Source organism: Myotis daubentonii, chromosome 12 (assembly GCF_963259705.1).
Source record: "Myotis daubentonii chromosome 12, mMyoDau2.1, whole genome shotgun sequence".
Lineage (NCBI taxonomy): Eukaryota > Metazoa > Chordata > Mammalia > Chiroptera > Vespertilionidae > Myotis > Myotis daubentonii.
Window position 1 is genome coordinate 7,707,169 of NC_081851.1, and position 71,712 is coordinate 7,778,880.

A 71,712-nucleotide genomic window follows, 5' to 3' on the forward strand; every position below is an offset into this window, starting at 1 on the left:
TGCTTCTCCCTCCAAAAACACCAGATTACTTCCCAGGGCCTTGACTCTAAGCCTGCTGCGTACTTTATAATGATTCCATTAGATACCTACTATTTTAAACCTAGGAATATAGGGAAGGTTTTAAGTGATTTTCTTAAGAGGAGATGAAATTTTCAGAATCTGTTGTTGAAAGGAAGAATTTCTGGCTTTTAATTCTGCATTTAGGCTTCACTGACTTTTTCTTTTCTCCCTTATCATTTATTTTTCTTCTGTACATTTTGGTTCTCCTTCCCTGAAGGAACTGTCAATTTGGCTCATGACCTTGATGTTTAATTGTGCGAGACTTGCCTTCGCTGTTCCTGCATTTGCCGCCCCACATCAGGTGTGGCTGGCTCCCTGTGGGAGCCGTGGGGCCTGGAGCAGGCAGGAGGGGTGTTTCATGGCACTGTCAAATCCTGCTGCTCAGAAGCTAAGAAAAACAGAAAGAGGGATGCAGCAGAAACCAAGCGGAAGTGGAGGCTGAGTGATTATGGAGGGAACTGTGGGAAAATAGCAGGAATCATTACTTGACTGTTGGGACACTGTGCCTCCAAGCTCTATGTGTGCAGCGTCACACGCGCCAGGGTTTTCCCTTTCAACTGACATGCACTTGGACAGCATGCGTGCTGTGGCCTCTCATCAGTAGGAAAATGGAACAGGCTTCTATTTTTTTTAATGTTTATTGACCCTGAACATAATATCAGCACTATTTAACAATGTGCATTAAAATGATAACAGGGGATGAGAAGTTGAGTCAGAAGCAGCTGTGCTTTTCAGCATTATAATAGCTTTTGCTAACAAAACCTGTGCAAGGAGCAAACTAGAGAAACAAATGAATAATAAAATGTGAAAATGACGATCACATTGGAAAAAGAGGAAAACAGTAAAATGAGGGACACTCACATGATGGACTAGAATGCAGCTGTCAAAATTCCTGGCTTCAGAGAAATCGTAATGATGAAGGGAAGTGTTTATGGTTCAACGTGCAGGGAAGACAGTGGAAAGCAAGCCCGCAGACATGCTATTGTGCGATGTCAGTGACTTCATGTTACAGCCATAGAGTACATACATGGACTGAGGCTTTGATAAAAGGCTGGAAGGGACTGCATCGAGGTTTAAATGGTGGTTCCCTCTAAATGTTATGTTTTCTTCTTTATACTTCCCATCTTTTTTCAAATTTTATTTACATATATTTCCTTTATCATTGGAAAAGAGGAAATATAATTCAAACAGTGTAAGAGGAGAAATCGGAAGTTTTATTTCCAAATTTTGGAATTAAGACTTTAATCTGGCTCATTTTTTCAGCTCGTGCGCGTGGTTGTTCCTGGTCTTGGCCCCCAGAGGCTGGGCACGAGAGGAAGTGCCAGGTAGGGTATTCAATTTTGTTTTATTTTAAATGTTTAAAACAAACATTTGGGGGGGGGGGTCACAAAATAAGTGACCAAAATAGTGTAAAACTAAACAAACTATAAATATCAACTCTTATCAGAGAGTTCCCATAATTCAAATGGAAACCCTAGTGCCTAACAGGGGTCCTCAAATTTTTTAAACAGGGGGCCAGTTCACTGTCCCTCAGACTGTTGGAGGCCTGGACTATAGTTTTTAAAAAAAACTATGAACAAATTCCTATGCACACTGCACATATCTTATTTTGAAGTAAAGAAACAAAATGGGAACAAATACAATATTTGTATTTGCATGTGGCCCGTGGGCCGTAGTTTGAGGACTCCTGGCCTAAAATAACAGGTAATGCTAGAACCAAATATCAATGTCAATTTTTGAGGAATTTTGTTCAGACACAAAAATCACAATATATCTTTGTGTCACTCACTCACCTATTGCTCGCTCCCATGGATGGCTCTTCCTCTAAATGATTCTTCCTGGCCCTGACCCTCCCGCCCCCTGAGCATTCCTCTCTCGCTATCTGTTGGACACTTCCATTCAGATGGCACACTGGTGCCTCGTACTTAGTGTGCAAAAATCTAAATTTATCATCTTCGTCCAAATCAGCTCTGCCTCTTGCTTGCTTATCTCAGTCTATGGTATCAACAGGTAGATTGTACAAAGTGTTACCCCAAAACTAGGCCAGCTCCCCTGGGTCACAAAGTGCTGTCAATTCTACCTTTTCAGTTCTGACTTACTCATTTTGGTTACCGATATTCCCTTTAAATTCCTGTCATCTTACATTCATGTTATTTCCATGGATCCCATGTAGCCTCCCTCTCCTCGGCCTCACCTCTCTCTACACATAACCATAAGAATAATCTCCCTAAAATGCTACATTTTCTTTGTCTTTTTTCTGCTCAGAAATGCACAGGCACTTGCCGCTCTGACCTCCTGCTGTAAAGACCACACTCCTTTATACACACAGCTGGTGCTAGCGCTCTGTTTCTTCCCACTCCACTCCCCAGCATGCTGCCTATTTCTTATCAATAGAAGCCATCAGTTTCAGCCATAAAATCTTTCTCTGATAGATCAAATGTGGTGCTGTCTTTGCCTCCATCATCCTATCCTTCCATGATGTCATTCCTTCTTCCCTCTGTCTAATTGGACCTTCCTGAGTCCTGCTCCTTCCCCCCAGACATACCTCAGGGCCCCCCTGCTCAGCGAACCACCCCAGCAATACCGGCTCTAGGAAAGGCGCCCTCCTGCACCCTTTCACGCTGTCCACTGGCTGACTACACTGTAAGCATGGCCACGTAATTCAGAAACCATCCCTGAACCTTCATTTGGCAGAAATAGACCACATGTAGCCCAGGGGCCAGGGACATGCTTAGCTTTACTTGCAGCCCAGCACAATTAATTAGGGGTGCCACCTTCACTCTCAAAAGGGTTCTAGTTTGGACAATAAATTATAACAAACTACATGGGCACCTTTTGAAGGTGCCTATGTGTGAGCAGCTGCTGAGGTGGAACCACCAACATAGATAAGACATGGGCCCTTCTCTCTGGTCGCTTAATAGCAGAGATCGACACACATTGAACTTGATACCAACTGCAATGTGATGGGTATAGAAGTATACAAAAGGTCCTGAGAACTCACAGAGCAGACGTCCTGGGCAGGGGGCCAGGAAGGGCCTATGAGAGTCATGCTTTGAGCTAAGCTGTAAAGGGCAGTTTAGAATGTTGACAGGTGGGAGGGTGGAGGGGAGAGAGGGCAGGGATGCAGGGGATGTCCACGCTCAGGGAGGAGTGTGAGCAGGACGAGGGACTGAGAAGGCAGAGGTGTCCTGCGGTGTGGGAGTGTGTGGAGGGAGCCGCAGCACAGGCTAAGCCTGGGAGGTGAGTTCAGAGGGCCTTGAATGCCAGGCGAGGGGCCGGGGTCTGGAAGCCTTTGAGACTTCCTTTGAGAAATGGGTGGTGTCACCATGGGAACCTCCACCAGGGCAGGAACCACAGAGCTGTACTTGTTCCTATCCCTGATGTTGCTGGAAGTACAGCCTGGGCACTGAAATAGTTGTTGGAGAACTGAGAAGTCCGAGTTCAGGTGTAAGAAGACCAGACTGAGGAGAAAGTGAGGGCTGGCGGCTGCCCAGTTATTCAGATGAGCGCCTGAACCAAAAGGAGGCAGGTCGGAAAGAGCTCTTGATGCAGGGTCTTCATTGGTTGAGTCCGTGTCAGTAGAAGGAAACAGATGGCTCAGCCCAGCCTGTCCCACGAAAACCTCAAACTCAGCCTCAAAGAGCCACTATGTTCTGCTTCCACCAGCTCTTCCTCTTCCATCTCTTATTCATCCCTCAGCCACAAAGATGGGAAAATTACCTAAACCAAAAGAGAGAAGCTGGGGAAGTGACAACTTGTGCAATGTATTCTCTTCCTGGCTGACCCATACACTCCTGGAAGGCTGGGCCTGGAAGCAGCTCTTATTGTTTGTCTCCGAGCACCCATCAGCCTGTGGGCCAGCAGACGGTGTGCGTAGCCCTGCACACACAGCCACCAGAGTAAAGCAATTGACAAGGCTGCCACTCAGCAAGGGGGAGGCCATTAGCATCCCGAGGCCTCTGGGTTGATGTCACAGAAATGGGCTGGAACTGGCCTCTGTGGGAAAATAGGCTTTATCCTTCGAGAGAAAGAGGAGGGCCGACAAAGATGAGGGCACAGGTAACATTATTCATGAGATAAGCCCAGCAGCAAACACTTTACAAGTACTCTGTGCTCAGCATGTATTTGATAATTGATAAAGTCTAAAGTCTTGGCCAATTAAGAAAAATTTTTAAAGTATCAAAATTTAAGGGTAACTTCCTTACCAATTCCACATTTTAAGAAATACTGAATATCTATTTTAGGAGGCAGAAACATAATAAGTGCTATTCTGTTGTTAATCTATAAACTATACTAATGAAAATGTCTTCTATTTTATTATATACTAGAGGCCCAGTGCACAGTTCCTGCATCGGTGGGATCCCTCAACCTGGCTTGCGGGGATCTGGCTGAAACCAGCTCTCCAACATCCCCCAAAGGGTCCTGGATTGCAAGGGGGTGCAGGCCAGGCCGAGGGATCCCACCGGTGCACGATCAGGGCCAGGGAGGGACTGCAGGAGGGCTCCAGGGCATTGAACTCCTACAATAAGTCAGGCCCTGTTCTGGCTACTGGTGATGAAGCAGTAAACCAGATCGACAAGGCCACCCCTTCTGTCAGTTTTAGTGAAGGAAAAGACAATAAAAAAGAAGCGATATGGAGATTGGTCTGAACAAATTAAATGGAGCTGGGAAGGCTTCCCTGAGAAGATGCCTTCTGAGCAGAAAAAGGAGCTAGCCAGGTGACGATCTGGGGGAGCCCATTCTAGGCAAAGGAGAGAGCAAGTGCAAAGAGCCCGAGGCCGGGTAAGTTCAAAGAGCAGCAAGGCCTGCTGAGGCGGGGTAGGGAGTGAGCAGGAGGATAGGAGGAAAGGAATGTGAAAACACAGGCAGGGAGCCTGCAAGTCTGAGGAAGGAGAAGGGATGCCATTTGGAGTGTGATGGGAGCCTGGGAGATGCATGCTGGGGAGTGATGCCATCTGACTAGGGTCTGAGATGGAGGTCTCCAGGCCAGTCTGCTGGGACAGGGCTGGGAGAGGAGGCGGGCGACCAGCCAGGAGGCTGTGCAACAGCCCTGGCAAAGAGAGCCCATTGAGATTTCTTACTGACAAATATAATCCTCTCAAAAAGGCAGACAAAATATGCGATACTACACACGAATAAGAGCAGAGACTCAAACAAACTGCCTGCCTCTACTATCAGGAAGCTGTCAGACTTCTTTCACTTAGCATGATGCCCTCAAGGTCAATCCATGTTGTTGCAAATGACAATATCTCATTCTTTTTAATGGCTAACTAATATTTCATGGTATATACATCGTAAGTCAAGGCCCCACTGTATGTGTAACCGGACAGTCAATGGGTCCATGCTGCCTGTCACTACTTGAGCCAATTCAGCAGAGACAGGGTCGAATCCTATATGAGCGTTTATTCCAATCCTGCCGGCTGCGTGGGAGAGCAGCAGCTCATCCACAGACATCTGCTCTGCCTCCCATAAGCCAGCTGCTTATATGGGGTAGAAGGAAAAGGATTACGTGGGGGAAATAGGCAAAGGGGCAAATGTGCAGTCTACAGATATGCAAAAGGGCTGGGGTCTTCAGGGGGCTTAGTGATATGCAAGGGCTGGGGTCTTCAAAAGGCTGGCAGCTCTGGCTTCTGGCTCAACAGTTTGCTAATCTTTCCCTGATAATAGGCAGCTCAAAATGGGGAGGATGGACTGCATTTTCAGGTGAGCTCCCAGGTCCTTTGTGTAACTGCCAGCCAGCTTAGAGTGCGCCTTCTTTAATCAGAACAAATCCATCACGGTTCACAGAGCATGATTAATATTTCTTACAATTTCAGCTGGTTCCCCAACATTCTGTATCTGCCCCTATCACATGTGCCACAATTTCTTTATCCATTCATCTGCTGCAGTACACTTAGCTACTAGAATGGCTACTGTAAATATTGCTGCAATGAACACAGAGTGCATATATTTTTTAAGTTTTTTTCATTCCTTTTGTGTAAATACCCAGCAGTGGAATTGTTGGATCCTATGGTAGTTTTATTTTTAATTTTTGAGGAAGTTCCAGACTGTTTTCCATGGTGGCTGCACCAGTTCATATTCCCACCAGCAGTGCGGGAGGGTTCCATTTTCTCCACATCTTTGCCAGTACTTGTTCTCTCTTGTTGTTTTTTAATAGCCACTCTAACAGGTATGAAGTGATCTTTCACTGTGGTTTAGTTTCGCATTTTCCAGATGATGAGTGATGTCGAACATCCTTTCATGTGCTTGTCCATATGTTTTCTTTGGAAAAATTCTATTGAGATGTTCTGTTATTTATTTATTTATTTATTTGGCTATTGAGCTGTATAAGTTCTTTATATATTTTGGATATTAATCCCTTACATATGAATTGCAACTGTTTTCTCCCATTCAGTAGTTTTGCCTTCTTATTATATTGATGGTTTCCTTTGCTATGCAGAAGCTTTTTAGTTTGATGATGTTCCACTTATTTATTTTTTATTTTGTTGTCTATGCTTTTGATGTTAAATCCAAAAAATCATTGTCAAGACCAGTATCAAGGAGCTTACTGCCTATATTTTCTTCTAGGACTTTTATGTGTTCAGGTCTTATATTTAAGTCTTAAAACATGTTGAATTAATTTATGTGGCTGGTGTAAGATAGTGACCCAGTTCCCTCCTTTTGTGTGAGGCTATCCAGTTTTCCCAGCACCATTAATGAGCCTCTAGCTGTAGTCCTCAGCAAGGCATCAGATCCACAGGGTGGGGCAAGAGGTATACCAATAAGTGGAGCTATTGTTTTCCCACCAGGCTAATGCTACATGAATGGGAAAGCTCTGCCTGGGAAAGATGGCTTCTGCAATATGGGGGAATGACTCAGCACAGGGATCCAGGCAGGGAGGGGTCCTCTCAGCTCTTTCCCCAGAGCCGTCAACCCCGGTCTTTCCTCACACAGCTCTAGTACACTCTGCACTCCCTCTGCCAAGTCAGTGACTGCAAACAAAATTTTGTGTGTTGGCCCTTTAACATGTTAAGCGCCCAGCCTGTTTGGTCTTCCGGACGGAAAGTATAGTATGCTTACATTTCCAGCTATCTCCCCCTGGTGATAAGAAACCCGGCTGCTTTTCACAGCCAGATGTTATGTGGACACCTTTCCCAGTTCTGCTGCTCTGGGCTAGTGAGCCTGGCTTGGGGTTTAGACCCAAGACTTATTAGGGGGAACCCCCAAGAGCTGAGATAGCCCACTGAAATTCAGCTCCTGCCTGGGGGAACCCCGCCAGCCTCTGGTACTTCCACCCTTCCTACAGCCTCAGTGTAGCCTCCTCTGTAAGGCCTCGGTTATAAGGCTTCTCTCCAGCTGGTCTTCAGCTGGTTATTCAGGATGAATTTTCCATGTTATACCTATAATTCCAGTTTGGTCCTGGCAGAAGGTCAGTGTAGCTTCCACCGAATCCAACACCATCTTAGAATCTTGTTATTTTCTGTTGTATGCTGGGCATTTGCATTATGATGTTAGGATACTTTCAATCCTATTTAAATCAATTTTAGCAGGCAGCCACCTTATTTAGATTTAGTATATAGGCTCTGATGTACTTTTGTGGGCTGTTGTGCCAATGGCAGTTTTGTTTTCCAAGTCCTTGACTGCTATTTTGGTCTGCTTCCTTGTTTTGGCACTGCTGAGACTTCTGATCCGTTCCTTACTGGTGCTACTTGCAGGGACTGAACCCATTCCTTGGGCCACCTTCTTCAGGGAGTTGGGGGAGCCAGAGCAGCTGGACCTGGGCCCCTTATGCCACTGGTGTAGGGCAGGGAGATACCAGGTTCTGCTGGCATTGCCCCTGTGAGTAGAATGCCTGCCTTTCTGTGTTCCAAGTGTATCTTGGGCATTGAATTGGCCAGTGGCTTCCATGTGGGTAGACCAGCCCAACTGTTAGTGCCCCAGGTGTGCACTGGGGGAAAGGTGGGTCAGCCCATCAGGATTTTGAAGCTGCCACTGTGGGCAGATCGGGTTGCCAGCCCTATGGCCTGGTTGTGAAGCAAGGGTTGTAGCCCCTCTAGGTCTCCATTGGGCTTCCCTTTCCTAGTCCTTTGGCCATAGAGTGCAGACTTTCCTTGGGATTTATGTTTATGCCTGTCGACAGTTCTGGAATAAAGGTTTCTGCAGTGCCCAGTGCAGACATATATGGGAGAGAAGAAGAAAGCCCAGGAACTCACCATATTGTCACTCTAGTTCCGTGTTCCCTCATCAGTCCACCTTCTTGTTTCCAGCATTCAGAGCCCTTTTATCATGGTCTCCAAGGCGTTTATTTGTATCAGAGGGCAGGAGCAAGGAAAAGTGAGTCTACACCATTTTGTTCCCTGTGCTTAACTCAAACTGTCTCAGAAACTTCTGAAATCAGACCATACATTTATTATAAATCAGTGTTACCAGTGAGTGGAATGCTTAATTATATGACGGTGCCTAATAAATTTAAATATGATGAATTAAACTAAAATGGTGGTGACTTTTGTTTGTGACATGACATAGACCCACTTCTTTCTGCTCCTCCCTGCTATGTACAACTCTAAACCCTGGAAACAATACAAAAGACAACCAAAGGAAAACTCTGAAAGGTTGTACAAGAAACGGAGCTGTTTGGCACAGGATGGCACAACCAGCACAGTGGCATCCTGGAGCCACCCTGCCCACCCAGGCCCAGTGTCTCCCATCCCTGGCCCAGCAGGAGAAGGCATCTCCGGTAGATTCATTCTTCCTTCAACACGCTCAGTGAGGGCATTCAATGGAGACTTGGTCAAAATAAACGGCCAGGAGGCGCACTCCTCTTCCTTGCTGGGTCTGAGATATGCCTGTTCCCCCGAGAGCCCGAGTGTCAGCTCGTCTGTCCAGTGAGGCCCAGGACCTTCGTGTGTCCCCACCCCAGCCAAAGGCAGCAGACGGGCACCAGCGGAGGGACCCGCCCTGACAGAGTGGACAGTCCTCTAGTCCCTCAGGCAGCATCAGCAAGGAGCCCCAGAGGCACCAGAGAAGCCAGGCGGACCAAAATAATAGCTGCAGACCCACGATTAACATGTCCTACTTACACGAGATGTGTAAGGGGACACGGTTGGATCATAAGGGGAGAAAACACAGAGCCTGGAAGAATCCGCGTGCAGGCTGCCCATGCCCTCCCGCTTCCTCGAGGGCCACACAACACCACCAGCCCCGGAAGCAAAAGTGCAGCAAGAAGAGTGTGAGGTTTCTGCCCAGGGAAGCCCATTAGATCCACTTTCAAAGTTTTTATTGGGAGCCGGTCACATTAGTCCTAGCATGCGCCCAAACTATAGATTCCCCTGAAGAAAGCAGGTTATTCAGCATAAATGACTACATTGTTTGCACAAACACTCTAGGAGCAGTGAACCTCTCTTACCAGGGAACATTGTGGGAACTGAGTTCCCAGAGGCCAGCCAAGGCCGGTCTGCAAGCAGGCCTATCTGCTCACAGCAATCTCAGCACTGCTCCGTCATCTCTTCTCTGCACAGTTGCACAACCCTGGGAATACACTAAGAAAACATTGAATTGCACTCTTTAAATGGGTGAATTGCATGATATGTGAATTATGTTTAAGAAAAAATCTCAACAAGGTGTTTTTTGTTGTTTTTTAGATATAGATAAGCTTATTATAAAAGATATGTGGAAAGGCAAGGCCCTAAATAGCTCAATCAATCTTGACAAAGAGGAACTAAGTGGGAAGAAACCCTGTCTGACGTGAAGTCTCCCCGTGTAGCTACAGTAATCAAGCTGTGGTTTTGGTGGAGGCACAGAGACATGCATTACTGGCGCAGAGTAGAGAATCCAGGAATATACCCACTCAAATATGCTCAACTGATGTTTCACAAAGATTTTTCACAAAGTAATTCAATGGGACGAGACTAGCTTCTCAGCAAAATGGTGCTGGAACGACTAGTTGTCCACAAGTAAAAAAATTTAACCTCACAAATGAACTTAACTTTAGAAAACAAACATATGGGGAAATCTTGGGTGCACAGGGAAAGGCACAAAGTTCTGAGACTTGACACCAAAATTACAGTTCATAAAAGGAAAAACTAATAAGCTAGGCCTGTTAATGTAAAAAACATTCAAACCTGTAAATAATTTTTGTGAGTTTATTTGAGCCAACAATTGCCAGGAAGCAAAATCTCCATGTATTGGGGTAATGCTCCCAAGAATGGCAATTGTTCACCTTGTTTTATACATTACAATCAAAGAAGAAGACATAAGGGAGTTACATGAAATCCATTGGTGATAGATTAAGGAGGCAGGAGAAAGCAAAGAGGGAGGCCTTTGGGAATCTATACAGAGTAAAATGATAGACACATGCTTCTTTTACTCAGGTGGGTGCAGGATAGCTAACAGTCACTAATTAACAGGATGACAATGGCAATGAAGGAATTTGTGGTTTGCTCCATGGCTCCATTTGTTGTGCCCTGAGGGGTCTAGAGAAAAAGGGAAGTTACAAGTTACCCTGACCTCCCACAGGTGTGCTCTCTATGTGTGTGCCACTTGGGGGGCTAATGGGATCTTGCTCGGATGTCTGAAGCTCACCACTGGGAGTGTCTGTTGCGGGGCCTCCTAGAGATGCTGGTGCAAGTCAATGTCAAATGCTGCCTGTGACCGGCCCTGGGAGACCTGTTTGGAGCTACAGAGAGAACCACAGCTTGTGTCTGCCCCTGCTGGGCCTGGGTGTGCGTGGGTAAGACCTCACTGCAGCAAGGCTGGCTTCCACCAGCACAGCCCAGGGGCAGGTCAGCACAAGGCCAAGGCACCCTGATCAGCCTTCACCTGCTGGCTGCCTGTTTGTCTCAGTCACTGAGAGCCTCTGGCAGTACTAGAGTGGTAAGAGGCAGGTTCCAGTGAGTCACCAGGTAGGGGTGGAAGGTGTTTACCCGACTAACACAGGTTCAAACGCGGTGACAGTGCTGGCTCTGAGGCCACTCAGCAAAAGTTCCAGGGTACACCAAGCTTAGCTGCCACCCACCCGGTATCCACAGACTGTTGTGATGGTGGCGGCGGGTGAGGGAGGGTGTCAGAGAATTGCCAGGGTGAGGCCAACAGAGGCTATCAGGCCCAAACAGACTGAGCTGGGCCCTGTGAAAGGAGGGCTCTGCACCAGTCGGCAGGTGAGGAAACGGCTCCTCTCCTAGGGCCCCACCATTCAGTCTGACCTGGATTCTGCTGGGCCTCCTAGAGAGCCTGAGCTCGGCAGGGCAAGGCCACTGAGAATCTGGAGGCTGGGGCTGGTGGATCTCCCCTGAGGTGGAGGTGCCAGTCAGGTTCAGCCACACAACTTACTCTGTCCCCGATTCTGCCTAGAACTCCTGGAGAACCTGAGCTTGGCTTGGGGGGTGGGGAGGGGGTGTGCTAAGAATCAGGAGGGTGGGGCTGCTGGGAGCTGGAGGGTAGGGCTAGTTAACCTCCCATGAAGGGGAGGCACCAGTCAGGCTCATGGGAAGGTGGAGGGAATGGCCTCCACCCCCAAGTCACACAACTCGGTCACTGGCACCCCCTTATTCTTCCCAGATCTCTACACGCCAGGCCCAGGCAGCTGACTCCTTCACAAGGCATGCGTGCCAAAGTGTGGTGGAACAGGGAGTCCATTGGGCGGGGCTTTTGCAGTTCCCCGGGCTGTGCTCCATACAAGAAAGATGGCATCTGCAGGGTGGGAGAGGGACTCAGCACAGGGATCCTAGGGACTGTCCCTTCAGCTCTCTCTCTGGAGCACAAAACCCAGGCTCTTTTCACTCGACTTCAGTCAGCTCCGTTCTCCCTCCACCAGAGCCCAGGGTGAGTGGCTACAAATGAATTCTTGTGTGCTTGCCCTTTGAAAGGGTGCCTGGGTCTCTAGCAGACTCCCGTCTCTCCCTGGAAGACAGAAACCCCACTGATTTCGTCGCCAGATGTTATGTGGGCACCTTTTCCCAGCTCTGGTGCCCTGGGCGGGGGAGCCCGGTGTGGGGCTCAGACCCCAGAGGCCTGGGCAGTTAAGATCTCCCCCTGGATCGTCAGCCGCAGCACATGGGGGGGGGGGGTGCAGCCCATTTGGCTTCTCTGCCCTGCCCACCGGTCTCGATGTGGCTTCTGTAAATCCTGGGTTATAAGACTTCTGTTCAGCTGGTCTTCAGTTGGTGATTCAGGTTGGTTGTTCTATATTTTAGCTGTAATTCCAGTTTGGTCCTGGGAGGAGGTGAGTGTAACTTCCACCTACTCTGCTACCATCTTGTTTGTCTTTTTTTTTCTAGACTTTGTGTTAAGAAATGGAAACACCACTAAGAGCACAGAGAGACCTGGTCTGGAACCAGGGTTGGTAGCAGAGAGGTGAATTTGAGGGACATTTGGAGACTTTGCTTCCTTACACCCACCAGCATGTATTCTAACTGAAATAAATTTAGTCTCAAGCAAAGCCCCTACCGCTCCCTACCTCCCCATATTGCCCCTCCTATGCCCCATTAGTATAGAGTTTCTGTGCCAAGATCTCTAACACCATCTACACCACCACCCTACCTCATGCCAGCAGGAGCAGGGAGGACATGGTCCTGAGCCAGGGACCAAGGTACTAATGATCTCCTTAAACTGGACACCTGCATAGGTGGCCATGGAGAAGATCGGGAGTCCTGCTGTCAACGGCTCATTTTCGCTGGGATGGGGTGGGTGTTATGGCGAATCAGTCTAAAAAGTGCTGAGGCAGTACCTGCCCTAAACCAAGGAGAAACCAAGGTTTGATTTTAAAACAAATGTAAAGCTTGAGGAATAAAAAAAATAAAAAAAGGAAAATAACTCTGTGCAGGGTGCACCATATGACAAGGGCCCTCACGAAATCCAGAATGCACTGCCTCCCTGCTCCCCTCTGTAGGTAACATCGCTTCACGGGCACCCCCCTCCCCCCACCCCTCCCCTCCCCCAGATTCCAGCCTTGTGTAGCTGGCAGCCAGATTGAGATTTGGACCCTGGAATAACTGCTGACCTAGAAACTCACTGAGGAACTGAGGCCAAAGTAGAAAGTGCTTTATTATTGTCTGGGGAGAAGGGGGAATGGAGAGAGAGAGAGAGAGAGAGAGAAAGAGAGAGAGAGAGACATCTGGAGTAGTTCTGCTGAACTCACTTTTATTCTCTGCCTCTAGGCAAAATCCCTGCTTAATATGTTTCAAAGAAAACTTGTTGGTCATTTTCCATAGAGATGAATCCCCAGTCTGTCTAATGTAAATTCTGATATCAGTTGTACAGTCTTGTGTTTCTCTCAGGATACAAGGAAAGTAACCCTTGCCCTCCGTCCTACCTGCCTCAACACACACACACACACACACACACACACACACACACAGCTTTATCAACTTAGCATATTCCAGGCCTGTAAAAAGCTTCTAAAATTGTGCCTTCAACATTCCTACTTTGTTCTTCTGTTCTTTGTTCTTTTGCCAGCTCATGAGCTCAGGGGGCTTCCTGGGCCTCTGGGGTGTGGGGATCCGGGGCTGCGAGTCCAGCTGGCTGGCTGTGCCAACAGAAAGGCACAGGGGTCATCTGCCGGCCGCCCCCAGGGAGGAGAGGGCGACCACAGGGAGTGTCAGCCTGGCCGTGGTGGCCACTCCAGGCCTCCTGATGTCAGAGAGAGCACCAGCGTTCCTTCGGAGGTGCTTGTCCACCCCAGGGTGAGTGGCTACAAACGCGTTCCCAGCGTGGGAAGTTAGGAAAGAGCTGCTTTCTCTCCTGTTTGTGCAGCCATGGTACCTGCTCCTTGGGTCTCGGACCCCTGCAAAGGCTCGGATGAACCCCAAGGGGGCCTAACTCTCAGGTATTAGTCAGATGTCCAAGTTGCAACCCACGTTTTGGCCCTGTCCACCCTATGTTTTTCAAGGCTTGTTAGAACTTGTTTAGGTTAAAATATATGCATTACTTGGTTGTTTTCTAGCAGCTCAAAAAGCACACGTGTGGAGAATTACACCCTGGACTGCACCCTTGCTTGGGACAGGTTTAAAAAGCTGGTAACGCTCCTACGCTCCCTAAAACAGGTGACCATTGCATTTGTTTAAAGCATCCCTCCCTTGCCCGTCACCCGCCCAGAGATGTCCACTGCGATGCACAGGCTGTTTGTGGTCTGCTGGTGAGCTCTGACTCCCAGCTGCTGAGTTTTGCCTCAAGAAGGTGAATGTGAATGAGTTTGATTTTCAACACTGGCATTTCTCAGTTAAGTTGTTCATAAAATTAAAAGGGTTAGGATAGAATTAAACAGTATAAAAGCACCCACCACAGTGCAGAAAATGACTAATCCTCAATTCCTAGCAAACCAGATTTAAAAATAAGATTGCTCTATTCTATTTTGAGATTGAAAACTGTCTTCCTTTGCCCTTCTTTATACATTACCTTTTACCACACGTGTGTATTTCACAGGACAAATTAGAGCAGATACTAGAGATCCAGCCATGGAGTCAGGACTGGGTTTCCAGATCCACAGATTCTGTTGTTCTTTTCTTTAGTGAAACTAGTGGCCTGGTGCATGGATTCATGCACATTTAAAGGATATTAATTAAGAGAACCAAGATGTCGGCATAGGTAAACACCAGAAATTACTGCCTCCCACAACAACTTCAAAAATACAATTAAAGACAAAACGTACATAATCCAGAACTACAGGAAGGCTGGCTGAGTGGAAATTCTACAACTCGAAGGAAAGAGAAAAGCACACTGAGACTCAGAGGAGGTGCGGTGTGGAAGTAAAGTGCAGAGGTATGGAGGTATGCATGGCAAGGGCTGGCAACTGAGGACACGGTTGTCTTTTTGAATCGAGAGGGAGCCACAAGCTCCCATCTGCTCTGAACTCCAGTTCTGTGAAGTCTCTGGGGACCCAGACTCATATGGGGAGAAACTGGACTGTCTGGCAGCGGGCAGAACTCAGAACTCGAGGGCGGCTTTCTCTTGCAGTGATTACTGGACACTGAGATGTGAGGCCTCTTAGGGCAGGGCTGAGGATCAGCCATAGCTGCTTGCTTTGCCCTGTTGATTCCCTGAGACCCCGCCCCACCCAAGCTGCGGCAGAGGCTTTTACATATGAATGCCCTGGCCCTTTGCAATCTGAAAATTACCTAACAAACTGCAGCTGGGCCAGACAGACCCAGAACTTCCAAGAGAAGGCCCAAGGCCCCACAGCAGCTGGCATTGCTTCATAGCTGGGCCTCATCTGGGCACCTCCAAATCCCAAACAAGGAAGGGGAACCTGCATATCTCTTCATAGCTCCTTCTGGGTAGCCTCAGGCAGAGGCTAAATTAGCACCTCCTTAGATCCAAGAGCCAATGTACCCAGTGGTCAGAGGGGGACCATCCAGATTACAACTCCTCAGATCCATAAGGGACACAATCAGGGGGCAGACTCAGTGAGCACCAAAGCCCCACTGAAGCAAGTCTTGCCCCATAAGGGTGTCTTCAGCACAGAAGTTCTCCCACTGTAGACACAGCTGATTCTCACAGCCAATTGGCTTAGAGGTAAATTCCTCCCAGTGATACCTACAACAATCAAGGCTTAACTACAACAAGACTGTGCACAAAGCCCACAAAGGGGTGCACAAAGAGTGTCCACCTCAGGTAATTGAAGAGGCTGAGCCACTGGGCCCTATAGGACATTTAGCACACAAAGCCACTCTACCAACACAGGGAAGCATAAAAAATGCGGAGACAAAGAAACAGGTCACAAATGACAGAAATGGAGGAAAGCAAATGACTGGATATAGAGTTCAAAACCACAGTTATAAGGTTTTTCAAGAATTTTCTAGGAACCGCTGATAAATTTAGTGAGACCCTGGAGGATATGAAAAAAGACCAACTAGAAATTAAGCATACACTGACTGAAATAAAGAATAATATACAGAAATCCTACAGCAGACAAGAGGATCTCAAGAATCAAGTCAAAGATTTGAAATACGAAGAAGCAAAAAATACCCAACCAGAAAAGCAAAAAGCAAAAAGAATCCAAAAATATGAAGATAGTGTAAGGAGCCTCTGGGACAACTTCAAGCGCACCAACATCCGAATTATAGGGGTGCCAGAAGAAGAGAGCAAGATATTGAAAACCTATTTGAAGAAATAATGACAGAAAACTTCCCCTACCTGGTGAAAGAAATAGACTTACAAGTCCAGGATGCACAGAGAACCCCAAACAAAAGGAATCCAAAGAGGACCACACCAAGATACATTATAATTAAATCTTAATTTAAGAGAATCTTAAAAGCAGCAAGAGAAAAACAGTCAGTCACCTACAAGGGAATACCCATACGACTCTCAGCTGATTTCTCAACAGAAACTATGCAGGCCAGAAGGGAGTGGCAAGAAATATTCAAAGTGATGAATAGCAAGAACCTACAACCAAGATTACTTTATGTAGCAAAGCTATCATTCAGAATTGAAGGTCAGATAAAGAGCTTCACAGATAAGAAAAAGCTAAAGGAGTTCATCACCACCAAACCAGTATTATATGAAATGCTGAAAGGTATTCTTTAAGAAGAGGAAGAAGAAAAAGGTAACAATAAAAATTATGAACAGCAAATACATATCAACAAGTGAAACTAAAAATCAAGTGAATAAAAAATCTGATGAACAAAGTAAACTGGTGAATATAATAGAACCAGGGGCATAGAAAGGGAGTGGACTGACAATTCTTGGGGGAAAGGGGTGTGGGGTGCAGGAAGAGACTGGACAAAAATTGTACACCTATGGATGAGGACAGTGGGAGGGGTAAGGGCAGAGGGTGGGGTGGGAACTGGGTGGAGGAGAGCTATGGGGGGGGGAAAGAGGAACAACTGTAATAATCTGAACAATAAAGATTTAATTTAAAAAAAGAAAGGATATTAATTAGAAGGAATATTTTAATATTGCTACTCCCCCTTTCTCTATAATAGAATTATCAGAGATGAAAGAAAATTAGTAAAATGTATATGAAAATAATATATAAATTGATTAATAAACAATAACAACATGATAGAACAACAACAAAGACATGATATAAAAACAACAAAAACATGATATAAAAACAACATTGATAATAACAATGACTGATAAATTGATTAAACTTATTCTAATATCTCCCTGTATACCACAATGACGGGTCAAAACACACATGTGCGATTGGCGCCAGTGAGAGCTTTATCTGTATTGCGCATGGGACAGTCAACATTTGTTTTTAAATCGCCAGTGCGTGTCGGACTTACGGCCAGTCACTTAGTCTTTTATATATATAGATAGATGGGGTCCCAGAATGCAAGCGGGCACTCTGCAACGTTGCTGTCACACAGGGTGTGGAACGCAAATGCACGTGTGCAGTAAACCAGATTCAGGGCCCACAGTGCTCCAGCAACAACATAACCCACGGCCGAAGGTGAAATAGCTTGGCCCCGCGAGGATTCGGGCCCCCTCCTCTCTGGTTCTGGGGTGTGTCACCTGAGAAACACCACTGCCAAGTCACCGTAGCTTGGCAGCTCCTGTGTTGAGCGTCTGCCCCCTGGTGGTGAGTGCGTGTCGTATGTACCAGATGGTTGGACAGTTGGATGGTCACTTAGTCTTTTATATATATACTAGAGGCCCGGTGCATGAAATTCATGCAAGGGGTTCGGCCCTCCCAACCACAGCAGCTTGCCTTAGCCCTTGCAGCCACGGCTTCATCTGGAAAGTCGTCCAGAAGGATGTCCAGGTGGTCATTTGGCTGTTGGTCTAATTAGCATATTACGCTTTTATTATTATAGACTAGAGGCCCGGTGCCCAAAAATTCATGCACTCAGGAGGGGGTCTCTCAGCCCACCCTGCACTCTCTCACAATCCAGGACCCCTCAAGTAGGGTCCAGTCCCATCGCAGCATGGCTCTGGTTCCCCAGTCCTGCGGGCTGGGGGGTAGGGACCAAGAGGCCAGTCTGATGGCAGCATGGCTCTGGTTCCCTGGAGCCTGCGGGCAGGGGGAGGGACCTAGAGACCAGCCTGATGGCAGCATGGCTCTGTTCCCACAGCTCCCTCCCACTGCCACGCCGCGGGCGGCCGGGGCCCACAGCTCCCTCCTGCCGCTGCGCTGTGGGACGCTGGGACCCAGGACTGACTCCTGCTGTGGGCAGCTGGGACCCAGGACCGACTCCTGCTGTGGGCAGCTGGGACCCAGGACCGACTCCTGCTGTGGGCAGCTGGGACCCAGGACCGACTCCTGCTGTGGGACGCTGGGACCCAGGACCGACTCCTGTTGTGGGCAGCTGGGACCCAGGACCGACTCCTGCTGTGGGACGCTGGGACCCAGGACTGACTTCCGCCATGCCGCCGGGACCCTAGCCTGGTGTTCGGCCATCCATCCGGATGTTTCGGTTGTGGTGGACCCTGGCTCTTATATGAGGACTAGCGGCCCGATGCATGAAATTCATGCAGGAGTAGGCCTTCCTTCCCCCAGCTTCCCTCTGGCACCTGGGACCCGGGCTTCGCTCGGCCACAGCAGGTACCCGGGACCCGGGCTTCCCTCAGGCCCCGGCTTCATCCAGAAGGACGTCCGGTCTAATTAGCATATTACCCTTTATTATTATAGGTAGATGGGGATAATGACAAATTACTACCTACCTACTTAATGGGTTATTGTGAGAACTAAGATAATCCAAGTAAAACTTTAGCAATGAGTTAGTGCTCAATATATTTTAGTGATTAGTACTAGTATCATCAAGATGATATTAAATACAGTGTTTTGCAATCACGACAACACAGGTCCTTATATGAATACATATATTTACTATTTTAACTTCAGTTATAAAAGTATTCATTAAATTAAGGATATCTTCTCCTATTCAAAACCAAAATAATTAGTGTGGCTTGAGTTAATATTGAAATGAGATTCTTTAATGATTAAAAGACGAAGCACCTTTGTCCTGCAGTCTGACACTTTAAACAAGCCTGGTCCATGAACTAGGTTTTATTACATTTTTATCCTCTTACCTTTATAATTGCTTCAAGTTGTCTCACTGTTGTTAGAGTGAGTTGAGAGGGCAAAATGCAATGCCAAAATGATGTAAATGAATGTCTGGATTAATGACAAATGATGTCAAAACCTGAGAATGTGAATGCAAATTGTAGTTAGACTAAAACAAAGTTAAATGCCAAATAGCATATCAAGCTAACACTACATTTAAAAGATTTTATGGGGCTCAGCTGGCGTGGCTCATTGATTGAGCATCAACCTATGAACCAGAAGGTCAGGGTTGGATTTCTGGTCAGGGCACATGCCCGGGCTGCAGGCTCGATCCCCAGCGTGGGGTGTGCAGGAGGCAGCCGATCAATTTTCTCTCATCATTGATGTTTCTAGCTCTCTCTCCCTTTCCATTCCTCTCTAAAATCAGTTTAAAAAAATAAAAAAGATTTTATTGGGTGAAAAAGATGAGTTGTGTGCCATAAAATCATTTTTCAGTTCTCTTTACACTGGACCTTTTTAGCCAAATTGATCATAACACTAATTAAAGTGAGATGTGGCTGTCAGGCTGCCAGCACTGCGCCCAGTGAAGGTCCATTTGCAAGGCTCCGGAAGGAAGGTCTCTGCACCCTCCCTGCGCAAAGCCCAGAAAGCATCTTCCAACCATCATTTAAGCCCTGCAGGGCACTGGAGGCCACCTGTCACAGGGGACAGGCTCTGCAAGTGTCTCAGGAGTCCTTACACCCCACTCCCTCCCTTTAGAGGGATGGAAAACGGGGCCCTCAAAGCCCAGGCAATGTGTGTGAGGCTATATAGCAAGGGAGTGGGGGAGCTGGACCAGGAAGCCTGCTCTGTTCTGGGCCTTCCTTCCCTTCGCCCCTGGGGCTACTCTGCCTCTGCCTCCCTCCCTCCCCCCACTCCCCTGGCCCTTTCTGGAACCTCTGAGCCTATTCCCTTCCTCCGGTGCCTGCCTGGCTTGGGCTCTGTGCAGATGCTGAGGGGACAACTCACCTGGAGCCAAGGGACCTTCCGTGCTGACTTGCCTCAGGTCGCGCCGCCCTCTGCCCTGGGCCTTTTCTCTGTCGTCATGATTCACACCTTAAAGCACCTCAGGCCCTCAGAGGACCGTGGAGGAAGTCTTCTCTTTGGACTGGAAGTCCTCTGTTCACAGCAAGGCCGATTCTGGATGTTTGCTGTGCTTTTATTAAAGCCGTATTTTAGTAATGACTGCTTTTGATCCTAACTGAATAAATGTTCCATAGGACTGAATCAGAACCACATACGGAAACGACACAGAGGCAGTGACCCCAGAACACGAGGCCATCCTGGCTGGTTCCCTGAGAGCTGAAGCTGTCACCTCCAGTACTGCTTTGGCCTCCTCACCCTCACTGACCCTCCTCTTGGGGGGTAGTCCCCGGTGTGCAGAAGGGGGCACACTGTCTGCATAGTTCACTTTCTCGCCCAGCCGCTCCGTGCCTGCAAGATTAAAGCACAGCCATTGCCTGAAGTGTTCATTCGACCTAGTTGGTCAGCACCTCTAAGAGCTGATGCCTTTAACTTGGCCCTTCACAGTCGCCCTTCTGCCTGCGGCTGGCCTCCAGCACTGACTCACTGACTCTCCGCTCACCTGCTTTGTAGCCATTGTCTAATATTGCCTCTCACTCCCCTTTTAATCATGCGTACCTTCATGGATCTTTGCTTGCATGTGTTCTGTAAGACTAGATAATTTTTAAAATAAATAAATAGGCTATCACCAAACCTATATGTTGACCCATGTGATAATCAATTCATTTAATTAGGGCATTCCAGATGTCATGGCCTGGGCAGGTAGTGATGAGGACCATTTTACAGGTCTCATCTCTCCATGGGGTTGATAAATATTCCTTTTTCCATTATAGTTGTTTCAATGCATAAAATCCCTATGTAGCATTGAAACAACAATTTTTGAAACTACAAAAATGACATAGCTCCCCAGTGACTATATTAGGATGGTGCCCCCTTGTCTGCCACACAAAAGCCTAATTTCCCTCTCAGTTTTCCCTATAACAGCAAAAGGTTGACACCACTCTCCTTTCAATGGCGATTGAATCAAACTCATTCTGCGTTGAACACATGGCAGAAACATGGGAGTTTCATTTAAAAACCCAAAACACGTGATAGCATCACTCAGGCGACTGGCCTCCAAAGCTACCAGGGTCAGGGTTGGGAGGGAGAGGGAAGTGATAGGTGAGGTCTTCCCATGTCATTTATTTAATCAAAAACGAGAACTTCCAGCTTTCGGACTCCTGTTTCTGGGTACAAAGGCATGTCTCCTGAAGATTATTGTCAGGGAAAGAGTCTAAGAAGTGCTGTCCAGAGATGGTGTTGTGTAATGTGCCAACCAAAGCACACTAGTTAATCACAAGTGAAGCTCTCTTGAGCTTATCCAGCTGCTAGTTTACAGGGATGTAAACTGTCGAACTAACAAGAGAATAGGATGGTCCATGAACATATGTTGCCCAAAAACCTATATTTCATCTGTCAAAACCTTCCCTCAATCTCTTTGAAATTATTTGTGTAACATCTTTCCTCCTCTTAGGCTATCACTTCTGTGAGAAGAGACCTTATCTGCCACAGCTATACCCACTAGGTCTAGTGGTTCTCAACCTTCTGGCCCTTTAAATACAGTTCATGTTGTGACCCAATCATAAAATTATTTTCGTTGCTACTGCATAACTGTAATGTTGCTACTGTTATGAATCATAATGTAAATATCTGATATGCAGGATGGTCTTAGGAGACCCCTGTGAAAGGGTCTTTCGACCACCAAAGGGTTCGCGACCCACAGGTTGAGAACCGCTGCTCTAGAACAAAGCCTAACATAGAGTAGGCATTTGATGAATGAATAAGAAATGGACAGTTGGATGGGTGGTTGGATAGATGGATGGGTGGATGGATGCAATTGAATATATTCATTTTCTAAAGAAAACATATTAGGAATAGCATGTTAACATGTGGAATGATAGAGAAACTGCCCTACCTCCAATTTAGTTGAAGAAAATCTCAAGTGATTTTTAAGACGTCTCTTAAAGGTTGATGACTGCCCTTTATTCAGTTAACTTTCATTTCTGACATTTTCTCCTGTCTTCTTTCATTCAAGATTTTATTAATTGTTTTATTGTTTGTTGTTCTTATTGATATAATGTCCTGGAATCTGTGTGGCAATGGGCTGTTTATAAATTTTACCAGGAGAAACTCCACCATTGTCCATATTTACCCAAGAAGATACCATTGAGACACAAAATGTAGAATTCTAAAACATTTTAAATTCTTAACCTTGGCTCTCCTTGCATCATCCTATGTGTAGATATATAGTTGATTTAAGCTATATGGGATTCATTTATATGTAGATTTTTCAATTGACCTGCTCAGTTCAATTGACCCACTAAATTAAATTGAAATAGTTCAATTGACCTGAGCAATTCAAGCCCAGTTGTTCAAGGGTCAACTGGTGGTTGGAAAGTCATGTATTCAAAGGGCCAGCTTAAGTTATATACAGATTTCAACTTCACAGATGTTGGGCAACCAACCCCCACCCCAAATATTTATATATATTCCTTCCAGTTTGAACAATGTCCTGAAACTTTCTTGCCATTGAGCAATCCAAAGATCAATTCCTGATGTGATAACAACTTTTATTAAATGATAAAACGGGAGTGACTTTTTAGTGGATTTGCTTCCAGACCCTGGATCTATCTGCCCTATTTAAAATAGAGTGTTACACGGAAACATTGACCAGATGGGTGCCCAGTTTTCCATGAGTTGAGTTGGAGAATGAACTAACACAAACCTTCAGGAGAGAGCTCCTGGGGCTTTGGAGAGACTGGGAGGGTATGTAGGACCTTTATACGTAAGATAAAAGCTGTTTCCTTTCACCTCCTCTCTGACTCCCACCCACCTCCCAAGCCATCTCTGCCTTGAAGACATTGCTTCCAAAAGTAGTGTTAGTCTGGTGGCTTCCTCTTCTCTTTGTGTGTTTAGGTAGAGTGAGAACAATCAAGTGGGAGGAAATGTGTTGGAGTGGACAGAGCTGCCACAGCTCTGAAGATAGTGAGGAAACTATCTTCTGGCATCTGAAGAATGCACATTCCCTGTGAAAAGTTGAGGTTCCTTTGCTCCCAGTTTCTCAAATGCCCACTATTAAAGGGAAAATGTACCACACCGCATGGGTAAAACTGAGTTTGTTCTCCATGACATTTACATGTTTCCAGTATAATATATGAATCCAAGAGGCATGGTGAAATGGAACTTAGATTCTCATTTTCCTTGTTCTGTGAAGGTGCTCTGCTATATCCATCAATTCAGAGGATATCATTGTTTCTGAATTGATCATTTTAAACCCCATGTCAGAAAGTATAAGACTTCATATCCATAATAATTTTTCTTTTCTCACAGGAGTGAGCTCTACCCATAATGACATAATATCCTCCTTCTGTAGTGAATAAACCGTTAATATTAATATGTAGTTGTCCCAGTTATAGAAATGGATTTTTTAAATAACTGCAATCAGGAGATAATCACCAGTTTTGGATATAAACTTCAAGAATGGTTTTGAAATAAAAGTTATTCCCCATACAAATTACCTCACTGCAAAAGAAACTTTATTTCTATGCTCAGAAATAAGTGTCTTACTAAAATTATTACTCTGTTATCTGTTCTGTCACAGTGGAGACGTCATTGCCTTTGAAAAATCTACTAATTATGGCAGCATTATCCAACAAGATGGAACTGTGAGTGCTGAATAAAATAGATTTTACTATAATAGACCCAGAAATATTCAGTAATTCCTTAATTAGATACATATATTTTCCTGTGTATAATGTTCTTATGTGTAGTCTTAACCACTCATCAATTCAACCAGATTGTTGAGTGTCCACAAAAAGTGTCCACACATTATGTGGGGACAGATGAAGTCCTGTCTTCAAGGACCATACTGTGTGGCTGCCCATCTGCTGTTTAATGTTTCTTTCACTGTAATTAAAAAGGTTGTATATTTTGTGAATGATAAATCTGTGTTGGAGTGTTTCTATATTACAATGATAGCTCTTTAAATTGGGACACCAGAGTTATTAATAGCTATGACTCCATGAGTTGAATTTTACTTTAGTTGTCCAAAACAACATGATAGCTCCTCGATGCTATTTTGTTGACAATTGTCATTGAATGGACAACCTTTTGAAAACATATTTTGTGACTAGCACTCTTGAAGGCTGATTGAGATATTAAAAAAACAAAAAATACAAATAAAAAAGCTATACCCTCTATATTTGAATAGAATACAGTTTTGGATACTTCTGATCAAGATGGCAGCATAGGTAAATGTGGTACTCAAATTCCCCCACAACCACATCAAAATTACAACTAATTTATAAAACAAACACCATTCAGAACCACCTGAAATCTAGCTGAATGGAAGTTCTACAACTTGGGATTTAAAGAAGAAGCCACACTGAGACTGCATTGACTTCTACATGGAAGCTCCTCTGCTGTAGTCTCAGCCAGTCCTCACAGCTGATTGGCCTGAGAGTCAATCTCTTTCAGTGACGCCAACAACAATCAACTACAACAAGACAGTGCACACAGTCCATACAGGGGCACAGCTGGAGTGCCCAGCTCCTGTGACTGGGGAAGATGTACCACTGGGCCCTACAGGACACCCGTTACACAAGGAGACTCTACCAAGTCAGGGAGATGTAGCAGTTTTACCTAATACATAGAAATAATACAGGAAAGCAGCCAAAGTGCAGAGACAAAGAAACTAGTTCCAAAGGAATGAACAGGCGAAATCTTCAGAAAAAGAACTAAATGAAATGGAGGCAAGCAAACTATAAGACAGAGTTCACAAGAATAGTTATAAGGATGTTCAAAGAACTTAGTGAGAACTTCAACAGCATGAAAAAGAACATAGAAACCATAAAAAAGAACCAGTCAGAAATGAAAGATACACTAATGGAAATGAAGAATAATTTACAGGGAGTCAAGAGTAGAGTAGATGATGCTGAAAATCAAATCAGTGATTTGGAATATAAAAAACAACAACAGAGAAGAACCAAGATGGCAGCATAGGTAAACACCTGTACTCACTGCCTCCCACAAGCAAATCAAAATTACAACTATAATACAGAGCAGCCATCATTAAGAACTGCCTGAAACCTGGCTGAATGGAATTCCTACCACTAGAGAAGTAAAGAAGAAAGCACACTGAGACTGGTAGAAGGGGAGGAGGCACTGAACAGGCTGGTCTAGCACCCATGTGCATTGTTTTTTTGTGGGGTTTTTTTAAGTCAAGAAGGATGTCTTCAAGGCCTCCCATGAGAAGCTGGGAGTCCCAGCCTCACACCAGACCCCCAGCCCAGGGTTCCAGAGCTGGGAAGAGAAGTCCCCACAACTTTGGGCTGTAAAAACTAGCAAGGATTGTGGCTGAGTAATGCAGAGACTGCTGGAGTCCCAGGTGCTCCTCTTAAAGGGCTCACACATGAACTTACATAGTCTTGCTTCCTCTGAGCTCCAGTGCTGGGCAGTGGCTTTGAGGTAATCCATGGACATTTGAAGAGGAGCTGTACTCTCTGGAATTGGGGCGGAAATTCAGGGGCAGCTTTGTCCCACACAGGGGTTCTCTGGGGGCCATTGTTCCTGTACTAGCACCTCCTCCACTGTAGAGATGACTGGCATCCATATCTGAGTTTCCATCAGAGTGACCCACACTGTTCACTCCACCCTGGTGATTTCCTGAGATCTTGCACCATCCAATTTGCAGCCCCACCCAAGCTGTTGGCAGCTGCTTTTAAATATGAATGGCATGTCCTGGCTCAGGCTTCAAAGTTTTCTAAAATCTCTCAAACAAGCTGCAGCTGGTGACAGCATGCCCCAAACCTATCAATAAAAGGCCCAAGATCCAGCACTAGCACCAGTCTGCCTTACTTCACAGCTGGGCCTCACCTTGGCACTTCCTAGCCCAATAGAAGTATCAACTATTAGAGATCTCTCTGTAGCTCCTGTCAGGTGGCCCCAGTTAGTGGCTGACTTTGTACCTCCTAGGAGGCCCTAGACCCAATGCACCAGTGAACAACTTCAGACCATATCAGAATACAACTCTATGCATCCACAAATGACACTCAAGGGGAAGACTCTGTGAGCACCAAAGCCCCACTGAAGCAAGTCCTCCACCATAAGGGTGTCTCCTGCACAGCAGCTCTCCCACTCTAGTCGCAGCTGGTCCTCACAGCCAGTTGGCTTGGAGGTCAATTCCTCTTAGAGATGCCACAGCCCACAGAGATTTATAGTTGGAGAGCTGAGATAGACATGAAACAAATGTGTTCAATAGGCAATGCAAGCCATCAGTGGGGTGGGAACTCCAAGATGGGAGGGAGGAAAAAAGGTTGTGGTGGGCTTTCCCAGAAAAGGTAGCCTGTGTTCATTTCCTATTGTTGCTGTAATAAATTAGCACAAATTTGGTGGCTTAAAACAATACAAATTTATTATCTTGTAGTTCTATAGGTCACAAGACCAACACAGTTTCTCCTCTTGTTTAAACTAAGATCAAATGGTTCACAGGGCTGTGTTCATTCTGGGGGACTTAGGAGAGAACCAATTCTTTGACTTTTCCAGCTTCTAGAGGCTGTCCCAGCCATGGGCAAACTACGGCCCTCGGGCCAGATCCAGCCCGTTTGAAATGAATAAAACTAAAAAAAATAAAAGACCATACCCTTTTATGTAATGATGTTTACTTTGAATTTATATTAGTTCACACAAACACTCCATCCATGCTTTTGTTCCGGCCCTCCGGTCCAGTTTAAGAACCCATTGTGGCCCTCGAGTCAAAAAGTTTGCCCACCCCTGGGCTCTCCTGTTCCTTGGCTTGTGGCTCTTCCTAAGTCTTGAAGCCAGCAAAGGCAGGCTGAGTCCTTCTCCATGCTGCTGTCTCTACGATTTTCTGCATCTGGGAAAGGTTCTTTGCTTTTAAGGACTCTTTTGGTTACATTAGGGGTCATCTGGATGATCCAGGATAATCTCATCTCAAGGTCCTTAGCCTTAATCACACCTGCAACGTCCCTTTTGCCAGGTAGGGTTCCAGGGATTAGGATATAGACATCTTTGGGGGCTTTTATTCTGCTTGCCACACTGCCCTTGAGCTTGTTCTGGAAGGGTCACAAGGGTCCTTCTTTAGGCGACATTTTTCTTGAGGGTATAACTTGCATTTGTGCTGAGATGTATGTGGGCAGTGAGGAGCCAGAAGTGAGAATGCTCGGGAGCAGGAGACCCTGCGTGAGGTCCAGACAGTGGGCAGCTTGTCAATGCCAGGCTGAGGAATTTGGATTTCGCCCAAGAGACTGTCAGAAACCAGTGAGGCATCTTCAGAAGGAGAGTGACAGGATGCATTTACTTTGGGAGCGATAATTCTGGCAGTTGTATCTTCAAGGATGCCAGAAGAATGAAGACAGTGAGGAGAACTGATGGAGTGGCTCAGGGGAGGCAGATGGTGCCTAGAGGGATGGGCCATGACAGGAAGGAAGGCTCCCCCATTGTATCTCTAGGGGTTGCCACCTGGTCTGCGTGCACTGAGGGTTGGTGGAATAAGGGAATGACTAATTCTAATAATATTTCTTGGATCTGTTGAAAATCCCAAATTGCATTTAATATGCCTATGAAATCTAAATAGAATTTCTCATTTTTTTCTTTGTTTTTATGCTGAATGACCTCCCGAATGAGAATCCCTCTGGTTCTCTCCTGAATGCCTTCTTCTGCAGAATTCAAATTTGAGTTCTGGACTATACCTTTTTAGATTTATGATTGTTTATATTGTGAAGAATAGCTTTCAGTTCATGATTTAAACGTGTTTGTTTTTTTTTACTGCAATATCAGTTCTTTTCACAGGAAAAGGCCTGAGGGAATTGACTTCAGAAACACATAAATTTACTTTTATTATTTTATTTTGTAATAGCTTACTCTCATATTCTCCTTGTTAATAATTTCTTACATTACTACAATACTGTATTTTCAGATAACTTCTTCTGACCAGGTGAAAGTATGATGCATTTGCCATGTTCCAATGTAGAGATTTATGCAGAGTTGGAAAAAGAATAGTCTGCCTAGAGCTGATACTTTCAACTTGAGTGCACATGTGGCTCACTGGGAATCTAGTTACAACGACAGATTTCTGTCCTCACCCCCAGGGATTGTAATATAGATGGTTTCAGGACCACACTCAAGAAATATTGGCTTTGATCATTAATGGTTACCTTTTTTTTTCTCCTTGATAGAAAGTTTACCTTTCTGTAAATTGCTCTTCTAAAGAAAAGTCCACACCCTTCCTTTTCCTTGTTATTTAGGGCCCAAGATTTCTGACACAACTAGCTAGTTTTATAATACATATATGGTGACTCAAGGAGGGACAATTAGGTGGGCAAGGGCTGTAAAAATGTATTTGTGGCATTAATTAATGTATAGATAATATTTTTATTGTACATTACTATATAGCACTTGTAATATATGTCCACATGAGCGATACATTTGGGTAATATATTAAGTCCTAACTCTTTCTTGATGACCATAATTCATAGAATTATAAAAGAAGGTTAGTATCTTTTGAAATGAAATGAGGGGTAAAGTTGCTGGGGCCAGTAATGTGTGCAGAGGTATGGATAAAAGATTATATAGAAGCGATGTGATTATTATATGGCTTATATGTGAGAAAATGCATTTTCTTTTAAAGAAATAATACAGTCTGTAAATGGTATCCTAGTGTGAAAATCATTCACTAATAATAGACCAGGTTGGATCACCTTTGTCTGAATTCAGGAGATGTCCGTTCTGGGAGCAAGAACTGGCAAGGAAGTACTACAAAATGGTAGGCTTGCACGCCGCGGGGAAACTAACTTTTTACACCTTTGATACCTCAGACAGTGCATGTCTTCTTTTTTGCCTGTTACCTTTGTTGTACCAGATGGAGTAATATTTGCTTTCTCCCAGACCCATGAGGACCAACACTTCCTCCTGCACTCGGTGGTGGCCAGGAGAGTTAGGTCTTCCTTGGTCTTCCTTTCTTGTCCTACAAAAGGGCTGCACCTGGGACCACTCTGTCATCTTCTAGAGTGAGGGCCTTCCATGACTAAGAAGGGAAACAGATATGTGGATTTCTAGAAGCTGGGACTAGTGAAAATGGAGGGGGGAAATTGAGGTTTAGGGAGAAAGATGTCAGTGGTTGGTGACCTTTATAAAGGTTGGTACAGACATCAAAATTGAAGCTACATCAATTGTAGGCCAATAAGGTATGCATTACTCCACAGAAGGACGCACTCAGCTTCTGTCAGATCAGAAGTGCAACTGCCTCCAAGGACCTCAGAAAGGCCTCTGAGGAGAAGTTAATTCGTAAAGTGGCCTGCAGAATGAAATAATTTCCCATCTCCTTCCTAGATGGCCTTTCTTGCTGATGAATACTGCAACTATTGTCAAGACATTCTACAAAGTGTGAGGAACCAAGAACTTGAGCGGGTAGGATTTTATCTATAAAACACAAGAATTTATGACTCACTGTTCAACATTTTACTTGAAAAGACCCCTCAAGGGACGCCTAATACACTAAAGGGTTTAGAATTCAGCTATTTTATAATGAGTGAGTTATTGAGGGTGATATTTTCATTGTTTAATCATTTGAGACTTTCCAAGGTGCTACTATAACTATCTTTATGCTTTATATATAATTCATAGCCTGGCCAGGTAGTTCAGCTGCTTAAAGTGCCATTCTGATACACCAAGGTTGTGGTTTCAATCCTTGGTCAGGGGCACATACAAGAAGCAACCAATCAATGCATGGATAAGTAGAACAGCAAATGAATGTTTCTCTTACTCTCTCCCGCCCTCCCTTCCTCTCACTCTAAAATCAATTTAAAAAAATAAAAATAAAGAAATAAATATACTTCAGCTATGTTTAGACTCTAATTTCAGCTGATTTTGAATACAGTGTTGATAATATTATTCACCTTGAATTTTTAATAATGTTAAAGAATCATTTTATTGATACACTAGAGGCCTGGTGCATGAAATTCGTGTGTGTGTGTGTGGGGGGGTCCCCACAGCCCAGCCTGCACCCTCTCCAATCTGGGACCCCTTGGGGGATGTCCAACTGCCACTTTAGGCCTGATCCCAGGGATCGGGCCTAAACCAGCAGTCAGACATCTCTCTCACAATCCAGGACCACTGGCTCCTAACTGCTCACCTGCCTGCCTGCCTGATCACCCCAAACTGCCTCTGCCTGCCTAATCTCCTCTAACTGGCCCCCCTGCTAGCCTGGTCACCCCCAATTGTCCCCCTGCCAGCCTGGTCACCCCCAACTGCGCCCCCCCCACCAGCCTGGTTGCCCCCAACTGCCCCCCTGCCGACCTGGCCACCCCATGCAGCCTGCTGTTCAGTCATTTGGTCGTCCCACACTAACCCCCCTGCCGGTCTGGTTGCCCCACGCAGCCTGCTGTTTGGTCATTACTGTTACTGTGACAGCATCCCAGAATATTTGCATATTCCTCTATTATTAGTATAGATGCCAACTGAAAAAGAAGCAAGACTTTGAAGCAGGGTGATTTGACATGGATATTGTAATGATTGGATTGTGGAAAACATGAATAAATCTTTTAACCATTCTGAGTTTTATCTTTTGCAATGGAAATCTAGGGAAACTAGTACACAGTTAAATAAAAAGCTTTTCTGATGCTTTAGTGTTCTAAGTACTTCAACTTTAGGTGATAATATTCATTCAGCATAAGTACATTTAGTGCTTAGTGTAAAGCATGATAGTAAGATAGAGACCACAATGTCTTCAGAATGGCACCTGTTTTATTAATGTAACTAGGGGCCCAGTGCACGAAATTTGTGCACTGGGTGTGTGTGTGTGTGTGTGTGTGGGTGGGGGGAGTGTCCCTCAGCCCAGCCTGCCCCCTCTCACATACTGGGAGCCCTCAGGCGTTGACCCCCATCACCCTCCAATCGCAGGATCGGCCCCTTGTCCAGGCCTGACGCCTCTGACAGAGGTGTCAGGCCTGGGCAGGGGACCCTCATTTCCCCCCATCACTGGTTCTGCCCCCAGCCCAGGCCTGATGCCTCAGCCAGAGGCGAAGACCCCCATCACCCTCCGATTGCCTGATCGGCCCCTTGCCCAGGCCTGACGCCTCCGCCAGAGGTGTCAGGCTTGGACAGGGGACCCCCATCTCCCCCCGATCACTGGCTCTGGCCCCCGCCCAGGCCTGAGGCCTCTGGCCCAGGAATCATGCCTGGGCAGGTGACCCCCATCTATCTCTGATTGCTTGCTCCACCCCCCGCCCAAGCCTGACACCTCTGACCCAGGCTTCAGGCCTGGGCAAGAGGACCATCATATCCCCCCAATCTCTGGCTCCGTCCCCCCACCCAGGCCTGATGCCTCGGCCAGAGGAGTTGACCCTCATCACCCTCCGATCACCAATCACCGGATCGGCCCCTTGACCAGGCCTGAGGCCTCTGGCAGAGGTGTCAGGCCTGGGCAGGGGACCCCCAGCTCCCTGTGGTTGCAGGCTCCGCCCCTGCCCAGGCCTAACACCTCTGGCCTAGGCGTCCGGCCCGGGCAGCGGGGACCCAGAGCTGCAGCGGCCCCGCGATCGTGGGCTTCGCTTTAGGCCCAGGCAAGGGACCCCTAGCTCCTGGGACTGCCAGCTTCGACCGTGCCCAGCTCCCATCTCTGGCTCCACCCCTACTTCCTGCTATCACTGGCCAGGGCGGCAAAGGCACCTGATTCTCCGATCATGGCTGGGCGGCAGGGCAAAGGCCTTTGCCCTGCCCCCCAGCTCTTAGCTCCCCCCTGGGTTTCTGATCACTGTCAGTGGCAGGGGGCTTCTTCCTGCTTTCCCTTTCACTTCCCTGCATTGTGCCTACATATGCAAATTAGCCGCCATCTTGTTGGCAGTTAACTGCCAATCTTAGTTGGCAGTTAATTTGCATATAGCCCTGATTAGCCAATGAAAAGGGTATTGTCGTACGCCAATTACCATTTTTCTCTTTTATTAGATAGGATGTTTATTAATAGATATCCACATTAGATATCTATTTCTCCTTTTATTTATTCACCCATTAATATTAACTTAATTCTTACCTTGTAACCAGTACCATTTCTGGAACTAGGAAGGTATTCTCCATAAGGTTTGATAGGCTGATAGTCTGGTACTAAAAGGAGCAATATAAGCCAATAAATATGATACAATATGGCAAGTCCTAGAATAACAGTATGATTAGACTGTTCTGGGTGCCCAGAGGAAGAGTTAACAGAGATAAGTAGATAGTGTTCCCAAGAGGAGGCCATGTAGCTGGACTCTAGTGGAAAAGCTGAAGTTCAACAGACAAAATGGAGTAGGAAAGGTATTCCAGGTAGAACAGTGGGTGCAGACAAAGGCAGCAGATGTTCACAGGCATGTGACGAAAGGTCGCTCTGACTAGATTTCATTGTCATTAACGGAGAGAAGCAGCGGGGAGGGGTGTGAGAGAGGGCTGGAGTGAGAGAGGGCCTTGCCTGCCCTGTGATGAATTCTGCCTCATGGAGAAGACTGTGGGAGCAGTGACCCAGACTGCCATAGCGGAGCAGCGTGGGTGGTCAGGAGGTTTTGTCATAGGCAGGTAGGAAGTGAGGAGGGTCATCAAACCTGGAGCAGTGACAGTGACATCAGAGAGAAACGTTTCTGAAGCTGGTGCAGCAGTGTTTGATGACCCTGGACACTGGTGATAACAGAATTAGCAGAGATGAGCCCGTGGCTGCTGTCTCATTCAAACCCACTAACTCCGAAAGGTCATGCTTCAAACTTACCCACCTGAGAAGAAAAGGATTAATATATCCCGCTCATCCCATTACTGTATTTTTTGTTGACTGTCTGAGAGTCTCTATGGAGATGTCTTCTCTAGAATTCATGCACCTGACAGCAGGGGTTCATCATCAGGCAGCTCAGAAGTTGGCCCTAACTTCCTTGACTGAGGTCACTGGTAGGTCTGTGTCAGGGCTGGGATGCCCCAGAACACTTGGGCCTGCAGAAATCACTAGTAGTCAAGAGTATTAACTGGCAACTCAGATTGGCCAATCATGGGATCTGAAAAGTCAACATGGGGGAAACTAATGAAAAGGAAGGGAGCTGCCGTTGTCTTCCTTAAGAAGGCTCCTGTGCAGAAAGACTCCAGGCCTCTTTTGCCTGGACAATCCTTAGGTGACTTGTGCCTCGGTGTCAAGGAGGAAGCCTCTCTGGTTACATAGTATCACCCTCTTTCAGAGCTGAGCCACACTGAGGGGCAATCATCAATGAACATTCCTTCTAAACTCTGGCTTGTGCCCTCTGGCCATTTCCTCATCCTGTATCATAGGACTTAGGATAACCAACAGGGGCCCCCTGGTGGTTAAAACAGCTTTCCTTCCAGAAAACTGCCATGAAAATATGTTCCACGTTATTCCACCCAACTAGAAAAGCTGCCAGGTTAAGCTTTACATTAATTGGGATGAAATTCATCCCATTCTCACTTGGGGCTGGTTAAGTATACATGGGGGTTAGTCTCACCAGGCACAAACTGAGATTGTGGAGATCTGTCCCATTCCTTACTTCAGGTGGAGGACTTGCTCACTTCCTTCTGGAAAGCTCTGCCACAGGACACAGTCATGCTCATGGCATTGCCTGAAGTGTGCCAGCTCTGTAAATGCTACGACGTACAGATGTACAAGGTAGGAAGGCGCTTGGCTGGTGGCTGTGCAGAGCCTGGGGTAGAGCCTCCTTTCTGCAGGTCCCTGGCTGCAGGCCTCTGAGGAGCGAACAGTGGGGCGGATGGATCACAAGCTGCAATCTTTCCCTAAAGCTCAGCCTTTCTTTTGAAACCCGTGAGAGTCTGAGTTACCTCATGTAAAGAAAAAGCCAATGTGCATGGTAAGCTGTGGTTTCAGTGACCAGGGAACTCCAAACTGAGTCCAAGTTTTTTACCTAGACTGACTGTTATAATTTGAGGGTAGTTACATTTTCACTACAGTTTCTATGGTGAAAATATGTTGTTGTTTTTAAGCTGGCCATGAACCTTTTTCTTTTTTAATCTTCACCTGAGGATATGTTTTTACTAATTTTTAGAGAGAGAGAGAGACAAACATCAATGTGAGAGAGAATCATTGACCGGTTGCCTCCCATATACGCCCAGCTGGGGATCGAATCCGCAACCTTTGGGTGTATGGGACCATGCTCCAACCAACTGAACCACCTGGCTAGGGCTACTTTTTTTTTTTTTTCTGGGAGACAATTTTGTGCTTCTAAGTTTTTTACACAAAGGATGAAAGCCAGCACCTGGGTTCAGCCATGCAAATATTTTGGTCTGACCTGCCTAGTATGGCCTGTGTGGTGCTTCTTAAAACCGTGGATCAGTTATCAGTATTTTAAGCTCTGAAAAAATTCAAATTCTGCTCCTGCGCCACTAGTGAGCTGCGGCAAGGGCTCAGGCGGGTCTTCTCTCTGAGTCTGGCGTAGTTCACCTCAGGCCGCTTGTAACCAGAGGACACCTGCAGTGGCCGGCTCGCTGTCTCTCCTCTTCTGTCGCAGGGAATTGAGGATGTCCTCCTTGACGATTTTCTGGAAGACGTTTCTATTCAGTACCTGAAGTCTGTCCGGTTATTTAGTAAGAAATTGAAGCTGTGGCTCCTTAATGCTTTGGAAGGTTTCCCAGCCCTCTTACAGATCTCCAAAATCAAAGGTAGGTTTCAGCGGGAAAATAAATTCTGTGAGAGTAGATTCAGAATCTGACTTTCAGATGGGGCAGGACTCTCAGCTGTGTAATGCCCCCCCTCCCCCCCGCCCCCCGCTCCCCTCTCCGCGGTCACGCAGGCATACAACCCTGTTCAGACCTCCCGGCTTGCATTTTAGTGCCAGTGGTATATCCCTGTGCTGATCCACCACACCCTTCACCAGTTCCCCTCATGAACAATAACATGGAGTTTGGACAGGTCAAGGGGCTAGAGGCGCAGAAAAGCTGTCTGACTGTCAAAAGGTAGGGAGAACCTGCTGCTGCCTCCAGGCAGCGCTGCTCACCTTTCTTGAGCCAGCACCTTGGGGCAGCCTGCGGTCCTCACTGCTTGTGCCTTGAGCAGGGCTGGCCGGGGCTCAGGCACCATCATCCTTCCACCTCTTGGTGCTCTGGCCTCTCGGAGGGGCTCCAAAGAGCACAGGTTCTCCTTAGAACGCCCCCATCTCCCTAAGTTTCTCACCCGGTGGGCCACCAAGGTAGTCTCCTCTCCCTGCTGGCTTTCTAGAATACTTTTTCTTTCCATCTGGCTGCCAGGTTCTGGTCTCTGACACACCTTTCACCAGGCCACCTGTCTGTTCAAGGCCAGCCACGGCTTCCTTTAAACACTAGCACACGCCTGTGTGGGTGCCATGTTTCTGGTCCTGGAAACAGCCATGTCCCCCTCCTGCCATGTGATGCGTTTCCATCGTTGCCTCGCGCTGTCTCCAGCGGCCCGCCCCCGCCCAGTCCTGTTTCTCTTGGGCCCTCTCAGGCCGCTCGCATCACCCAGCCCTCCCGTCATCTCACTCTCTTTTCTAACTTTGCACATTGTTTGCTGGCTCGTCAGAGGGCCCACAGAATTGGACGGTGTCTAACTTTTACCCACCACCCCTGCAGCTGGCTGTGTTCATATTCATATCGGCAATCTTATCCCAGTCTGACCCACTTGGAAGCTTTCACCTGGCCAAGCTGGTGTCAGCCAAAAAGGCAGCAGGGTGGGCACTGCAGAGAGAAAGTGCAGTCTGGCTGTGACAGGTGAAAAGAAGCATTTCCCGGGGTCACCTTACCACCTGCCTGAGCCCCTCGCGGTCTCTCTGCCCCTCTCTAGCCTACTCAGAGCTTCCGAGTGACTCCACCACCCTGCCTCCAACCTCAGTCACCTCCCCTCTAGACCCAATGATTATTTTAAAACAGTGACTTGATCAATTAAATGCCTTTCATAGGCCCCGCCCCCTCAAGGGTCCACTCTTCTTCACTCACTGTGCAGTCATTCACTGCTTGGCCTCTGGTCCCCATTCCCCAAGGAACCCCGACCAGTACTCCCCAGCCACACAAGACTGGGTATCCCCCGGAAGGCCTTTCCTGCCACTCTTCCTGAGACTGCCTCTCCACCCCCATCCCCGGGTCACTCCGACCCTACATGTTCAAGCCCTGCTTGAATGTCACCTTCTAGGTGAATTAGTCTCTGAGACCATCTTCAGACAAGGCCCATCCCTCCCTGAGCCCCTCGCTGGCTTCCTCTCTGGCCGCAGAGTGCCAGGAGCAAGTCATTGCATACCTGGTGACCCATTCTCAGAGGCGGAGCCCCTGAAAGGTGGAAGTGCCCTCCTTTCACCCAACAATTCAGCTAAGAGCCGGGGAACATCCCCGGGCAAAAACTGAATACATTCAAGAGGGAGCGTGCTCCTCTCTGTGCTTTCTCTCTTTATCCTTTCCTTTCCGTGGTCATTTTCTGGGGCGGGCACTGTAGAAGTGAGGATGTTTGGGGACTCGGGTTTCCAGGCGAAAATCCCGAACTCCTTTACGCAGGCACGACAGATGCTGGGATGACATAATTTTTCTGGGCTGGATGGGGAGTGTTTCGGTCAAGTCGCCCCTGCCAAGACCTCCCAGCCATTTGGGAAAGAGCCACGCACAGTGGAAAGACCAGGCTGTGTGGAGGCCTCCTGGGCGGGGGGCAGCCTAGGCACAGGCTTGCGTTCCACGCTGTCCTATGGAAGGGCATGGCGCTATAGGATCAGTAATGGTCGCGTGTATTGTTCTTAACAGAAGTTACTGTGTTTGTCAAAAGACTAAGAAGAAAGACATACCTCTCCAACATGGCAAAGGTAGGTTCTGCCAACCAGACAGGAGGGAACAAAGCAGTTTTCTGAAGTGAAAGCTGCAAGTCTGTCCTCAGAGCAAGGGGGGTGCTCCCTCCACCCAGAGGGCAGACAGGAGGACCTTACCGGCCACGGACTGGCAGGCCTGCTGGGCCACAGAAGCCCACCCTTGCCTCCCCTCCTCAGAAGGGCCCCATCGCCAGCTCTCTCCTTGGGCAGAAGCAGGGTGCGCAGGCCACCATTTTAAAGTTTCCAAGGGAGACCTCGGGAGGGCCAGCCGGGCAGCGGATGGGGGTGACGGGCCCTGCAGCAGAGGAGGATCATCCAGGCAGCAGGATGGGGGTGATGGGCCTTGCAGCAGAGGAGGGTCATCCAGGCAGCAGGATGGGGGTGATGGGCCTTGCAGCAGAGGAGGATCATCCAGGCAGCAGGATGGGGGTGATGGGCCTTGCAGCAGAGGAGGGCCAGCCGGTCAGCGGATGGGGGTGACGGGCCCTGCAGCAGAGGAGGGTCAGCCAGGCAGCAGGATGGGGGTGACGGGCCCTGCAGCAGAGGAGGGCCAGCCAGGCAGCAGGATGGGGGTGATGGGCCCTGCAGCAGAGGAGGATCATCCAGGCAGCAGGATGGGGGTGACGGGCCCTGCAGCAGAGGAGGGCCAGCCGGTCAGCGGATGGGGGTGACGGGCCCTGCAGCAGAGGAGGATCATCCAGGCAGCAGGATGGGGGTGACGGGCCCTGCAGCAGAGGAGGGTCAGCCAGGCAGCAGGATGGGGGTGATGGGCCCTGCAGCAGAGGAGGGTCAGCCAGGCAGCAGGATGGGGGTGATGGGCCCTGCAGCAGAGGAGGGCCAGCCGGGCAGTGGATGGGGGTGACGGGCCCTGCAGCAGGCCCCGGGACAGGTGACTGAGCCCTTCCTCCTGCAGGTGGCCTGTGGGCATGGTGTGTCCTGGCTGCCAGGCTCCTGGACTCCAACCTCCTCTCCTTGACTGATTATGCCACTTGTGGTAGAGGAAAGAGAGAGGAAGGCTATAGATGCAGGAAGTGGCCTCTCAGAATCCGCTTGGAGATCCTGTGGGTGCCGTCAGGACAGAGTCAAGGACTGCCCCTTGGTCCCAGTCAGCCTCAGCTCAGGGGTGCTCCGCTGGGCCTCTGGGCTACTGTCTCCATTCCTGACTCGCTCAGCTGCTGACGGCTCTGCAGCAGCACCTTCACCTCAGCCCAGCTCGGTGGCCAGCTCGGGTCCATCTTTATACTGCCTGTCACGTGGGGAAATTACTGCATGCCCGCTAGAGCCCTTGCTTTTGTCCTCTTTAAAATGAGGGGACATTAGAGGTGTGAGGACAACCTACAGACCCTAAGAAAGTAGGGACCGGGACTGTTCCCATTGGATAGCTGAGGAAACCAGCTCCCAGGGTCTAAATGCATTGCCCACGCCTCCCAAGAAGAGAGGGAGAATCCGCTTCCCAAGCCCACAGCAACCCTTCGGAATCCTAGCACTTTACTCCAGACCCTCGCTCCGCCCCTGTTTCCCCTGGAAAGTACTTTAGGTGCCAGAGTGGAGTCCAGGGGTGGAGAGCAGGGAGCAGAGAGAAGGGAGAGGAGAGCAGGGAGGGGAGAGCAGGGAGAGGAGAGCAGGGAGGGGAGAGCAGGGAGCAGAGTGAAGGGAGAGGAGAGCAGGGAGGGGAGAGCAGGGAGCAGAGTGAAGGGAGAGGAGAGCAGGGAGCAGAGTGAAGGGAGAGGAGAGCAGGGAGGGGAGAGAGGGAGAGGAGAGCAGGGAGGGGAGAGGAGAGCAGGGAGGGGAGAGGAGAGCAGGGAGCAGAGTGAAGGGAGAGGAGACCAGGGAGGGGAGTGAAGGGAGAGGAGAGCAGGGAGCAGAGTGAAGGGAGAGGAGAGCAGGGAGGGGAGAGGAGAGCAGGGAGGGGAGAGGAGAGCAGGGAGCAGAGTGAAGGGAGAGGAGAGCAGGGAGGGGAGTGAAGGGAGAGGAGAGCAGGGAGCAGAGTGAAGGGAGAGGAGAGCAGGGAGGGGAGTGAAGGGAGAGGAGAGCAGGGAGCAGAGTGAAGGGAGAGGAGAGCAGGGAGCAGAGTGAAGGGAGAGGAGAGCAGGGAGCAGAGTGAAGGGAGAGGAGAGCAGGGAGCAGAGTGAAGGGAGGGGAGAGCAGGGAGGGGAGAGAGGGAGAGGAGAGCAGGGAGGGGAGAGGAGAGCAGGGAGGAGAGAGGAGAGCAGGGAGCAGAGTGAAGGGAGAGGAGAGCAGGGAGGGGAGTGAAGGGAGAGGAGAGCAGGGAGCAGAGTGAAGGGAGGGGAGAGCAGGGAGCAGAGTGAAGGGAGGGGAGAGCAGGGAGGGGAGAGAGGGAGAGGAGAGCAGGGAGGGGAGAGGAGAGCAGGGAGGGGAGAGGAGAGCAGGGAGCAGAGTGAAGGGAGAGGAGAGCAGGGAGGGGAGTGAAGGGAGAGGAGAGCAGGGAGCAGAGTGAAGGGAGAGGAGAGCAGGGAGCAGAGTGAAGGGAGAGGAGAGCAGGGAGGGGAGAGCAGGGAGGGGGAGCAGGGAGGGGAGAGTAGGGAGGGGGAGCAGGGAGAGGAGAGCAAGGAGAGGAGAGCAGGGAGGGGAGAGCAGGGAGGGGAGAGGAGAGCAGGGAGGGGAGAGCAGGGAGGGGAGAGGAGAGCAGGGAGGGGAGAGGAGAGCAGGGAGGGGAGAGTAGGGAGGGGAGAGGAGAGCAGGGAGAGGAGAGCAGGGAGGGGAGGGCAGGGAGGGGAGAGCAGGGAGGGGAGAGTAGGGAGGGGAGAGCAGGGAGGGGAGAGCAGGGAGGGGAGAGGAGAGCAGGGAGAGGAGAGCAGGGAGGGGAGGGGAGAGTAGGGAGGGGAGAGCAGGGATGGGAGGGGAGAGTAGGGAGGGGAGAGCAGGGAGGGGAGAGCAGGGAAGGGAGAGTAGGGAGGGGAGAGTAGGGAGGGAAGAGCAGGGAGGGGAGAGGAGAGCAGGGAGGGGAGAATAGGGAGGGGAGAGGAGAGCAGGGAGGGGAGGGCAGGGAGGGGAGAGCAGGGAGGGGGAGGGCAGGGAGGGGGAGCAGGGAGGGTAGAGCAGGGAGGGGAGGGGAGGGAGGGGAGAGCAGGGAGGGGAGGGAGGGGAGAGCAGGGAGGGGGAGCAGGGAGGGGGAGCAGGGAGGGGGAAAGCAGGGAGGGGAGGGGAGGGTGGGGAGAGCAGGGAGGGGGAGAGCAGGGAGGGGAGGGGAGGGTGGGGAGAGCAGGGAGGGGGAGCAGGGAGGGGGAGAGCAGGGAGGGGAGGGGAGGGTGGGGAGAGCAGGGAGGGGGAGAGCAGGGAGGGGAGGGGAGGGTGGGGAGAGCAGGGAGGGGGAGCAGGGAGGGGGAGCAGGGAGGGGGAGCAGGGAGGGGGAGCAGGGAGAGGAAGAGCGTCAGGGTCCTCAGAGCCTTAATCAGTCTGCTCTGAGGAGCAGCACTCTAAGTGCTATTTTTCAGAAAAGCAGCTCTAGGCTGTGAATGGGAACATTTCGCTGTGGCTGAGGATTCTATTTCAGTGGGTAAGACCCAAATCCACTTTTTTCTCTGCTCAATAACAAACCTCTTGCTAAATCGGATGGGGGATTAGGCCAAAAAGACCACAGTCAATGAGGCATGCTTCCCATTGTGCCTAGACCATGAGAATGGTTTTGGAAAATCGCCGGAGAGTCAGCCTCCTGAAGTCAGACCTGCAGGGCATCATGGGGCTTTCGCAGGGAGCCCTGACAAGGACTTGGAGTGGCTCGGAGGACCTGGAGAGCATGGAGGTGAAATGTAAGCTTCCTTCTTCCTGTCATTGCAACGTGTGGCATGTATTTGGGGCCGGCATAGCCTGCACTACTCCAGGAGTTTCTTAGCAGAGGTAGAGCACAGGTTACTCATTGCTATTGTAATTTACCTCCCCTGCAGGGGCAAGGAATGCCCCAGAGAATGCTCTTCCTGGGGTCCCCCTGTCCATCCAGCAGTCAGTGCTGGCACGTGTTTGTTGAGTGAATAAATGAGCAGATGATTGGTGCTGCTTGACAAGGATTGTTTCTGGAAATCCACCTGGAGCGTCACTTTGGGGGGGGAAAGGCGGATCAGTCTGGTGCACACACAGGCCTCTCTCTCCTGTCTGAATGGGAGTGCGTCAGCCTCTGCCCAGCGGACCTGCTGGCACAGCTGTTAGGATTACTTTTAACAATGCGAACCATTGTGCTTTTACTGTGTTTCACTACTTTGCAGAACCGTGATATGAAGCATGTGGATATTCTTGCCCTTTACTATCTGAAAATTGTCATCATTTTTCAACAACAACAACAAGTATTTCTTCCACAAAGAGCTCTGCGAGCTGCTAACAGTGTTCCCCTGGGAGGAGCCTGGACGGAGAGAAGGTGCTCTCCCCACTCCCACGCGGGAGCTGAGGCAGACACGGAGAGCTGCTTCAGGAGGGAACTGCAGAACGCTGGCGCCCCTCCCCAGCCTCCGGGCCAATCTAGGCCTTGGTCTGAGGGTTGCTGCCAGGGGGCTGTGGGACTACGCTCCCTTTTCTGCCCTTTGCAGATATGCCTGCCAGATGCCCCAGGAAGGTCTAGCGGCTTCTTCCCTGTGGGCGGAACCTCAACCCGTTACACCCAGCTCTGCCCGAACTGCCTCCCGGTGCCTGTGAGCTCCTTCAGGGGTCAGTGGTCCCTTATGCATCGTGTCCACCCGACACCTGGGAGCATTCAGTATTTCATGAGCTGACAGACAGGGATTCACAAGGCATGCAAAGCACCACAGTTATCCTGTCCTCTTTCTTGGACCTTGAAATAGGGCTGACTTTGGTAGGATTGTACCAGTTAGTGAAATACTGGACTAGGTCCATTCTTGTTGGTAAGTGGCCTCTGCTCATGCACCCCAGCCTCCCCTCCCTTGATGATCTCCCCTGCTCTGTCACTGTCCCAAATCCTAGCTCCTCCCCTAGGTATTCCCCTATGGACCAAACCAGTAACTAAAAGGTGGACACCTGCCCTGGCCTGTTTTACTCAGTGGTTAGAGCATCAGCCTGTCGACTAAGGGGTCACGGGTTCCATTCTGGTCAAGGGCTCATGCCTCAGTTGTAGGTTTGATCCCTAGCCCTGGTTGGGGTGTGTGTGGGAGGTAACCAATAGATGTGTCTCTCTCACATTGATGTTTCTCTCTGTCTCTCCCTTTCCCATCCACTCTCTCACTAAAAAACAACAACAACAAAAACCACACCTAAGCCAGCAAGTTTTAAAGCTATGGAGGGTAATGCTGATTAGTAGGAACTCAAAGGGTCCCCTCCTGGGCTACTGGCTCCCCCAGAAATCTCAGGGGGTTGCTCAAACCCTGTTCTTGCCCCTAGGAAGCCCCAGGAAGACACAGGCCTCTCTCCTAGGTGCCTGCCGAGATGCCTGCAGCCTGCCCCGGGCTCCTGTGTGCCTGTTGGCATCCTTGGGTGTCCTTCCATGAGGACACAGGGCCAGCAGGGAGCCTGGCATGCTGGTAGCCACTGGTAGGCAAATGCTCGAGGTCTGCCTGCAAGATCTGTCAGGTGAACCCTGACCAAGCCTCAGCCAGGGCCAGGGCAACCCAGTGGGTTTTCTAAACTCTGCTTGGTACCCAACAGCACCCAGAAGGTGAGAGAGCCAAAGGCTGGCTCATTGGGCTCAGTGCTGCCCATGCAGGTGACGGACTCAAGTCCCCACGTGACACATGCTCAGGCTCCACCCCTCATGTCTGTACTGAGCCTGTAGCCAGCAAGGCACTGAGCATCCCTCAGTGAAAGGACATGAGTAGACTTTAATGAAAATGACACGAATAGGCGAGGTCATGACTGCATCATGCAATGAGCTCATCTGGAGCCAGGTCTGTGGAATTAATTACAAGGTGTAATTATTATTTCGAAATATTTCTTTCCAATTCAGCAAGTGGTAGCGGCGGTTCCTAAGAGGCAAGACCATATAACTCTGAACTGTATGACCACAGATGTGACAAATCTGGATACAGAATGTATCCTTTGTGTTCAAATTGGGTGCGAAGCCGCAGGGGTGCTTTTGAACTTGTTCAGATGGTGTCCCTGGGTTACCTAGCCTACAAATACCGACAGCAAAATTCTGTTGCGTTGCTAGAAACCTTTTTATTTTTTTAAAATTTTACAACAGTATGAACGGCCTTTATTGGTGGCAATGGGAAGTGGGAAAGGAGGGGATACAACAGCTCTGGCTCCTGGGTGGCTTCACGGACTCTGTGGCTGCCCTTCGCAAGGCCAGCAATCTTTCTGTGTGTTTTGTGTCTTCACAGGTTTAAGCAGTTTAATTTCTTTGCTGGGAACATCGACAGACCTCCATGTATTCCTGAACTGTCTATCTTCAAATCTCCAAACATTTGTCTTCCAGGTACAAAACCATAGTTTTTTAAAGGGAAGAGGTGGGTGTTGATCATTCTAGCTACATAATAGCACCAAGTGCCCATGACCTAGTGGAATGAAAAAGATGTTTCTCTGGTGCTGGGGTCCAACCCCAGCAGGTCCAGGGGTCCCCAAAGGTGTGGATGGAGTCAGCGAAGAAGGAATGACACGGAGACAGCATTCAGTTGATCAGCAGCCTAGCCAGGATCTCTAGCCAGGATCTCCAGCCAAGTTCTAGTCTGGATCTCCAGCGAAGTTCTGGTTAGGATCTCCAGCCAGGTTCAGTCACCAGGTTCTAGTCAGGTTCTCTTGCCATGTTCTATAGTCAGGTTCAGTCCAGGATCTTTTGCCATGTTCTCTCGCTAGGTTCTGTCTCTAGGTTCTGTTGCCAGTTTCTGTCCAGGATCTTTTGCCATGTTCTCTCCAGCAAAGTTCTTCTGTCTCTAGGTTCTGTGTAGGTTCTGTCTTCTAAGTCCTGTCTTGTTACATCTGTATTTATACCAGTTGATTCCAATCCTATCAATCTCTATTCCAAAGGTTAGGGCGTTTCTTATCTCCATTCCAGGGAGTAAAGATTATGTAGCTTAAGCATGATTGTTCGTAGTTAAAGTGATTAATTGCCCGCCTGGCACTTAGTTAAGAGGTTTTATTCCCTCCCTAACTTCAGGGGAAAATCCCTACCTGGGGAAACAACCTTTCTCGGAGACCTTGGTTAAAACACATAGTGCCAAGAAGGTGAGCAAACATATTAAGAACAGTATGCCATATATGCCAGGTCCCTTGAAACAGCAAGTATGGACCGGCTACCGGCAAATTCCCCCTTTTTTATTTTTTAAAAGCAGGCATTAAAAAGAAAAACCTGAAATGCTCTCTTGTATCCATTTTAAGAGTAGGATTGGCGCTTTCCGCTATTACCTGAGTCCTGATCTATCATCCCAGGGAGAGCTTGCCAATCCTGCACTTTCCCGGGGTGGAAAGGCTGCAGTGGGGTTAAGGATAAGGCTCCTTGGGCCTACCTCCTCCCATGCCTTTACATTTACCTTTCCTTCCTCAGAAAAGCATGGACATACTTCTTGTATAAAACGTTCTGTCTGACTGGGAGTAACCTTAATTCCTCTGCTAGCAAGCATATGTGTTAAAAGATCAATACAGAGTCTTATTTCTTTAGACTCAGTTTGGCACATCTTCTTAATCTAAAGATCAATACAGAGTCTTCTTTCTTTGGACTCAGTATGGCACATCTTCTCAATCTAAGAATCAATACAGTGTCTTCTTTCTTTGGACTCAGTATGGCACATCTCAATCTAAGTTCTGTACTATCCACCTTCTTACCCTACTTATCCTCTATAGGGGGGTCTGCAGTACCCTGGAGGAGTCCTATCCGTCCTGAGTGTGGGGTTCTCAATGGGGGGGGGGGGCGGTGGCTTACCTAGGGGAATCCTGTTCCAGGGGTTCCCAAAGGTGTGGACGGAGTCAGCGAAGACTATCCACCCTCTTCCTATGGTGGAGTCCTATCCATCCCGAGAGTGGGGCTTACCTAGGGGTCCCTGTTCGGGCACCAGATGCTGGGGTCCAACCCCAGCAGGTCCAGGGGTCCCCAAAGGTGTGGACGGAGTCGGCGAAGAAGGAATGACACGGAGACAGCGTTCAGTTGATCAGCAGCCTAGCCAGGATCTCTAGCCAAGTTCTGGTCAGGATCTCCAGCAAAGTTCTGGTTAGGATCTCCAGCCAGGTTCTGTGTCCATGTTCCCTCGCTAGGTTCTCCAGCCAGGTTCTCCAGGTTCTCCAGCCATGTTCTGTGTCCATGTTCTCTTGCTAGGTTCTCCAGCTAGGTTCTCCAGGTTCTCCAGCCATGTTCCCTCGCTAGGTTCTCCAGCCAGGTTCTGTCCAGGTTCTCCAGCCAGGCTCAGTCACCGGGTTCTAGTCAGGTTCTCTTGCCATGTTCTATCCAGGTTCTGTAGCCAGATTCTGTCTCTAGGTTCTTCAGCCAGGTTCTCTTGCTAGGTTCTGTGTCTAGGTTCTGTGGCCAGTTTCTGTCCAGGATCTTTTGCCATGTTCTCACCAGCGAAGTTCTTCTGTCTCCAGGTTCTGTGTAGATTCTGTGTCTAGATTCTGTGTCTCTTGGTTCTGTCTTCTAAGTTCTGTCTCTAGGATCTTCATCTAAGTTCTGTCTCTTGCTGTCTTGTTACATCTGTATTTATACCAGTTGATTCAATCCTATCAATCTCTATTACAAAAGTTAGGGCGTTTCTTATCTCCATTCCAGGGAGTAAAGATTATGTAGCTTAAGCATGATTGTTCGTAGTTAAAGTGATTAATTACCCGCCTGGCACTGAGTTGAGAGGTTTTATTCCCTCCCTAACTTCAGGGGAAAATCCCTACCTGGGGAAACAACCTTTCTCGGAGAGGTGACCTTGGTTAAAACACAGCGCCAAGAAGGTGAGCAAACATATTAAGAACAGTATGCCATATATGCCAGGTCCCTTGAAACAGCAAGGATGGACTGGCTCCCGGCACTCTGGCCATAGTGTGTCAAGGCCGGTGTGGGTGCTGAGGACAGAAAAGCAGTGTCTCACTCCTGCGGCAGCCGGGAGTAGAAGCTGGTATGTCAGGCAGGTGTGTGTGCAGGTGCGCACACACGCTGGCTCAGGTGTGTGCTGTACGTGTGCAATGGGCCTGTGTACGCAGGTGAGGTGAATGAGCGTGTGTGCAGTGGCCATGGGTGAGTGTGAGTGCACCAGGCGAGAGCGTATAGGAGAAGTGGTTTTCTCTGTTTAGGGAGAACAGTACTTGTCTGTGTATTTTGCAGAAATATCCCAGTAAAGCATCAGGCTTGATTTTAAAGATCAAAGAAGAATTGGTGTTGAATGTGGGTGAATTTGGTCTTTCCGGATGACCAAACTGGGAGTTACTTCAACAGGGTCCTTGTTGGGCTCCATCATCAGCACCGTCTGCATCAGCAATCAGCAATCACACTTCCCGAGCTGAAAGTGTGATCAGAGAAAGCCCAGCACCCTTGGCCCAGTGGGAGCATAAGGGTGGGTGGGTGGGGACCTGGGGCTGTGCATTAGTTTGGAGACCAAAATAAGGTCGCCAGGGCCTCCCGCCTGAGGCATTGCCCTCTGCAGGCTGAGCAGTTATGAAAGGTCTTGATGAAGGAGGTGGGTTTAAATTGGGACAAGAAGGGTAGATGGGATGAAAATAACATAAAAAGACACCATTCCCGAGAGAAGGACGTGGGCCTGGGCACAGTGAGCATTGGATGTGGAGGGCCTGATAGGGAAGAAGAGGATACCCTGGAGCAGGCACGGGAGGCGTGGCCCTGGGACTGGGCTGTGGGAGCGCTCTCCTCTAAGCCTCGGTTACATTTCTTTCTCTCCCTTTCCCTCCCGGCCTGGCCTTGCCATATCCCTTCCTCCCAGTGGATGAGAAAGGGCAGAGGTGATAACGGGGATCATTCCTAAAGACTGCAGGGGGCACTGGGGTTGAAAACCTCATTGAGAGGAACCAGAATGTTCTACAGGAAAGCTGGGCAGGTCTCTGTGTCCATGCTTTGCTTCTTGAAAACCGTCACGCAGCTCCTGAATGGTACCCATGGTCCTTGGTGATCTCTGGCAGGGCTTCTTTGTCGCCGTGGTGACATGTCTGGCGTTGCATTGCTGCCGAGACGTTCACTCATTGGCCAGGTTGTCACTGATCAAACCTTCCATTCCTCTTGCTCAGCCTCTTTCACCGAGCTGAGCCCCTGAGCCCCGGAAGAGCACCCCTACCTCCAAGCAGCCCACGGGCTCGGGCTCCATCTAAACCATGTAACACCACATGTCTCCCAGCCTTCATCATGTGTTCAGCCTCACACTGAGGCGTGTTAGCAAGGCGGCGTGCTGTACCTGCATGCCTGTGAAGAGCTGGTTCCTGTAAAACAGCTTGGCTGATAAAACAAAGCGAAACACTGCTGCCAGGAAAATACTCAAGCGGCTAAAATGCAAATCTTTGGGCTTGTCAGGGGTGACTAATGGCTCCGGCCGTTCCCCTCTGGCAGCCTGCTACAGGGGAGTTCCATGTGTCACCTGCTCCCTCCTCCTGGATCCCCCATGGTTGGGCCCAAGAGAGTTTCTAAATGTAGGACCCGGAGATGCCACACTGGTGCGGGCCGAAGAGCGCTCAAGGCAGTGTGCCCACCGCCAGAGCTGCTTCTCACGGTGCTTTGTAAAGTGTCCTTGTGTTTGTTGATCCCACGGTTCCCTCCAGGAGCCCTGGGTCAGGTGATCAGAAACACCAGCCCGGGTGTCAGAGTCACGTGGGGAGGATGCTGCTACTGAAGGAAGCCCACGTGCACCCAAAGCCCAGGACAACCCTTCATTCAACACATGGCGGGGGGTACAGCGGGGGCTGATGGGAAGATGAGAAAGGGGGTGTCCTCATGTCTACCCAGTCTCTCCATCTCTTCTTTAGAGACTTGGGTTGAGCCAGTGGGTGGCTCACATTCATATGATGAGACTTAGGGGGGCTTCAGGGCCATTCATCCCAACATGTGCCTGTGAAATTAATGCGACTCCATTGCTTGTAATGCACTGAAAGTTTGGCCCAAGGCTACTCGCCATCTACATCCGCGGTTCTCAACCGGTGGGTCGCGACCCCTTTGGCGGTCGAACAACCCTTTCACAGGGGTCGCCTAAGACTATCCTGCATATCAGATATTTACATGACGATTCATAACAGTAGCAACATTACAGTTATGAAGTAGCAATGAAAATAATTTTATGGTTGGGTCACAACATGAGGAACTGTATTTAAAGGGCCAGAAGGTTGAGAACCACTGCTCTACATGAAGAGTTTCTTTGTCTGCATGCAGAAGCATGTCACTGGTGCCCAGTTTAGTGCCACTCGAGCTGTCAGATGGCCTCGGGTAAACTAGACGCACAGGTGAGAACTTGCAGTCCTCAGATAATTTACACAGTGCAGTGGTTAGTTCTGTGCTTTCCAAAGTCAGCACCGCTACTGTTCATGTTTATGGGACTCTGCCACTTTTCCACAGTATCAGACTTGGCAAGGACAAAATGTCCACCGAGCCTCTGGATAGCAGCTGCCAAGTGGACTGTGGTGAGGCTGTCCCTGAAGTATTTCTCTGAGACGATTCACAAGTGGACTCATTTTAAAACTTGTGTATAGTTTTTTAAGGAAGAAAAAGAGGCCAGTTTTTCACCTCCTTCCTTCTCTCCACAACATCAGGGGTTCTGCCCTGGAACCATTTCTGAGGAGTTGGATCAAAATTAGAAAAAGGCTGGTGGGTCACTGCTCCCTTCTCACCTTATTTCTTCCTCTTCTCATCAGACCACTTGAAATGTCAGTGCCTGACAAATGTGTGCATTTGAAAACGTGTTCTTCATTTTGTCATAAAACCTGGAATGTTTTCCTTCCAAAAATGTACAGCCAAGCAGAAGCAAAGGGGAGTTCACCAGATTGGCTGCCAGCTTCCAGCTGCGCTGGAATTTCGTGCTCACCACGGTGAGCAAAGCCCTGACTCTTCGCCACAGGGACAGTTTTGGTGAGTCAGAGAATGCAAAACGCTGTTCTACCTTTAAGAATGTTCCCATTGCGTGTAGAATACAGCCATTCTGTTCTTACGTAAAATACAACAGAGACGCAGAAAACTACAAAACTATAACAGCTTTTAAAAATAGCCGCAGGAGAATAGTTCCCACCAAACCGTCTGGCCACACTTTGCTTCCCATTCCTCGTTGTTGGCTGGGTAGGAGGCACCCCCTTGCTTTTGAATAGTGTGCTTTGGGGCATTTTGAGAAAAACACCGAGGCAGATAAGTGAGATGGAGAAAAAATTAGTGATCGGGAGCATCCATATTTAACTTTAAGGAATAAACATTGGTAAGGCCGCTGATGTTTGCAGATGGTGGAAAGAGTGAAGTAGTATCCATTTTGCAAACTTTCTGGTCAAATAGATGATCGTTCTCTGTCAGAGCTCACATCTGTCACCTCCATGGCTCAGATGCAGAACAGCAGAGTTGTAGGAAGGGAACCTCACCACAGAGCCCTCCAGCCCCATGAAAAGGGTTAACGTAAAAACATTCAAAGCTGTAAAGAATTTTTGTGAGTTTACTTGAGCCAGACTGTCAACAATTGCTGGGAAGCAGAACCTCAATGGATTGGATTGGGATAATGCTCAGGAAAATGGTGGTTGCTCACCTTGTTTTATACTTTACATCAAGGGGGGAGACGTAAGTGGGTGACATGAAATCCACTGGTGATAGATTAGGGAGGCGGGAGAAAGCAAAGCGGTGGGTGGGGTGGGGGGAGGGGCCTCTGGGATTGGATAAAAAGTAAAATGATAGACACATTACTTAAGTGGATACAAGATCGTTAACAGTCAACAATTAACATGATGACAATGAAGGGATTTATGGTCTCCCTCCTGGTGCCCAGGCTCATTTGGTTGGGGTTGGGGCGGGGGTTGGGGTGGGGGGAGAGAAGGAGGGAAGTTACAAGTTACTCTGACATTTCACAGGTATGTTATCTTAGTTGCAAAAAGACAATAGGCTCAGTTAAGATAAAAATTAACCTTGTCAGGGAAGATACCGGCCTAGGACATGACTACCCACCTTTAATGTTTACTTACAGACCATCCTTTGTGGTTACTGTGGGTCTCTCCGTTTGTAAGGCTGCCATGCAGGCCTCCCCTGGGCTTGTCAGGTAGCATGTGGCCTTTGGTCCACAGAAGGATCGTTCATCTCAATAGATACTTACTGTGTCCCCCAAAAAGTCCCAGGCACCTGGCTGGCCACTGGGCATAGAGCGGTGAAAGACAGGTGGTCTTTGCCCTGTGAGCTCGCACACTCATCAGGCTGCCGATGCCCTCACCGGTGAAAGGCAGGTAAGTGAGGAGCCGGGAAGACAAGGCCAGTGCTCCTCTGGGTCAGTCTTGCAAACACGCTGGAGCTCTGTCCAGGGTGGTGGCTGTGAGCTGCCCTGTAGGCGACAACCCTTTGCGTGAGGCCCTCCCTTTCAATGGTGCCCGACATGACTGCTTTATGCCAATGCTCCTCGCGCTGAAGTGGCAGCGCTTCCTATGCAGTCATGGGAAGAAACCCCGTCTGTGTTTGTTGCTTTGCCCCACCTACCTTCTCTGGGCCTCTCCACGAAGTAAAGAGCTAGCACCAGCGGCTTTTCCTCATCACATGGGCCGTGATTTCCAAGTCAACAGGTTAGTTGGGCTCATTCCAGACCAGGTCATGCCGCCCCACCAAGCCAGTGTCGTTCACCACAGGGCCATCCAGGGGGAATAAGCAGTAAAGCAGCGCTCGCCAACCCTTCAGACCTCACGGACCATCAGTGGTCCGAGGACCACCGGTTGGCGACCGCCGCAGTAAAGGGCTTTGAAATGGGCGAAAAGGCTCAGCGCCCCTTCTGAGTGTCTCCACCTTTCACCGTCTTAGCTATTTTCCAACTCTGTACCCTTATCAACTGATAACGCTAGAAATGCTCGCCAGCGGTGTCTCCGGAATGAGACAAACACTCAGAACTGGATGGGCAGGGCAAATCTGCTTCTGGAGAAGGGTGCAGCCGCCGCTGGAAATCATGGGCCAAGCGCAGTAAACGGGAAGTCCATTCGGGCTTTATTCCCTGACCTGGTCTGCCCTGCCCCTCACTCTGACTCTGACTCTGATTTGATTGGTCAGAGCTCAGAGCTCTGATTCACATTATTGTGCAATTGGCTAATTCAGAGGAAGGGGAAGGGGAAGGCGGGGCCTAAGATGGGGGCCCCCTGAAAGTCTGAAGGTCATAATCAAAATGGCAAAAGCTAAGATGGCCGTGAGCTCCTTTCTTTGACAGAAAAGATTGCTGGTTCCCTCTCACAGTTATAATGCAAATAGTAGTCTGCCCCAGAACTGCAAGCTGGTGCCAGTGGCTGCCACTGATGGCCACCCCAGGGACGGATCCCTTTGCGTGTCTCTGTAACTCTCTGCTGCCCACCTCTGCTTGGTACTTCAACTTCTCTTTCGAACCAGTTGCAACAACTTGCCAGTTCCTTCATCCACTCATGAGTTACATAGAACCTTTGACACAAGTCCATTTGATATCTGTGTAAGATTTGTGCTTTTACCTGAATTAAAAATTAACTTAAGAAATTTCAATCGGCCAGATCTCCCCTCTGCTTCTCAGCTGGACATTACTTATTTTTGTCTCCTGGCTGACCGAATGCCTTTGGGTTGAGAGCAGTCGGTGGAGTCAGTGCACCTGTCTCCTCGGCCAGTCCCTACAGGCCTGGAGGGAGAATGTCTCTCCATGCGGAGCACCCGCTGCCGTCCCTCACCCACGGCCCGGCAGGAGATGCAGCCACGCAGACTGCAACGGGCACGGGCTGCATGTTGGTCCCCACAGATGGCAGCAGGGCCCCTCTGCACGCTGCCCGCACCTCCCCTTCCACCCTCTCCCTCGCTTCCCTGTGTGCCAACTGTGGGAGGCTGAGGGGCACATCCTCCTGCTCAGAGAGTGGCACCCCTTTTTCTGTAGGAATTGCTTTCCCGCTCTCCTAGCAGATGGGGCTTAACTTCCCTTTCATGGCTCAGGCTAGTGAACTCTCTGTGCTTCCTGTCAGAGGTCACCGTGCTGGGGTTCTCTGGACCTGGGACGCCACGCGGGTGGTGGGCCCGCCCAGGACCCTCAGGGACAGTGGTAGGGGAAGCTCCAGCCACAGGAGTGAAAACCCCAGAAAAGTTGTTAGTTTCACAACGAATGTCATTTGTCCATTGAGTTATTCACTTTGGTTGTTATTTAAATGTAGGGTCCTGGCACCTGTTTCATTTGCTGCTTTTGGAATATGTGACTCATATCCTGCAGTCATGCTTAGAAGAGGAAGTGGAGAATGATGGAGGAAATCTCAAGGAGATGCCACCAGATGACCAGTCTCCTGTCCAGCCTGACCAGGCACCTTGCCAGCCTCCAGATTCTTCACTATCTCAGGAGGATGAAAGCCCGTGTATGGCTCCGCCCTGGGTGGTGCTGGAGCACGTGAGCCAGAGCCAGTGTCCCGTGGGAGTGAGCAGTGTGGCTCTCAGGGTCCTGGGCTTCCTGGTGGACACTGCCACGGGCAATAAGGTACCGAGGCCGGGCGCCAACTCCTGGTCAGTTTTTTCAAGGGCAGTACGAACCACCAGGTGGTTAGGAAACCCATAAAGACCCCCTTGTCCAAACAAACAATGACTTAGACTCTAGAGTGATCTTTGCTTTGGGTGACTTTGCCAGGAGTGATTATAATAGCTTATCTGTTGATCACTGTTTGGCTCAGTTTGGGGTGCATTAATATGAGCCTGGCACGATTATGGTGCGGAATATGTGGATGGCCTGGGTCTTGCCTTCCCAGAGTTTCCCTGACCTTAACGAAAAATAGATCACGACTGGCCACTGCGCTGAGTGGTATGCACTGAAAGTGCCTCTGGCATCAAGGAAGGAAACATCGGGTGGTCTAAACAGAAAGGATTTGAAAAGATGGAATTGAAAGACATAAAATTAAGGATTCTATTTATCCAACACCTACTATACACCCTTTATATACATTATCTTCAAGCCATACAATACTACAGAGTGTCTATTCAGATCACTTTCATGTCATGAATGAGAAAACTGAGGTTCAGAGAAGCTAGATGACTTGCTCAAAGTCATACAGTAAGCAAATTGGGACACAGAGATTGGAGCCCTGGCCTGCCTGATCTCAAGTCCATTCTTCTCTCACAATACTAGGAGCATGATTCATGCCCTGAGAAGAGTAGGACACAGGTTACCGAGGTCAGAGATCTGGCCTGGAATGCCAAAATGAGGAGCCATACTGATGCAGGAAACAACTGAAACACTCCCGCTGATTCAGGGGAGTGGCTAGTTTACAAAACCTTGACAACAATTGTCTTGGAACTAATTTCTAAAACTTCTATGCCTATGTTTGGAAATTTAGCCAGTTTACATCGTATCTCTTCTGCACCCATGAGTTCCTCTTTTGCGTAGATGAGAGGCGCTTAGTAGGAGACCATTAAAGGCAGGGCATTGCCCTTGACCTGGGTTAATTGTGGTCCTGGCTAAGGGATGAGTCACAGCCTGAAAGTGTTCATGTCCTACAGTCCTCAAAATAACTGGAAGCTTCCAGGGCCCTCTCCTTCCAGAACAAAGCCTCTTCCCAAGTTCTCCAGAGTGCAAATAACCTGTAAAGCTGCTATGGAGCACTGCTCAAAAAGGACTCTGTGCTAGACAAAAACACTATGACTGGAGCGAAGGAAATGCATCTCTTGGTTTTTTAATTCTCTGTCTGTATTTGGTCTTATTTCCCAATGGCTAATTCATGTATCCAGCTGTCTTCAATGACCTTGGTGCAGTAGATTCAGACATGTGCCTGTAAATAAGAAACTCACCTCTTTTGTGAGTGTGTGTGTAAAGCAGACATACTAATGAGGCTTGAAATAGTGAAATACTGACCCCAAATCATGGACCCAGTGGCAAAAGGATGAGGATGGGAGGAACTGGGCCTCCTTAGAAGAGGACTAGCTGGAGCAGGCAGGTAAGGCACCACTCACCAGTTGGTGTTTCAAGGCTCTTGGCAGAGAAAAGGTCCAGTTAAATCTTAAGAAGGGACTAGTTGGCTGTGCTGTGCCCAGGAGAATGTCTCTCCCTGCTCCCTGACCCTATGGAGAATGTATCCCATCCTGGAAACAGGGCCCTGCAAGGGCTGGCCAGTGGGAAGCTCAACTAAATACAGTGGGGCCTTGACTTACGAGTGTCCCGACTAACGAGTTTTTTGAGATACCAGCTGTCTCTCAGGCAATTTTTTGCATTGAGTTGATAGAGTAATTTAAGTTAACGATCTCCTTAACGAGCTTGGTCTCCGAACGAATTAAACTCGTAAGTCAAGGCCCCACTGAAACATCCTGTACAGCCTTAACAAGACAAGCATGTGTGCTTGGCATTCAGCTCCAACAGTGCCGATCTCTCTTATCACTGGCTGGAGCAAGAGCTAGGATGGTAGACAATTTAGTCACCAAGGTAACTGGGAATAAACTTTTACCTCTGGGGTGTAGTTGGAAGTGGCTGGGGAGCAGACACTGAAGGGCTCTCTGTATTGGGCATTTCAATGCATCATTTCAGCAACCCAACAAGATGGTGTTATCATTGCTCCCATTTCTCAGATAGCAAAACTGAAGCTCCTGGGGATGAGTAATGCTCCCAAGGTTACTTCGCCAATAATAGGCAGAACAGGGATTCAAATCTCCATAAATCTTCTTCTGAGACTATCCTTTTCTAGCACCTTCTCTCTCTCAAAGGGTATGTCCATGTGTTTTCATTCCAAGATCAGAGAGTTGGGAGTAAATGAAAAATATCTTCAAGTCTGATGATTTGGGGAAATAAGTAGCATTTCTGGTACATAAATTCCTGTGTTTAAACTCTACATCCTCCACTGAGAACCTTGGAAAAGTCGCCCAATCTATCTGGGCCTCAGTCTCCTCATCTACAAAACAGTAATAATAATTTCTAAGTCCATGAGGCCAGTATGAGGTTTAAATAAGTTAATCATCATTCTTAGAACATGAAACTCGTAGAGCATAGTAAGTAATCATTGTTATTATTTTTCCAACAAAACCTCCTAACACTCTCTACCCGACACTCTCTACCCAACCCACTAGCAATTCTGAAATTCATTGTATTAGGGTTTGACCTACATCATGTGCCACATAACATTTTGGTCAACAATGGACCGTATGTACAACAGTGGTCCTATAAGATTAGAATGGAGTGGAAAAACTACTATCACCTAGTAACATCATAGCACAACACATGCATTACTCACATGTTTGTGGTGATGCTGATGTAAACAAACCTACTGCACCTCCAGTTGTAGAAAAGCATAGCATATGCATTATGTATAGTATATAATACCTGATAATGATAATAAACAATTGTTATTGGCTTATACATTTACCACACTATATCTTTTATCATTACTTTAGAGTGTACTCTTTCTACTTATAAAAAAACATTTGCTATAAAGCGGCATGCCATGTCATGCTGGCTACAGTCTCACACAGAGTCTCCATTGCATCATTTTCTCTTGCACTTGATTTAATCTCATGTTGTTTTGTACATTAACATGCTGTGCAGCTCTGTAGCTTAGGAGCAATAGGGTAACTGTACAACCTAGCTGTGTAGGAGGCTACCACCTAGCTGCACTTCATGAGGTTCACATAATGATGAACTTGCCCAATGACAAAGTTCTCAGAATGTATCCCTGTAGTTAAGAGGCGCATGACTGTATATTTAATTGGCAGAAACATTAGAGAAGGTATGAAAGCATTAAAAGCAGATGAGTGTCACATAATCCAAGGTAATATGCATTAGAGATTAATTAAACCTGCTTCTCTTGGTGAATGCTCACTGAATTAGCGATAGTGACTTGATTTGATGCCAAAAAGTTACGCTCATTCAATTTTCATTGCACTCATTATTTAGCATTGCACTCATCATCAACAAAAAGTACACTCCCTGTGCCTCATCTGCACTCATCTGCCATGACCAACGCCCATTCCGTTGCACATCTGTGTCAGCTGCCTTCACTGAACAATTAGCATTGCCCTGCACCTGCGTGAGAGCCCAGGCCAGCACTCAGATTTCCATCGCCATCTGTCACCCTTCTACCTTCTAACAACGTTCAAACTAGGAAGACACCAAGGCGTTTTAAGAATACTGTAAAGAATTACACTGGGATGAGGTGGTATTAGAATATTTTTTTGAAAATTCTTAGTTTTTGGTTTAGGCCATGTGACTCAAGGATTAAAGCATAGCAAAAGTATTAAAAATAATAAGTGACTCTTCAGCTGTAGGGTAAAGGTGAAGACAATGTTTTTTTAGAAAAGGAAAACATCTTTGCATTGGGTGATGATGGTTATTATCAAATTTACAGAGCAAGGGTGAGAAATATTCTTTCATGAACCTTGCATTTGAAGTTATCTTGTACACATCTTTGTCAAAATATAGTAGCTTACTGGGGGCTTATTAATGGAATCAGACCAAGAAAGTATATCACTGCTGGTTTGTAAAGTAATCACGTGCAAGGATTTGCCAGTCCTCCCTCTGAGCTAAGGGAAGGATGGCATTTTATCCTTGTCCTTCTGATGGGAAGACCCGCTCAGGCAAGTCAGATGGCTTATGTGAGAGCTGGCACTTCAGTTCATATCAGAGTCTATGAACCTCTCAAATCTATCACTACGACATTGAGTGCCATTATCTATCTTTTTGATGGATGGTGGAGGGAGGGTCTATGTGAGAACTTGACCGAATTATGTTAGCCCAGAACTGGCAAGAATGCAGGATTGGTATCCATCTGGAAGGCAGGCAAAGTGATGTGTGCTACAGCCACGGGGAAGCCCATGGGTATTTCACAGCTTCCTCGTGAGTCTCTTCAATGGGAGAGTGTGGTTTTTCAAACAGTGTCTCACAAACCATGGCAGGCAGCCCCATTCCTTTTCCTAAAGAGAGCCCACCTGCTCCCACTCCCTGGCCTCTCTCGCACCATCTCTGGTGGAGATTCCTTCCATGAAGTCCTCACCGACCCTGAGCATTCCCCTGAGAAATTAGGATCTCCTGTAGCAGAATAAATCCACAAGCTTCCCAATGTGGGGGCAAGGGTGTGGTAGAAGAATTCAAATGGTGGGCCCTGCATTATTTTACCTTTTGCTTTTAAACATTTCCCTCTTCCAGCTCGTCCAGGTATCGTTGGAAGACACGGCCACCAAAAGCACCGTCAACCTCAGCCTCCCTGTGGGACAAGAGGCCCTCATCACCCTCAACGATGGACAAAAGTTTGCGATTCACATACCAGATGTACCCCAAAGCTCTGAAAATATTCATTTCAGGGAAAGCAGTGCTAATAAGTAAGACTATTTATTTGAATAGGACAGGAAGAAAACATAGATTTTCATTCTTAAAAATATACGAAATGCTAAAACTTTTGCATTGATAAGAAAAAAGATTGCATGTACATAATAGAGTGTAGTATTGTCTATTTTATGTTTATGTGTATGTGTGTTTCAAGGAGTTGGTTTTGATGAAACATATAAACTGATTTGGAGAATAATATTGGTAGCTGTTTGCTTCTCCTTTGGGCTTTCCAGGCGTTTCTACTTGGGGACTTCGCAGAAGAGAAATCTTGTTGGGAGAACAGAAATTGATATATTGTGGGCCATTGGAAGGGCACCAGGTGTTAGGTTGGTGGGGTCAGACTGGACCTGGGTTTAGCAACCTTGGTACTTAGGTTCTGGCTAGGAAAGAATTCAGAGCCAAGATTCAAACTATAAGAGAAGATTTATTTAGAAAATCATAGAGGTGGAAGAAACAATTCTTAGAAAAAATGGGCCAAGGAAACAAGTCATAGAGGCAAAGGAAGGGCCCTAGAAGCTTGGGAGTGAAAAAGAGAATGGTAACTCGCCTGTGGAGAGCCGGGAGGGGAGGTGCCAGTGTGCCCCCGGGAGGGAGAGGCGCTGGGCCCTCCGTCCTCTGGGCTTCAGGGGGAGGATTTTAGGGGAGGTCCCAGGGAAGATCTCAGTAGAACAGGGAGCAGCTTTTTCCAGGTGTGTCCTTTCAGGGTCATGGTCTCCTCGATGGTCAGCACCAGGGCAGGGGGTCATTACCCAATGCAGCTGGGCCCAAAGTCAGCCGTGGGGTCACTTGTCCGGTTTTGTGGGTTCTCTGGGCCTGAAGCTGAAGTACAACTGAGCCCTACATGTTACCTCTGGGGAGGGAAGGTCAGGGGTCCAAACAGTAAGACCAGCGATATGCTGGGGAGGAAAGCCCACCCAGGGGATGAGGTCCCACCCTACAGCTGTCTGCTAGGCGCCTGGGGCTGTCCACCCTGATGACCTTCTGTACCTGGCCCAACATCCTTGCCCTGCTCATGTCTGTCTAACTGCCCGCCACAGATACATTTCCAGAGAAAGATAAAGTTTGAAGAATGCAAACTGTTACAAGCAGTAAGTGGCCAATGGTAATATTATTTTCCTTCACCTTGGTAGTGCTCCAATTGAAACAGAATCTGTAGAAAGATCTTCTCAGGCAGTGAAGAATAAAAAAAATTGATAGCACTGTTAGACTTACTCACTGGTCCATTAACCCATCCCAACGTGCTTTGGTTCAGCATCACAGCTTCCTTAAAGTGAGATACAATTCTGAATCTAATAACATCTGCAACAAATGAGGATGTCCTGCTTTGAATCACTTTTTATTCCTCTCTTTGTCACAAAATCCTAGAAAATGTTGAAACTAAGAACAGACCATTATTAAACCAGATCCATTTTTACGTAACTGGTTATAATATTTAAAAGAAACTAAACAATTCATGCTTAACATGATTTCTGGTATATATAAAAATAAGGAGAGGACACTGATCTCATATTCTATAACAAATTAAATTTCCCCAAATGCTTGGAAATTTTAAAGAAACATAAGAACCATATGTCACTAGATTCATTAAGAATGATTTGTCTTGCCCTAGCCGGTTTGGCTCAGTGAATAGAGCGTCGGCCTGCAGACTGAAGGGTCCTGGGTTCAATTCCGGCCAGGCCCGGGTGGTGGGGTCGATCCCCAGTAAGGGGCGTGCAGGAGGCAGCCAATCGATGATTCTCTCTTATCATTGATGTTTCTATCTCTCTCTCCCTCTCCCTTCCTCTTTGAAATCAATAAAGAAATATATTTTTTTAAAAAAGAATGATTTGTCTTTATGGTTTAAAAAGTAATATTTTAGGCCTTTTACCTCTACATTTAATATGGTATCTCATTTCTTAAGCTATCTGGGAGTAGTTTATTTGTCAAAGAATAACTCAGAGATATTCCTTTGCTCACTGTTCTGTGTCTTTGCATATCATTGGTTGCTCACAGGTGAGTAGACAGGTGGTGGACTGAGGCAAGGAACAAAGACAACAATGAGACTTACCAATTTGGGAACAGTGAAATATTTTTTGGCATATTTTGGGGTAAACTGATTACCTGAGAGCTAGCAGAGGGCACTCTACCCTTGAAAGGCCAACCAGGTTTATCAAAGAAAATTTAACTGTTTACCTGTGGGGTTAGGAGTTGGGAGAGGAGATGAGGCTGCGGAGTAACAGGAGAAGGCGGGCTTCTGGGGCCCTCACAGGTTCCAGCTCTTTATCTGGGGGTGGTCATACAGTGTGTTCATCTTGTGAAAATGTGTCACAAAGCTTACAATATGACTTGATTGCCTTTCTGCATATGTTATGTATTTAAGGTGTATTTTTTAAAGTAGAAAGAGTTGCACACATCATGGGGACTGTAGTGGAGGCTGCTGGTGGAAGAAGGGCTGGAAAGCACACAGGTTCCAAGAGAAAGTGAGCTGGGTTGATGGGCCGCGAGGGCCAACGCGTGTTGGTGTGAGGCTGGCACTGCCACCTGTGTTTTGTTTGCCTCCCAACTCATGAGTGGAGGCGGAGGCCTGGCAAACACAGGCTCAAGCCCTAGCACTCTTTCCGCCCAGGAGAAGAGAGAAGAATTCATCTTTAATAAAGTTTGACATTTTTATTTTTACACTGGGCTGGGGATTCTAATTACTAACAGAGAAGCTTTTATGATTGAAAGTAGCTGGTAGTCGTCTTCTATTATTTAAAAATGAACATTAATGTGAATAGGAACTTCCTCTGGCCCCTCCCCCAAACTTGGATTTTTAGCCAACAGCCATAAATAACACACAAAGCAGGTGCAAGAATTGCTTTCTGCTTATACCATCTATCAGTTCACGGTAACGGCATTACAAATTCATCTTTAATGACTTAAAACAGCCACAATTTACTTTATTATTTCTTATCAGCCCACGGGTTGCTTGGACAGTTCTGGTGACCGGGACTGGACTTGGTTAGCCTCGTCTGGGTTTGCTCCACCACCTGCTGCCCCTGCCAAGCCTGTTGGGGCTGGGTGGTCTAGGATGGCCTCCACTAGAATGACCCGGCTCTTCCCCGTGTGACCCCACACCCCTCCAGCAGGCTAGCCGGTGCCTGTTCCTATGGCAGAGGCGGGACCCGAGAGAGAGCGTGGAAACACACAAGCACGTTTTCATGCTTCCGCTGTGACAGTGTGTGCCTGTCGCATTGGCCAAAGCAAGCAGAGAGGGTGTGAACATAGTAAATGGCGTGGACACAAGGAGGTGTCAAACAACCGCAGTCACTGATTTCAATCCAACTAATCAAGTTCAACTCAATACAATGTTGCAAAATTATTTGTCATGTATTTATTAGTTTATTGAATAGTCTTAAAGCACTGAGGATCACCAATGAACAGTTGGGCAAACCCATGCCCTTTGGCAGTTTATATTCCAAGTGGAAGGCTGACACTGAGCCCATTGACAAATAAAAGCCTAATAGCTTAGGTGGTAATTACTAAGTGTAATAGTAAAAAACAAAACAAAAAACAAACAAACAAACAAAAACACAATGAGGGAGCTAGAAAGTGAAGGTGATGCTGGCTTTAAAGCAAGGTCTCTCTCACAAGGCGCAATTTGAAAAGAGACCTGAAAAAAATGAGAAGGTGGGAGAACAAATTAGAGAAGTGGAGCAGCACTACCCGGCAGCCCCATAACCACTTGATGTTAATGGCCCTGACTTTGAAATGATTAAGGGATTTAAAATCCCTGGTTTGCAGGAATGTGGCAAGCTCATTTAGTTGAACCAATTCATCAGGTGAAAACAATTATACATCTTGGAGAAAATACATAAAATATCTTATTAAAAGCATCAAAAAGCTGAAAAGATAGAAAAATCTCCAGCTCAAAATCTAATATAGCCAGCTAAACTAAGCACCAAGGCTACCTTTTCTGATTCACACAATTTTGGGCTTCGAGTGTGATGACTTCTCTTAATGTTAGGGCAATAGTCAAATACCACACCCACCAAGGCTGGGGTACCCAAAGGGCTGAACATTTCAGGTAAGGGTGATCAGAAGTAAGGTGCTCCTGCCCTCCCCACCCCCCGGGAATAACGAAGTTGCTGAGCACATCAGAGTAGGAGAACTGTCACTGTCTCAGTTCCTGGCATCCACTTCTGTTACTGACAAATGACATCCTATTGTATGGGTATACCACTTTTTATTTATTTATTCGTCATTTGATGGACCATTAGGTTGTTTTCACATAATGGGAAAAATGACTATTGTCATTTCCGCTTGAGTGGTGTCTATATAAACATTTGTGACAAGGTTTTGTGTGGATGTATGTTTTCTGTTCTCTATGGTATATACCCCTAGGAGTGAAGTTGATGGTTCATATGGTAACCCTATGTTTAACCTTTTCAAAAATTGCCAAACTGTTTTTCCAAAGTGGCTGCACCATTTTATATTTCCATCAGGAAAAAAACTCTTTATGAACTTTAAGGGAGAGATTGACACAATATAGTCACAGTAGTAGACTTTAACACCTCACTGACATCCCTGGGTAGGTCTTCCAGACAAAAGATTAACAAGGAAACAGAGGCCTTAAATACACTACATCAGATGGATCTAACAAATATTTACAGAACATTTCACCCCAAAGCATCAAAATATACATTCCTTTCAACTGCACATAGAACATTCTCAAAGATAGACTACATGTTAGGGCACAAAACAAGTCTATTGATATAATACCAAGCATTTTCTCAGATCAGAATGACATGCAGTTAGAAATCAACTACAATAAAAAACTCAAAAACACTCAAATACATGAAGGCTACATAGTATGTTATTAAACAATGAATGGGTTACCAATGAGATCAAGCAAGAAATTAAAAACTTCCTGGAAACAAATGGAAATGAACACACAACCACACAAAACCTATGGGATACCATGAAAGCAGTCCTGAGAGGGAAGTTCATAGCACTACAGGTCTACCTCAAGAAACAAGAAAAAGGGCTAATCAACCATCTAACCCTAACACTAAATGAACTAGAAAGAGAACAGCAAAAGCCCAGAGAAAGTAGAAGGAAGGAAATAATAAAGATCAGAGTTGAAATAAATGACACAAAGACTAAAAAACAGTACAAATATCAATAAATCTAAGAGCTGGTTCTTTGAAAAGGTAAATAAGATAGATGAACCCCTAGCCAGACTCATCAAGAAACAAAGAGAGGGGACCCAAATAAATAAAATCAGAAATGAAAGAGGCAATATAGCAATGGACACCACAGAAATACAAATGATTGTACGCAAATACTATGAACAACTGTATGCCAACAAACTAGACAACCTGGATGAAATGGACAAATTCCTAGAAACATACAATCTTCCAAAACTCAATCAGGAAAAACCAGAAAACCTGAGTAGGTCAATAACAACTGATGAAATTGAAGCAGTAATTTAAAAATTTCCAGCAAAGAAAAGTCCTGGACCAGATAGATTTACAGGTAAATTTTACCAAACATTAAAAAAGGAACTAGCAATTATCCTCCACAAACTATTCCAAAAAATTCAAAAGGATGGAACACTCCAAGCTCTTTTTATGAACCCAGCATTATCCTAATTCCAAAACCAGATACAGATACTACAAAGAAAGAAAATTATAGGCCAATAACCCTGATGAACACAGATGCTAAAATACTCAACAAAATATTAGGAAATCAAATCCAGCAATATATTAAAAAGATCATAAACCATGATCAAGTGGGATTTATACCAGGGATACAAGGCTGGTACAAGATTTGCAAATCAATAAATGTGACATATCACATAAGTAATTTAAAAGATAAAACCCTCCCTGGAATTAGCTACAACAATCAAGATTTAACTATAAGACTTCGAACAAAGACCACTAGGGGGTACACCAAGGAAGCATAACAAAATGCGGAGACAAAGAAACAGGACAAAATTGTCAATGGAAGATATAGAGTTCAGAACCACACTTTTAAGGTCTCTCAAGAACTGTTTAGAAGCTGCCGATAAACTTAATGAGATCTACATGAAAACTAATAAGACCCTCGATCTTATATTGGGGAACCAACTAGAAATTAAGCATACACGGACTGAAATAACAAATATTATACAGACGCCCGACAGCAGACCAGAGGAGCGCAAGAATCAAGTCAATGATTTGAAATGCGAGGAAGCAAAAAACATCCAACCGGAAAAGCAAAATGAAAAAAGAATCCAAAAATGCGAGGATAGTGTAAGGAGCCTCTGGGACAGCTTCAAGCGTACCAACATCAGAATTATAGGGGTGCCAGAAGATGAGAGAGAGCAAGATATTGAAAGCCTATTTGAAGAAATAATGACAGAAAACTTCCCCCACCTGGTGAAAGAAATGGACTTACAGGTCCAAGAAGCGCGGAGAACCCCAAACAAAAGGAATCCAAAGAGGACCACACCAAGACACATCATAATTAAAATGCCAAGAGCAAAAGATAAAGAGAGAATCTTAAAAACAGCAAGAGAAAGAAACTCAGTTACCTACAAGGGAATACCCATATGACTGTCAGCTGATTTCTCAACAGAAACTTTGCAGGCCAGAAGGGAGTGGCAAGAAATATTCAAAGTGATGAATACCAAGAACCTACAACCAAGATTACTTTATCCAGCAAAGCTATCATTCAGAATTGAAGGTCAGATAAAGAGCTTCACAGATAAGGAAAAGCTAAAGGAGTTCATCACCACCAAACCAGGATTATATGAAATGCTGAAAGGTATCCTTTAAGAAGAGGAAGAGGAAGAAAAAGGTAAAGATACAAATTATGAACAACAAATATGCATCTATCAACAAGTGAATCTAAGAATCAAGTGAATAAATAATCTGATGAACAGAAAAAATAAATAAATAAAAGATAAAAACCACATGATCAAATCAATATATACAGAAATAGCATTTGACAAATCCAGCACCCTTTTTTGATAAAAACGCTCAGTAAAGTGGGAATAGAGAAATCATATCTCAATATAATAAAGGCCATATATGACAACAATACAGCCAATGTAATAGTCAATGGACAAAAACTAAAAGCATTTCTTTTAAGAACAGGAACAAGAACAGGAACTTCACCACTCTTAATCAACAAAGTACTGGAAGTCCTATCCACATCAATCAGACAAGAAGAAGAGATAAAAGGCATCAAAATTGGAAAGGAAGAAGTAAAACTGTCATTGTTTGCAGATGACATGGTACCTTACATAGAAAACCATAAAGACTCCACCAGGAAACCATTAGACTTAATAAATGAATTCAGCAAGGTATCAGGTTACAAAATCAACATCCACAAATTGAGGGCGTTTTTATACACCAATAATTAACTCTCAGAAAGAGAAACTAAAAAAGCAATCCCATTTACCATTGCAACAAAAAAAGTAAGATACCTAGGAATAAAGTTAACCAAGGAGGTAAAAGACCTGTACTTGGAAAACTACATGACATTAAAAAAAAAAAAAAATGAAAAGAAATAGAGGAAGACACAAATAAATGGAAGTGCATACCATGTTCATGGATTGGAAGAATTAACCTCATTAAAATGTCTTTTCTACCCAAAGCAATCTACAGATTCAATTCAATCCCTATTAAAATACCAGTGGCATACTTCATAGAGCTAGAACAAATATTCCAAAATTTATATGGAACTACAAAAGACCCTGAATAGCCACATCAATCTTGAGAAAGAAGAATTAAGTAGGAGGGATCACAATACCGAATATCAACCTATACTACAAAACCATTGTAACCAAAAGAGTCTGGTACTGGCACATGAACAGGCATATAGACCAATGGATCAGAACAGAGAATTAGAAATTAACCCACACCATTACGGTCAATTAATATTTGACATGGGAGGCAAGAACATACAATGGAGTAAAGACAGTCTCTTCAACAAATGGTGCTGGGAAAACTGGCAGGCACATGCAAAAAGATGAAATGAGACCACCAACTTACACCAAACACAAGGATAAACTCAAGGTGGCTAAAAGACTTAAATGTTAGGCATGAAGTCATAAAAATCTTAGAGAAAAACATTGGCAGTAAAATCTCAGACATTTCACACAGCAATATGTTTACAGATACATCTCCTAAGGCAGTGGTCAGCAAACCGCGGCTCATGAGCCACGTGTGGCTCTTTGGCCCCTTGAGTGTGGCTCTTCCACAAAATACCACGTGTGGGCGCGCACATACAGCGCGATTGAAACTTCGTGGCTCATGCGCAGAAGTCGGTTTTCGGAAAGGACATAGACAAAACAAGTATACAAGATGAGTATGGATGGGAGACTTGGAAGGGGTCGACCTCAGAGAACGTACCTCAATCAGATTGAGGACGTTTTTAGCAAAGGCCAGCTTAGGAGTACCCTAATTAAGTTAATAACAATGTACCTACCTATATAGTTTAAGTTAAAAAAATTTGGCTCTCAAAAGAAATTTCAATCGTTGTACTGTTGATATTTGGCTCTGTTGACTAATGAGTTTGCCAACCACTGTCCTAGGGCAAAGAAACTAAGGAGAAAATAAACAAATGGACCTACATCAAAATAAAAAGCTTCTGCACAGCAGAAGAAACCACCATCAAAATGAAAAGGGAACCCATTGAATGGGAGAACATACTTGCCAATGATACATCTGATAAGGGGTTAATATCCAAAATATATAAAGTACTCATACAACTCAACAAAAATAAGATAATCCAATTAAAAAATGAGCAGAAGACCTGAATAGACATTTCTCCAAAGAGGACATATAGATGGCCAAGAGACATATGAAAAAATGCTCAAAGTCATTAGTCATTAGAGATATGCAAATGAAAACCACAATGAGGTATCACCTCACACCTGTCAGAATGGCTATCATCAAAAAAAAAAAAATCAACAAACAACAAGTGCTGGTGAGAATGTGGAGAAAAGGGAACACTAGTTCACTGCTGGTGGGAATGCAGACTGTGCAGCCACTGTGGAAAACAGCATGAAGTTCCCTCAAAAAATTAAAAATGCAACTCCTGTTTGACCCAGCTGTTAAGGGCCGGTAGAATACACTTGGTTTAATTTACATCAGCTGGACTCAGGGGGCCGGTAGAGCCACTCCCTGAGGGCGGGACCAGTCAAAAGATTGGACGCCATCCAGTTTGACTCTCCCACCCAGTGTTAAGGGGATGGATCTCATGATGTCAAAGGCCCAACCAGATGTGATGTAACTTCCTGTAACTCAAGTATATAATAAAGCAGCTTTCAGAGCTGGCTCTCTCTCTGCGTGCCCTGTCCCTCCAGAGGGCAGGCTCTCTCTGCCTGTACCTCTGGAGGGCAGGCACCAAACCCAGCCCAAGCTTTTAATCTATTTTATGCCTGTCTTTCATTATTTCTTCAATCCCGAAAGCGCCTCCTAGATTGCATGAACCGGTTCAAGTCTCTTCTCCACGCAGGACGCGGGAAGAAGACAGCCCCAGGAAGCCGCTCGGTACACTCAGCGATCCCAATTCTGGGAATATATCCTAAGAAACCTGAAACACCAATCAGAAAGAATATAGCCACCCCTATGTTCATAGCAACGCTATTTACAAAGGCTAAGATTCAGATACAGCCGAAGTGCCCATCAGTAGATGAGTGGATAAAAAAGCTCTGGGACATTTACACCATGAAATACTATTTAGCTGTAAAAACAAGAGGGATCTCTTACCCTTTGGGACAGTATGGAGGGACCTGGAGAATATTATGCGACGTGAAATAAGTCAGACAGAGAAAGACAAATATCACGTGATCTCACTTATTTGTGGAATTTCATGAACAAAATGAATCTAATGAACAAAATAAGACCTGAAGCAGGGAGGCATGGAACAGACTGACCTACCTCAATGTGGGGTGGGGGGGACGAGAAGAGAGCAATCAAAGAATTTATATACTTATATGCACAGCCCATGGACACGGGCAACAGGGCAGTGAAGACCTGGGGGTGGGGATAGAGGCTGGGAGGAGGGGGGGAAAGCGTGGAAAATGGGAGATATCTGTGATACTATCAACAATAAAAACAAATAATTTGGACAATTTTGACAAACTAGGACTCCTGTTCGGTTCTGCCATCGAACTTAATTCCTGAGCCACAAACAGAACAGAACAACCACGCCCCTCCTCCACGAGCAGGCGGCCAGAAGATAAATAAACCCCAGATACCTACTTCCAGCCGGTGTGGCCTCTGCTCAAGGAGGGGCTGGGAACCTGGGTTGCTTTGAGCAGGACCAAAGCAATAAAGTTTCAATTATAGAAGTTAAATAAATCCCAGATACCTGCTTCCAGCCCGCGGGCACGGCCAGCCTGAAAATGGCCCTCAGCCCCTCACCCAGGCTGGCCAGGCACCCCAGTGGGGACCCCCTCCCTGAAGGGGGTGTGGCCAGCCTGCAAACAGCCATCAGTCCCTCACCCAGGCTGTCCACACTCCCATGGGGTGAGGGTCCCCACTGGGGGGGCTTGACCAGCCTGTAAACAGTCATCAGCCCCTCGCCCAGGCTGGCCAGGGACCCCAGCGGGACCCTCACCCTGATCTGGGACACCCTTCAGGGCAAACCAGCCAGCCCCCACCCGTGCACCAGGCCTCTCTCTTATATAATGAAAGGATAATATGCAAATTGACCCTAACAGCAGAACAACTGGGAATGACTGGTCACTATGACACAAACTGACCACCAGGGGGCAGACGCTCAATGCAGGAGCTGCCCCCTGGTGGTCAGTGCGCTCCCACAGGGGGAGCTCTGCTCAGCCACAAGCCAGGCTGATGGCTGCCAGCACAGTGGTGGTGGCTGGAGCCTCTCCCGCCTCCTCAGCAGCACTAAGGATGTCCGACTGCAGCTTAGGCCTGCTCCCTGCTGGCAAGTTGATATCCCCCAAGGGCTCCCGAGCTGCCAGAGGGATGTCTGACTGCCAGCTTAGGCCCGATCCCCCGGGGAGTGGGCCTAAGCCAGCAGGTGGACATTCCCCGAGGGGTCCCAGACTGCGAGAGGGCACAGGCCGGGCTGAGGGACCTCCTCCCCCCACCGCCCCCCCGCCCCCGAAGTGCACAAATTTTTGTGCACCGGGCCTCTAGTTATTTAATAAGCAGACAGGTAGATGAATAGTGTTAGATAGATAGATAGATAGATAGATAGATAGATAGATAGATAGATAGAAAATAGATATATAAATAGATTTGTGTATGTGTTTTCACATATTCAACTATTATTTATCTGAGAACACACACTACAGTTGCCCCAATGATCTTCATAATCTATTCTTTATCACCTTGAATTTATCCTCAATCCAGTAGCTGAAGTAATCTTTCAAAACCCAAATCAGATCCTGGGATTCACTGACTTAAACTCTTTCATTAGGAGAAGTAAAATCTTTAATATGGCCTAGGAGGGCCTGCACCACAGGGTGCCTGTATCCCTCTCAACATAGATAATAGTGTCTGATCCTTTGCTGATTGACTTAATATTTGATTTGTACCCTGGTTTTATTAAGTTGAGTGCTTTAACTGGAAAACTTGTTGCAGTCAAAGCTGATATATGTGCTTTGCATGTAGCTAAGAAATGCTTTTTTGACTGTGACCTAATTATTGACATAAAACTGTATGTAAATTTAAGATGTTGGTTTGATTCATTTATATAATGCAATATGGTTACCACTGTAGCATCAGCTAATACCTCCATCATGTCACACGATTATAATTTATTTTTTTGTGGTGGGAACATTTCAGATTGAATCCCTTAGTGCAAGGGTGATTTCTTTCCCGGGTTCTTGTCCAGACGGATTCAAAGAATGAAGCCATGGACAAAAGGTGGCAGGTGAGAAGTACAGAAACTATTGCAAGCAGATACTGCTTCTCAAACTTCTAATTCTAAGTTTCGAATCCTAAGGCCATTTCTCTCCTGGCCTGGGGAGACAGAGGGGTCCCCTAAGGAGGGTGGCCACTGCTCACTTTGTCTGAGGTATTATATATCCTGGAGACCACCCTTTGCCTTATTGTGTCTTTCCCACGTGGGACCTTAGCCTTGTAATCAGTTCCCATCTCCCTGACATTCGCACTTCTCCTCCTTTTGATCATCTTATCTGTTCAGATTGGCATTGCTTTTGATCTCTTTTATGGTTCTCTCCTAGTTGTCCTGGCTGAAGTTGTTTTATTATTCCTTATGGCTCTCTCCCAGCTGTGCATGTCAGGGCTGCTTTTGATCTAACTGATGGTCACTTTAATTGCTCAGGCCAGAGATACCTCTGTCCTTGGTTTATGGCTGTTTTAATTGCTCAGGCCAGAGATGCCTCTATCCTCTCTCGACCTGCCCCCCCCCCTTCCTGTCTGCCTAATGAAACTAGCTAGCTAGTCCTTATGAGCCCCCCTCTGATTAGGAAACCCCAACTGCCATTGGGGACAGGGGGCATCGATCATTCTGGCTACTTCCTGCTGGACAGGGACAATAATTGGGGCAGCAGTCAGGGTTCCCTTGAGGTGGGCGATCGAGGGGTCCACAGAAGAGGAATCAGTGGCCTCCAACTGCAGTTCCATTTGCAGGACCATTTGTAGCTTCCGGGTTTCTAAGCGGGAGGATATGAAACACACCAAAAGGTTAAACAGGCACGGGCCGAAGATGAGTAATAAGGATAGTATCCACAGAGGGCCAAGAAAAGGGCCAACCAGCTTCTTAGGGATGGCATTATTCCCCCGATCTGCTCCCAAACCTCTGGGAGAGAGTGTGAGGCCCTTCCTTTTAGCCAGGCTGCTTGTTGGAGCATTCGGGCCGTTTGCTCCTCTACCTCCTTAGAGGTGTTTATATAGATGCAGCAAGAACTGTTGATCATGGCACAGACTCCTCCTTTTCCGGCTAACAGAAAATCTGGGGCCTCTCTGAGAGTAAGGACCATATGAGCAAGGGAATCTATAGACTTTTGAATGCCCCTAAAGTTTGGTCAGAGTCCTCAGAGACGTGAGAGACAGCTCTGGCCAGGTTGGTGGTAGTGAAAGATTTATAGGTGACTCCTACAGTTAACCCTGCAATAGCCATAACGAGGCGATAAGAGTAATCGGCTCCCGATTGTATCAAGTGAGAGCCTTTGGGCTGAGGGGAGAGAAATTCACTGAAAGATTTCCACCCCAGTCCTCCGCTGTGCAGGGGATAAAGAAAAGGGCTCCGAGCAGGAGCATTTTGTGGTGTTTCTGGGTCCCGGCAAGGGAAGAAAAGGTCTCCTCCAGGTACCAGCCTAGAGTTTTGGTGATACTCATTAAAAAAAGACAGAATAAGTACTACCAGGAAGATGAAAGCAATGACTATCCAGAAATACCAGAGCAGGTTACTTACCTGGCACTTGTCGACTCTCCAGGATCCCTTCGAAAGAGAAGTTTCAGGTCCTCAAAAGGTTCACAGGAGGAGGAGTCGGGTGAGTCAGATGGTGGCAACACAGCTTCATCCTCCTCCTGTGCTGGCACCCAGGGCTTTAGTTAAGGCAGATGGATCCAGGAGTCGACTCCACTGACCTTGGTCACAGCGGGGTGGATAAAATCATGGGATAGGGACCCTCCCATCGTGGCTCATAGTGGCAGAGAGGGCAGGCAGGGCCTTAATGAGTACTAGATCCCCAGATGTTAGGGATGCAACCTGGGGATCCCTGGACCTGGCTGCAGAGAGTTGTAAAGTTTGCTGAAATTTGGCCAGTGCTGTAATATCTTGTACTAATGCCGTGGTTTCCTGGTCTACGGGGAAATCATTGGTAAGGAAAGGACGGCCACATAACATTTCACAGGGGCTAAGTCTAAATTTCAGGGAGTATTTCTAATTCTTAGCAGGGCTACAGGCAAAACTAGTGGCCGGGAGAGGTGAGTCTCCGGAACAAGCTTGTGAAGGTGTCTTTTTAGGCTGCCATTTGCTTTTTCCACTTTCCCAGAGGACTGAGGCCTCCAGGCGCAACGGGGTGGTATTTTATTCCTAGGGCCCTTGAGACGCCTTGAGTGTCCTGGGCCCGGAATGAGGGGCCGTTATTGCTCTGGAGGGAGTGTGGCAATCCGAAGCGGGGAGTAACTTCTGAAATTAGAGCTCTGACTGTGTCTTGTGCCTTCTCAGTCTTACAGGGGAAGGCCCCACCCAGGTAGTGAAGGTGTCTACCCGCCCGAGGAGGCACAGAATCCTTTCGCGTTAGGCATGTGGGTCGCGCCTGGATGCCCTCCGGTTCTTGAAGACCGGCTACTGCTGATTCCTGGTGGCTAGAGCTGTTCCTTCGGCAGACCTCACAAGATCTGACAACTCGTTGGGTGTTTTCATGAGAGCCTTTCCTGTAAATAATTGCTGGATTATTCGATAGGTCTTTTCTCCCCCAGATGAAATGCCTGGGGCAACGCCCTAATGACCTTCCACTGATTGGCCCTAGGAAGGAGGAGCTATCCCCCGCTGCCCGTATGCATCGGGTGGGAAGGGGCGTGTACCCTCGGGAGTCAGCCCATTCCTTCTCCTTCTG

General features: G+C 47.3%; 1 protein-coding gene across 1 annotated transcript; it reads left to right on the forward strand.

The window, feature by feature from the left end:
• The first annotated feature begins 19,748 nt into the window (after nucleotides 1-19,748).
• On the forward strand, nucleotides 19,749-57,382 carry RFX8 (regulatory factor X8). The gene is made up of 12 exons (XM_059660684.1): nucleotides 19,749-19,780; nucleotides 23,688-23,751; nucleotides 28,764-28,868; nucleotides 29,435-29,512; nucleotides 33,621-33,734; nucleotides 34,591-34,741; nucleotides 36,821-36,879; nucleotides 40,514-40,652; nucleotides 43,164-43,258; nucleotides 48,700-48,814; nucleotides 52,066-52,379; nucleotides 57,018-57,382. The coding sequence occupies exons 1-12, from the start codon at nucleotides 19,749-19,751 to the stop codon at nucleotides 57,192-57,194; spliced, it is 1,443 nt and encodes a 480-aa protein (XP_059516667.1). The 3' UTR covers nucleotides 57,195-57,382.
• The last annotated feature ends 14,330 nt before the right edge of the window (nucleotides 57,383-71,712 follow it).

Bases quoted from the DNA above. Each gene is read 5' to 3' on its own strand.
- RFX8 (XM_059660684.1), top strand. From the start codon at position 19,749: ATGGAAAACGGGGCCCTCAAAGCCCAGGCAAT. The intron at 34,742-36,820 runs GTAGGTTTCAGC...TGTTCTTAACAG, and splicing joins ACAGATCTCCAAAATCAAAG to AAGTTACTGTGTTTGTCAAA. The intron at 52,380-57,017 runs GTACCGAGGCCG...TCCCTCTTCCAG, and splicing joins ACACTGCCACGGGCAATAAG to CTCGTCCAGGTATCGTTGGA.